At 36.6% G+C, this 72,089-nt stretch overlaps 2 protein-coding genes across 5 annotated transcripts; both read left to right on the forward strand.

The window, feature by feature from the left end:
- Window positions 1-10,190: 10,190 nt before the first annotated feature.
- On the forward strand, window positions 10,191-45,857 carry LOC114296678 (metal tolerance protein 4). 4 transcript variants are annotated; one of them, XR_014357643.1, is made up of 8 exons: window positions 10,207-10,597; window positions 17,497-17,666; window positions 18,592-18,790; window positions 20,439-20,617; window positions 20,701-20,851; window positions 29,916-30,018; window positions 45,115-45,245; window positions 45,390-45,857. XR_014357643.1 is itself a non-coding variant. In XM_082911004.1 (8 exons), the coding sequence occupies exons 1-8, from the start codon at window positions 10,369-10,371 to the stop codon at window positions 45,567-45,569; spliced, it is 1,290 nt and encodes a 429-aa protein (XP_082767130.1). In that variant the 5' UTR covers window positions 10,207-10,368; the 3' UTR covers window positions 45,570-45,857. The 4 variants fall into 4 exon arrangements, 3 of the variants coding, with proteins under 3 accessions (XP_082767131.1, XP_082767130.1, XP_082767132.1); XM_082911004.1 differs by having other exon boundaries at window positions 29,916-29,966; XM_082911005.1 differs by lacking the exon at window positions 29,916-30,018 and having other exon boundaries at window positions 10,191-10,597.
- On the forward strand, window positions 37,526-39,512 carry LOC145814335 (uncharacterized). The gene is made up of 2 exons (XM_082911007.1): window positions 37,526-38,601; window positions 38,697-39,512. The coding sequence occupies exons 1-2, from the start codon at window positions 37,760-37,762 to the stop codon at window positions 38,872-38,874; spliced, it is 1,020 nt and encodes a 339-aa protein (XP_082767133.1). The 5' UTR covers window positions 37,526-37,759; the 3' UTR covers window positions 38,875-39,512.
- Window positions 45,858-72,089: the final 26,232 nt, after the last annotated feature.

The following is a 72,089-nucleotide window of genomic DNA, read 5'->3' on the forward strand; positions in this document are numbered from 1 at the left end:
GAGATAACTAAAGCCTTAGCCTGACTAAGCCGTTCAAGCCTCAGCCAGACTGAGCATTATGAACTCAGCCAGACTGAGATAACTAAAGCCTTAGCCCAACTGAGCCCTTCAAGCCTCAGCCATACTGAGCATGAAGAACTCATCCAGACCAAGTATGCAATTACAATCAGTCGTTGCCAGACTTGGTTAAAATCAGTCCATAATTATCCACTTTTACTGATTTGTACTATTTATACAAGATAGCTTGCTTGTCTATTTTTACCAAATTTATCAAATTTCACATTCCAAATTTTTTTTTACCCATTTTTGTCCAATTTTACTCAGCCATTTTTTCCATTAAAACTTTACAAATCCAAGCAATAACAAAAATAACAACAATACAAGAACTCGTCATTTTATTAATACACTTGCACTTTTATACAATTCATTACAAAAATTACATGCACCAAAAAAAAAAAAAAAAAATTACAACGATTAAAATCCCTCACTGGATGAGAGATCTTCCTCTTCAATCCCCTCATCCAAGGGAGTCTGGGCAACGTCGTCTACCCCTACTTTCACACAAATGAAATCCACGTCTGGGAATAGCTCTTGTGCCTTGTACTTGAAGCTCATCCAGCTGCTGTCCCAGTACTGGCTCATCTCGTGCTTGTAGAAGTCTGACCGCTAAAAGCTTTGGATCACTTCTTCTTCACTCCTATCTTCAGCGACCACCCCCGACGGCCTAGTACCCCCTTCCCCCTCCTTCGCCAGGCTCCGCGCGACCGCGGCGTCAATGGCCATTTGGAATTCGATGGACCCCTTAAATTACTCCACAGCAGCCACACATAAATCAGGGTACGCCGCCTTCTCAGATGCCAATTTGGCCCTCTCTTCTGCCAAGGCCTTCTCCAAGTCTGTAATTCGCCCCTCTGCTTCTTCCTTTTTCTTTAATCACCTGATCCCACAGCTCTTCGTTGTTAACCAGGGCTTCCTCCAACATTTCCTTGGCAGTGGTGCAGTCCTCTTGGATTTTGCCTACCTTCTTCTGCTCGTCCGTCAATTCAAACTCCAACGATATCGCCTTGTGGCGCACCACTTCCAGCTCTGATTTGGTCTGGGCGAGCTCAGCGGCAGCATGATCTGCTAAGTAGTTCTGCACTACTGCCAGTACCTTCATCTTCCTTGCCCTCTGAGTATACTCCAGCCCTTTGGCATACGCACTCGGCGCGACTTTCTTCCAGCCCGCTGTCTCCGCCCTGAAATTTTGCAGCTGCGCCTTTACCCCTTCCAGCTGGGCCCTTAGAGGTTTTCCCTCCATCCTCGCGTGCGTTGCCTTATTCATCAAGGCAGCCGCCAGGGTACATCGCCTCCATCTGCGCTGAGCAGAACCCTCTCAGGAGGTCGGCCTCTATTAATTGCGCCATTGATCGCACGGCCACATCCTCCACTACTCCAACGAGACGGTCGGCAGCGACCTTGGCTTCCCTTCCTTCTTCTACTGATCGACCTGCCAGCGCGCGCGCGTGATACATAGCGGTCTTCAATGAGGCACTCGTCTCTGGTTTGCTAACTCCATCTTTCCCTTCACCAGGATTGGGGGATACTTCTGGCGTAGGCCCCACCGTCGTTACCACTTGGGCACTTGAGCCCATGCCTTCTTTCGGCACTTGGGCACTTGGGCACTTGTCTTTTTTCACCACTTGGGTATCCTCCTTTTTTGGAGCTTCCTCCGCCCTCCCCTCCTTCATCTTCTTTAAAACATGGGCGCCCTTACTCCCCTCTGCTGTCGCCCTCTTTTTCTTCATCTTCTTTAGCACCGCATCTACCTCCTGTTTGCCCCCTTCTTTTAGCGGGTTTATTGAGGGCGGCAGTAAAGTAGAGTCAGTTAGGTCGTTGTCCCCTAACGGTTTGGGCCGTGGTCGGACCTGCTCCCTCATCACTAGTTTAGGCGCAGGCCCCAACTGTGTTTCCTTATACCTGTCCGCCTTGGCGAATGCTCTTCGCTCTTCCGCCTTCCTTCTTGCCTCCAATTCCTTCCGCTCAGGATCTTCCTCCATCGGCTGCAGCCCCAAACTCAAGGCAAACAGGGTTGAAGGTCGGATCAAGTTGTCCCACTTCGCACCCTCCTTTTCCCTCCACTCCTTCACCCACTTCACCCTGTTCTCAGCCTCTGCGTCTAGCTTTGGCTCCACTAACTCTGTGAGGACTTTCCACGTTGTGTGAGCCCCCCTCCCACCGTTCGCCGATACATAGAACCATCTCGGCCTCCACTCCTTTACCGAAGATGGTAAGCCTGCCACTAGACCTCGGCCCACTACCGCCTGTAAGGTCACCCACATTTCTTGTTGGCCTCTTGTAGCAAGAGAAAAATTCTTCCATTGTCATAGTCGCCCCCCCCGGTCACCTGTGGTCATGCGATCGCACAGGCCATTAGTATTTTCCAGGTGTTGGGCATCAGTTGCCCTAGTGCCACCTCCAGCCGGTAATGTACGTCCACCACTATTTGGGGGAGCGGCAGCCTTAGCCCCTCCGCAATGCCTCCTCATACAACGTAAATTCTGACGGCCGTGTATTGGACGCCCTCTCCTTAGACGTGGACAATGTCTGCTCTATCTCCGCTGGAATTTGGTACTTTCTTCGTACCTCCTTCAACTCCTCACCATGAACGTAGACTTGTCAGCCTTGGTGTGCCAGTGGTCCAATTCCACTTGGCTAATTGACTTAGTAGCTACGATCATTGTCACCGGGCAAGCCCGTGCCGCTTGCCCAGCCCCTCTCTCCTCCCTCCTCTCTGCTCTGTATTGTTCAACCAACTTCACTGTGTTGTCCTCTCCCAATGCCTCTAGCCTCATGGCTGACATTTCATCTCAAACCATCCCTCTTACGTGTCTGCGTATCATTTCGGACGCTGGCACAAAGAAGTTCGCAAAGTGTTGCAGAGGCGTGTCACACGAAACAAATGAGTTCAACTCTGGGATGTGTTGGTTATTCGCGAAAAGATAAGTAAACCGAATAACTCTAAATGCCCATGGTTTGCCTATATTCCAAGATCGATATTAAATTTCGCCAGTTTGAAAAATTTCGAAAGCTTCCGCCCTCGCCTTTTCCACACCCTATATTAATCGTACCCCTTCATTTCCTGCCAACGCATCACCTCCCTTATTACGGGATCATGCCACGTGTATGACCATGATTCACTACCCTCTTCCCCTTCCCAATCTATTCCACTTCATATCACCACGTGCCCTGCTGCCCCTCGAGCCCCGCGCGCCGCCACTTTCTCTCTCAGCTCCCTCTCAGTTGGTCTTACCCCCTCTTGGTCGGTCTTCTTGCCCGGTAACCCTTTGCAGTCGGCCTTCCTCCTGGTCGGTCTTCCTTCCAGCCAGTCGGTCTTCTCGCTAGGAAACCCTTTGCAGTCGGCCCTCCTCACAGTCGGTCTTCTCGCTTAAAAACCCTTTGCAGTCGACCCTCCTCATAGTTGATCTTCTCGTTCGGTCCCTTTTTGTGGTCGGCCTCCTCTCGGTCGGTCTTACCCCTCGATTCCCCTTTCCAGTCGGCCCTCCTCTCGGTCGGCCTTCTTTTCCAGTTGCCCTTTGCCGTCGACCTTCTTTCACTCATCCACCCACAATTCCTGTCTTCTTCCCTATTCCCTTCATTGGACTGAAGCTGTACTTGGAAAATGGGGGACTACTGACATAGGTGGGCCCATAGAGGTTTTTGGTCCACCACTTAGAGCCCAACACACGGTTCAAACACTAAAGCCCAACATTACTAGAACCCAACGTTACACCAAGAACCAATGACATCTAAATACTTGTCTAGAGGAGAACCAGCCACGTATGTAGACAAAGATCCTACATAGCTATTGCACCACACATCAGTCATTAATGAAGCCCTCGCAGCATTAAATGCGATAATCCCTTCACGTCAAAGCAAGCAGCCTCACAATGAACAAGGTAAGCTAGAGCATAGACTTTCGGCCAACGTGACAAGTCGGAGTGGACAAGGAAATGATGAACGAAGAATATAAGAAGGCTTCCAAGACACAAAAAGGTTGGGTGCCCTACTGTTATTCTCCTGTCATTCGCCATAAACTCCTCTCTCTTCTAACTTGTCCGTCGAAGGGTCCGCTGGGGGACTTCCGTTCCTTGTTGGGCTTTTGTGCAGGTACTCCGATGGGCTCAGTGATCAGGGAACGACGTTGGAAGCGTGGGCTTGCGATTAGCAGTACTATCATAAATTATTCATATAAAATATCGTATTGATAAACAATCTTAGCTACCAAATTTTATTATTTTAATATTTAAAAATAAATTATGTAATTTTGAAATTATGTTTCTCATCTATTTTTTTTTAAATGATAAAATTATATATACGATTATCAGATCAAATGATAAAAAAAAATGATAAAATTACATATAAGATTATCAGATTAAAAAAAAAAAGATAAAATGATAAAATTATGTTTCTCATCCATTATTTCTAAAACTAGAGTTCTGATTTAAGCTGTAATGATGCCTTTTCCCAAAATGAAAAGAAAACCACAAACAAGCAAAGATAAACATCATATCAAAGATTATTAAATTAAGATTTTACTATTGAATCAATGATCACCGATTATGACTTTAAAAATATAAAAATAAAAAAAATATATGAAAAAATATAAATTAAATATTTGCTTAATTGAACTGATTATTTTGTTTTTTTAAATTTTTATTTAAATATAAATTTTTAAATTAAAATTTTATTTTGTTATATAATTCAAATATAATTTAAAAAAGATCGATGATGGACAAAAATAAAAACAACAAATAAAAAATTAAAAATTAAAAAAGAAGAAGAAAATAATGGCCTCAAGACACACACCCTCCCCATAGAACATTTTGCGCAGTTTCGGAGAGATTTTGTCGGGGCTTTTCCCAAACTAAACCCCTATACTAATTTATTTTCCAAACTAAGCCTACTTTCGCGGAATTTTCAAAACTAAATATTTGTTGTTCCCTTAAATATTTGTTGCCAAGAAATATTTAAATAAAACTTCACACAGCATTTACAAAGTATCTAATTTGCTAATTACTACTGCGAACAGGAAAAAAAAATAAAGGTATAACTATAACATTTATAACACTTCAGAACGACGTAGCTAGTTCAAACATAAGTATCTCACAAAAATAATTTGTGGAAACATTCAACATAACACAGTACATAAAATAAAGTGACGAGTACAATACTTAACAGTTATATAGACAAATATTAGACAAACCTTTCACAAACTCATTGTCGAAAGAGTTATTTTAACACACACAATACATAATTATGGATAACCTAATATAATTTAGTAGACAGATAGACGCCTAATCCTCACTCAAATCAATAATCTCAGAGTTCGAACAATCTGCGAGCTCAGGGTCAAAGAGAAGTGCAGAATCCTCATTGACAGCCTTGATAGCCTCATCATTTGGTGATGTTCCGTTCTTCTTGGCATCCGACTTAAGTATAGATAGTTTCATATCGCGGGCTGATCTATGGCGCATTTGAGAAATCTCATGTCAAGGTCTTTCATATAGTCGATCAACATTATTTGGATCTTCCTTTTGGATCTCAACTGAATGTGCTTTCAGCACCTTCAGTCGATTTTCCCGACATAATCTTTCCATTTGCACACGCTCTATAAATAGTGCGGGCCACTTTAGAAGTGTAGCGTTTGCTAAACCATATCTTGTTTGATTAACAGATGGATCCTCCACAAAACCACATGGATCTCGATAGTACTTGGGCATGACAAAATGTCGCTTCCCAAACCTATCATGATAAGCACAAGAGGCATCTAACAAAGCAAATGGTGTTTCAACTTTAGCATCGCCACTTCCCCTTCCCGTTCCTTTTCTTTGGTGTGAACTCTCACCTCTTTCGAAGTTCTTACCCCCTACGAGTCCCCTTCCCGTTCCTCTTCCTCATCGTGAACTCTCACCTCTGCGATTCCTACCCCCTGCCATGAATGTATACTCCATTTGATTTTTACTTAATAAATGAATGATAGTTTCCTAGGGAGAACTACGTGGAAAGATTGTGTGTTTACCATCACTCCTTCAATCCTTTATATAGTTGTTTGTCAACACTATTGCCATGTGGTCGTATTAATGTGATTAATAATTCAAATATGAAATGTGAGGAAAAAACAAAGCATCTAAGTTGCGCTGCACAAAGTCACATGCCATTAAAAGCCCACATATTTATGAGTAATAAACAATCAATGCTAAACACGCTCTACACAATCAGTACTTCAATCGTCACTCAAATGTGACTACTCACTTTTTCAAAAAAGACCAATCATCTGTACGCTATTTACTGTGGCCATGTGAATTTGGCCATTTCATTGAGTCTTTTAATTTATTCCGTCTGTTAAAGTCACTGCATCACTGCATGACTAAGAAATATTGGACGTATAACTATATCACTGTATTGAAGATTATTCCGACTTTGACGAGATAAAGCAAGAGGTCGTAGATTATTCCGACGTAGATTATTCCGATTATTCCGACTTAATTTATTCTGACTTTGACAAGACTACTCACTGTATGAAAAAAGTAAGAGGTCGTACCATAGCTACTGTGCCCATGTGAACTTCAGCAATTCATAATGGGATGAGGAGGTGTTAGAACAAAACAACAAAGCAATTAGACCCTTTGTGTTTAAAAGGCCACCCTATGCAGCTTCAAATAGATTCATAAACCTTGAAGAGAAAATATAATAGAGTTGGAATGTATTGAAGATTAATTTGTAGTAGAGTACTTATAGATGGGTTTTTCGATGTATAGAACTTGAAAGTGTTACAGATAAAAGCTAGCTTAGTATGCAGACAAGAACAACACCGACTTAAATCAACACATAGTTAACTTGAAATTAAATTGGTTAAATTTCTCCAATTAAATTAAATTAAATATGTAAGGTAAAAAGTGAAATTAAACTATTGTATAATGGAAAATAAATTGAATTATATTTGTAAGCAGAAAAATGAAATTAAAATTCTAAGCAGATTTGAACTTTGCTTAAAACCTTCAGATATGCACTGAATAGTAAATAAAAGTCGAAGTGACAACTCCTATAAAGTTGATGCATAGTTGTTCAGGTCATAAAGGTTAATGTGACAATTCTTTTACAGTAATTTGAAACATACAGCTACCATGTGAACTTCCTGAAGTATCAGTACTTCATTGTCGGCATGTGAGTTTAGAGTTTATAAGACATGAATACCTGCATCCATCTCTATTTTGAATTTGTGCATGTTACAACAACTATGTAGGATCCCAATTTTAACAACCTTGGCATTATATGGCCGCAATGATTTTTCTTGACGGTTGATTTTGGTAAGTTGGATTAAAAATGGATTTACTTAACCTAGGTTTGAATGTATGCTATTAAATTGATGAGGTAATGTAACATTAAATTGACATATATCTATGACTTCCAAGTCTAAAGCTCCATAAATCGTTTGAGTGATTGTTTTTTTTGTTTTGTTTTTTTTTTTTTTTTGGTACAAGGAACAAAATCCACTATTTAAGTGGTTATATGGGTTCGATCCCAAAAAAAAAAAAAAAAAAAAGTTATATGGGAGTGCCTTTAGGTACAGGTTATGCACTAGTACTAAAATAAGTAAGGATGTTTAGGCTAAGTTTGGGATATTGAGAAAAAGTTAAAAGGTCAAAAAGTTACTTAAAAAGTTAAAAAGTTAACACTATTCACCAAAAGTCAACAATTACGGCTGCACAACTCCCAATCTTAATTTTTCCATACAAACCAATTTTTACAATTTTTTAATACACATTTTTTCATAAAAAGTCAAAAAGTTAACCCAAACATCTATATTTTTCTTCTCAATTTTTTAGTCTAAAAAGACAAAAAGTGCACTTATTTAGGACATCCCAAACAACCCCTTAATATATATTACCTGTGGGGACGCATTTTCCTATTGTCACTCCCATCTCCATTATACTAATCAAATATAGTTTTATATAATATATATATAATTTATTTTTTTAAATATAATAAGACTAAAACACTTAAATATTATACTTAAAACAATCATTTTCATTTCTTTATTTTTCATTTTACATTTTTTAAGTCTCATTTTTTATAATTTATGAAAAATGCTAATAAAAGCCCTAAGGCTTATTATTATTATTATTATTCATTTTTTATAATTTATGAAAAATGCTAATAAAAGCCCTAAGGCTTATTATTATTATTATTATTCATATAGATAAGCCCTAACACTTATTGATAGTGTTGAAAAAGTGTGTAACATGTATATTAAAAGTGTATTGAAATGTGTAAAAATATTCTGGAATATATGGGAAAATGTATTGGGATTATAATTTTTTTGATCTTGTTATGGGTACTTATTAACAACCCTTAGCATGACCTATAAATTATTATCTATAATATACTATATCGTCTCTTATTTTTATTAATACCGCCATCCTTAAGATTATAAAATTACCTCATCCGTAGTTATCTCTCTCAATCTGATATCAGTGGATCCTTACATTGGCCTGCCCCACTATCATTTTTAATTTTGAGTTTATCATTTTAAAACAAAAAGTTTAAATTCAAAATTATGTAAAAATTGGGATCCAAAAAATTTATACATTTTATATTAAGTTCAAAATTAAAATATTTATAATAAGTCTCACTCAAATGGAGTCCAAATCCAAAAGGTCCAAAATTATTATTTTTAATTCAGCTAGAAACCAAACAAAAAATAAATAAAAAGAGTAATGTTTAATTAGTAATTTTGCAGTTTATTATATTATCCATTGAAAATGATATAATAGATAAGCTTCATTATGCAAGTTTAATTAGTACATTTGCAATTAAAAATATAAGAAGAGTAACATTTAAGTGAAATTTTGTTGCATTTAAATTATTGTTTTCATATAATTTTATATTTTTTAAAATTGTGTACTGAATTTTGGTAAACTATGAAGTAACAAAATCATTTATTTATTTATTTTTATCTTTTTCAATTCTTGAAATAATTCCTTAATAGCTTAATCTGTATAAGCAAATTTTAGTAATTATGTTCAAACAATACTAATAAATATAAAAAAAAAAAAAATCCTTTAAGAGAGTTTAAAAAAATTATTCATTCTCTCTTGCACTCATTTTTATATAGAATTTATAATTTTTATAAGATTCTTATTATCTGTTTTAAGAGAGTTTAAATTTTTTATTTTTCATTATTTTTGTGAACATTTGTCTGACAATCAAAAAATAAAAACCCTAGAGTTCAATTGTGAATTAAAAAATAAAAAACAAAAAACTTTGGATTAGGGTTAGGGTTCAATTTGAAACCCTAACCCTAGAATTGTCAGACAAATTCAAGCAAAAATTTTGGGTTAGCCCTAACCCTAATTTCTGATTTCAAATTCAATTGAAAACCCTAGAATTGGGTTAGGCTAGGGTTCAATTTGCATTACAAACTTTGGGTTAGGGCTAGGGTTCAATTTCAAACCCTAGATTTGGGTTAGGGCTAGGGTTCAATTTCAAACCCTAGATTTGGGTTAGGGCTAGGGCTAGGGCTACGATTTATTCTGTGAATTCAAAATCACAATTTCAATTTACAAAGCCTATTTTACCCATATTGATATAAATTTCAATTCACAACATTTTCACATTCACAAATTCTATTCTACTAACATTTTCATCAATTCACAACATTTTCACCTTCACAAAGTATATTCTACCCACATTGTACCCACATTCACATTTTCACAAACAAAATAAACACATATAAAATTCAAATTGAGAGAGAGAGACAGACAGTCATACCAGTGAGAGAGAGAGAGCGGAGAGCGACCCAGAGAGAGAGAGAGAGAGCAGAGAACCCACAGAGAGAAAGTGAGAGCAGAGAAATCACGAAGAGAGAGAGTGAGACCAGAGGGAGAACATAGGGAGACTGGTTCAGGGGAAAAAATGAAGTATAAAAAGCATGGTTGCAAATGAAGGGGGTGAGCCATTTTATATAACTTTTAAAAGCGTAATTATGAATCACACTTTCTTTTAAAACTAAATTTTCTTTAAAAACGTGATTTCTAATTACGTTTTCTTTACAAAATAATTTTTTTTTAAAAGTATAATTTTTAACCACACTTTCTTAATTAAAAATGTATTTTGTAAGCACACTTTTATGATTTTCTTAATTTTGTGTGCCGGGCCACAAACAGGCTGAAAACATGCTTTGGAAACCTGTTTCAGCTTATTCTGGGAGTTTCATCCAAAATTAGTTTGGAAATAAGTCAGTAGGTTGGCTTATTTTGGGAAAAGCCTCGTGGCTGGGTGGTGTTGGGTTGGGGTTGTGAAGAAGGTTTGTGAGTTAGGATTGGAATGAATATGGAGGGGGAGTCGGAAGCGAAAGCGCCGCTGTTGGTGGCGGCGGCAACCGATGGTCGGAGGCTGAGTAGTAGCAGCCGCCGCTTACGACTCAGTCGCCGGAATTCGGTAAACTCGTTCAGACAAGACTTCGTGTCCAGACTCCCTGATAAGCTCCGACCTGGCCTCGACCTCGAGTCTGCTTCTCTCATTGATTTCTCCAAAACCACTGCCTTAACTCAAGGTTCCTCTCTCTCTCTCTCTCTCTCTCTCTCTCTCTCTCTGTCGTTTTGATTGTTCCAATTTTTTCCGTGAACTCTGTAAGATAATTTCGATCTAAAAAAAGGTGATACAATTCTTTTTTCATGATTGCTCTGTTTGGTTGAGTAGAAAATAGGGTCAGAAAGATAGTCTAAATTTCCTGTTGTTTGTTTCCTTCTTGTTCCGTCTCTCTGCTAGCAAATTGACTAGCAGATACGAGTCTTCTTCGGCTCCTAACAAAAATAGGCACTTTAAATGTATACTTTATATGTAGTCTATATTTTTCTTAGTTGATAATGCATAGTTATTGTGTGTCTGTTTGATAAAACTGAGATTAATTATTGAAAATTTGTAGTATGAGATATTCAAGTATGGAGTTGTTAAATTTGAAAGTTTCAAGATACATTTGCTGCTGAGATTAAATGAAAACGACTTTCACATAGCGTTTTCAGCATTTAATTGAGAGTTAAGATACTGTTTGAAAAAACCAGGGGAGGCGCCACTAAGAGTTGTGGGTATTCGCTTGGATATCTTGAATATTTGTGTATATATATATATTAATACAAGTGTAATAGTTTATATTTTGGATGACATGTGTCCCATCTAAAACTTTTTTGAATACATTACGCACCACTTGTCGTCTCTCAAAATTTGTTTTGCACTCCTTGGTGCCACTGTTACTTGGACTTTTTTTTTTTTTTTTACAATGAGTTGTTGGTTCTTTGAGCTTACTGCATCAAAATTTTGAACAATCTTTCTATGACTAGCCCACTCCAAGTTTTGTTTTCTTATTAATTTCCAAACTTTTTTTTTCTTTTTTAATTTTTGAATGTTTACGAAGTTAGCCCATTGGCCAAGAGTTCATGCACCTCACTAGGAGGTTAGAAGTTCGAATTTGTCCTCCTACGTGTCCCTTGTATTTGTTTGAGGTCTTTCTTATGTTGGTTGAGATTGTTGTTGTCGGGTTATTATGGTGGAGTGTCATGACGTTGAAGTTTCATGGGTGTTGAATGATCTTTGCTTTTGAGAAATGCCTCTTATGCTATCTTCAAAGCCATTTGTTCCGCTTTGTGTTGATTTGGTACCCCGGATCGACTTTTGGAGGAAGGATGAGTTTATTTTGGGACCATGTGAGAAGCATGATTTTGATGGCATCTTGCTTCCAAAACGGCATGCTACATGAGTGGCCTATTCACACCTCAACATGGCTTCGGTTGATATGCATAAATGATAACTTGTTTTGATGGAAGGATATTTGCTAGAATGATCTTGAATGAGGACTTGCAACTACTTAGTCTTGTTCACTGTTGCATGTTAATTATGCTTCCCTAAATCATTGTTTTGAGTGATTCTGTTGATGGCGTTGTCTTGAGTCATTTTGTTGTAGGCCCAACTTGAGGACAAGTTGTTTTCTTCAGAGGAGAAGTTTGATGTAGTTAGAATTAGTATGGTTGTTATGTTTTAGTACCATTAGAGTTAGTTAGAATTAGTTTGGTTTTTTATCCTGTAAATAGGTGGTTAGCCCCCCTTTAGTATTCAGTTGATATTTTGATATTGAATATTTCAGAGCTTGAGAGCTCTTGTACCCATTTTGGGATTTTTTCTCTCTAATGAAATCCATTTCTGGAGATGCGGGTGCGGGTGCAAGCCGAGAGAAAATGACTATCCCTAATTATATATTAAAAAGAGAAAATATTTACAAACTTTGTTGAATTGAGAGGAAGAAAAACAAAAGATTCTGAAAAAGTCAAGTGTATAAAAAGTGAGGATTCGAGGGTATTAGTGAAGGATGGGGATATTATGTAAAGGTGAAAATGTTATTTTGAGAAAATGTTAAATGAAAAACATTTAGAAACTTTAGGAGAGAAATATGGTATTGTAACGCCTCGAAATAATCCAACATAAATCTAATACATCAACCCACGTCCACTAAACAATAATAATAATACTCCAATCATTACAGCATCAATCAACAAGATTTATACAAAAGTTCCACTTTCGTATTATATATTCAATGATATAGAAATACCTGAATCTATAGCATGTAGAGTATCGTGTTCCAAAAATAATAAAATTTGCCCTCATGGGCTTACAATTTCCAAGGCTTAAGCCCGGCTATACAAAAATGACCTCTCAGACCCATACATGAATAGCCCTTGGCTAGCAATTAAATCATAACAAAACAGAATTATTACTCTTCACAACATATCCACGCCCTCAACTTGGTGGGATCACCACGTCTTTTCCTGCACCAAAATTCCATAGGGGTGAGCACAAAGCCCAATACGAAATTCTTAACAAAGTATATATATTTATGCAATTCCCATGAAATGAAAATGCTCATGCCACGGTATGCCATTAAAAGGAAATCATATCTTTTTCTTTTGAAAATCGTCATGCACCATAAAAATGTGGAAGTTCCAACAGTTCAAATGTTTTATATCAAATTCACGGGGCGGTAAATACAACTCAGGTAATCCCTAGGTTGGTGTCTGCAAGTAGGCATAGCAAGCTCTACCAAAACCCCACTTTACCGGTAGCTAACCAGAAGGCACGTGGTATCTACTCCGCACGTGTTTTCAATCTTTCACCCTGAACACTCAGGCTAACTTAATCAATGTCATCTACACCCCCTATCCGGACTTACTAACGTATTTACCCCAAACAATTCAATAAATTCTCATTTTCACAAATATTTCTTTTCAATGTGAGCTTTCAATTTCTCTATTCAAGGATTTACAATGATCAACCGAAATTAAATGCCAATGCAACAACTATCAATGCAAGGCACACCTTTCCAATTCTCAGCATTTTCCATACACCATCCCATTAGTGGTCGTAATTTCCACTTCTCATTCCAAATGTAAGATTCACAAGATGACCATGCATCCATTTAGATTCATCAAGAATAACTACATTTTAACAATAATAAATAAAAATAATTATTCCACATATTCCTTACCATTTCTCCTTCATCAACATTTTAAGAAAGTCCCCTTTTTTCATTACATTAGACACACAAGAAAAACAATAATAACGTTGGTAGTAATAATATTTCATGGATCCTCAACATATTCTTTAACCCCAAATTTCTAGGGTTTTTCTCCAAAATCAACATTCTCTCATCTTTCGAAAAGGTTTCTCCTCAAAACATCACCTCTCTTACCATGCGATTTAAAACCCTCAAGAAAATAGTTTAGAGAGAGAGAGAGAGAGAGAGAGAGAGAGAGAGAGAGATAGGTTGAACCCACTTTTAAAACCCTCAACATTTATGAGACAAAACCAAACTTTCAATATCATTAAAGAAACTTTTAAATCAACAAAATCTAGCATAAATATATATATATATATATATAACTCAAAGAAATCTCTCTACCTCAAGTTTGTTGATGAAAGATGAGATGAAAACCCTAAAAATTTGAAGGTGTTGAAATAAGATCTCCACCACTCCAATGGTAGCCCTTGATTAGCTCTTCAAGTTTTGAGAAGAATTTGATTCACAATCTCAATGGATTGAGAAGGACCAATTGTTTGGTGTGCTAGGTGAGGGTTTTTAGAGAGAAGGGAGAGAATACGGTATTTTTAGAGAGAGATATAAGAAAAATATGAGATATTCCCAGCCAAAAAGAGAAAAAAAAAACAGAGTTCTTGGATCTGGGCTTTTCTCGCACTTGCGGAGCCCACTCTCGCACGTGCGGCGTGTGCCTCCTGCACGTGTGGCTCTCACCCTCGCATGTGCGGCACCGTCCCGCACCTCCTTCCCGTACCTGCATTTATTCCAGTATGCACCCCAAGCCTCCCCTGTTTCCCGCATGTGCGGCCTGGCCTCCCGCACGTGCGGCGCCCATCCTGCACGTGCGGCCCATGCCCCTGCACGTGTGGCCCAATTTCCCAGCCCAGAATTTTCCAGTTAGGTTCGAAACCCTCCGGATCCAATCTCGTACCTTTAGGAACAAATGAAATTTCGGAAAAGAAACAAATAAGAACGAAACTTTTAACAAGAGTTTTCAAAAAATACAAATCCACACAACTAAGGAAAAGTGAGGTGATTCACGAGCCCAGTCATCACAGGTAGCATTGATAGAACTAGAGAGTATAAGTTTTGTCATCCAATAAAGGAGTTTGAAGTGAAATTTATATTGAAGAGGATGAAATTAGGTAAAGCATTGGGATTGGATTGTATTCTTGTTGTTGGCATTGAAAATGCTTAGCTCTTGGTTAACAAAATTATTTGATAAGATTCTAATGATTAAGAAAATGTATGATGAGTGGAGAAAAAGTATATTTGTACCTATATATAAAAATAAAGGAAATATCTAAAATTGCAACAATTATAGATGTGTTGATGATTCATAAAATGATTGTGATAGAGGGTAATTGTTAGTTAATTAGTTTGGATTTATACTAGGCCAATCAATTTTGGAAACCATATATTTACTAAGTGGATTAATGAAAAAGTGAAAAGAGAAGAGGAGGGGTTTTCATTTAGTTTTTATAGATTTAGAAAAAACCTTACGATAGGTTGCTTGGAGATATAATATAGTGGGTGTTAGAGGAAAAAAAAAGTGTAACCAAGGAGTATATTGATGTGATAAAAATATGTATAATGAGGTTGTGACTACAATTAGTTCACTTGTTGGAGAAGCTAGTGAATTTTCAATCATTGTAGGACTATACCAAAGGAAAGCTTTGAGTCCTTACCTATTTGCCTTAGTCATGGATGAATTAAGTAACCACAACCAGGATGATGTCCCATGGTGTATGTTGTTCGCAAATGATATTGTTCTAGTGGATGAAACTAAGGGAGGAATTTACACTAAATTAGAAATCTGGAGATAATCATTTGAGTCAAAAGGGTTTAAAATTAGTAGCTGAATTGAATATGTAACTTTAGTAACAATGTAAGTAAAAATAACAAAGAAGTGACCATAGAATCTAAGGATGGGCATCGTGTTTGTGTTGTGTCATGTCATCTCAGATTCGTGTCAAAATTCTCTTAACACTAACACAATATTATTATTATTATTTTGTGTTATTGTGTCATGTTATTTGGATTCATGTCTGATTCGTGCCATATTAACGTATCATGCTAAAAAATCATCGTAATTAAAAATACTAAGTGTATGGAAAGATTAATCACTATGTTTGATTATCATTTTTCAAAAGCACTTTTCAGAAAATTCTACTTTCTTATTTTTCGTGTTTTTTTGTTTTTACTGAATTTTTTTAATATTTTGAGCAATTTTTTTAATTTTTAGACATACCTAACATAAATATATCTAAAAAATAAAATAAATTTGAAAAAGACCTTTTAAAAATTCACTAAATACCAAAAATACAAAAAAAAAAAAAAAACGAGAATTCGGTACATTTTTTTATATTTTTTTGTATTTATTAATTTTTAAAAATATTTTTTCACAAATTTTTTACTTTTTAGATACATCTAAGTAAGGTGCATCTAAAAAAGTAAAAAAAATGTTTAAAATTTTAAAAATATTCACTAAAAAAAAAAAATACGAAAACCAAATAACTCAATTTTTAAAAAGCTTAATTCAAAAAACTCAAACCAAACACATTGAATGTTTTTTCATAAGTTAAATTTCATGAAACTAATCTTTACTAAATGAAATTATTCAAAAAAAAATAATAATAATTTTGACTCTATTTTATTCAAAAAAAATATTTTTATTGATTTCAAAATAATTAATGAAAAGATCATGTTCTCTCAAATAAAAGACAAAATGACTATATTAACCTCAAAATACTATTTTACGTATTTTCTTTATTTAATTGTGTAGGTTACATAAGAGATTTAAACAAGTCTGGCATCCTTTAATGAAAATAACATTAAAATTTGTATTTAATTATCTATTAAATGAGTTATCTGTGTCAACTTCATATTATGCAAGTTTAACATAACCCTATTTATTTAATCATGTTATTGTATCGTGTCATAATTGTGTTTGTGTTGAAAATGTTCAACCCTAACCCCTAACTTCGTGTACGATTCATGTTGTGTTAGAAATTCCCACCTGTAATAGAATCAAAGTAGGTTCAAGTGGAGTGCCTTTGGCATATTATGTGATCAATGATGCTAACAAAATTGAAAAGAAAAATTTATAAAACAATTATAAGACCAGTGATACTTTGCAGTCTACATAATATTAGACCATTAAGAAACAACACGCTCATAAATTGAGTGTAGTTAAGATGAGGATGCTTAGGTGGGTGGTTGGTAAGTTTTGGACAGAGAGAAATAGAAATGAATATACATTAAATGGTAGGAGTAGCAACAATTGAAAATATGTTGAGAGAGAACAAACTAAGATGGTTTGGTATGTACAATGAAGACTAGCAGATGAAATGGTAAAGAAGAATGTGATAGGATCACCGTAAAAGGAAATGTTAGGGGAAGACGTAAATTGACTTGGGATGCGATAGTAAAAAAATTAAACGAATTTATTTAATTTAACCGAGCATATACCTTTTAATAGTACAAAATGACGAAAAAAGGATTCACGTATCCGAGCCCACTTGATTGGAACACAAAGCTTTGTTTGGTTTAGTTTCATTTGGTTTATTTCACTGTATTTGGGGTCAGGCACCCAAAATATTATAAAAAATTCTTAGGATTTATGTTTATTTGGGTTTCGCTAAAGGTTTCCACTTAGTTGTTAACTACCTAAATCCATACTTTAGGACATAGCTTATTGCAAGCGTCTGCATATAAGCATATAAGCACATAAGCACTTGTAAATTGTATGTTAGACCGCATTGCACATGACATAATGCATATGTTAAAAAATGATGGCCAAACTCTCTCTCTCTCTCTCTCTCCTCGTTTGTTCTCTTTCTCATAATCTGACATTTCCTTGTTTATAGGAGAAAAAGAATACTATGAAAGACAGATTGCAACCTTGAAATCGTTTGAGGAAGTTGATTCTTTGATGACATCTGACAGCATTGATGAGGAAGATTTCAAAGAACAAGCCCAACAAGAAAGAGCAATGAAGATATCTAATTATGCAAATATTATCCTACTGGCATTTAAGGTGAGTTGTAATCACTTGAAGTTTAATCAAAATTTCTGGGTTTGACTTCTGGAAGTTATCCTGACATGGTACATTTTGACAGTCTAATACATGATATGAGTTAGGAAGTTAACAGTTTCACTTTGTAGATTTACTCTTTTTCCTTTTTAGTTTTTGTTACAAAGTGATGTTTCATTTTTCTGAAAGTGTTCTGCGTCTTTGAGATATGCCTGTTTTCAGTTGTCTTGTTCAACAAAACAAATGTTTTGAAGAAGATGTTATGTTAAGGTACTTAAAGAGGTTACATTAATGAGAAATGCTATGTCCCCGGTTTGTTGTGTCCATTTTATATCACCTCCTACATAGATACTCGTGATTGATTCCCTTGTTTGGAGATAGTTATTAAGCAATTAATGAAAACAAATAATATCTTGCCATGTATGCCACACTTTTTGCTTTGGACTACATAGAAAGCATGAAAAATAAACGCTCTTTGGGGGTGTTTGGGAAGAAAAAAAATAGCCTAATTTAGGCTAAAATTCACAAAAAGACAAAATAGGCTAAAATAGCTAATAAGACAAAATATCACATCAAACCCATAATCATTTCACTTTTTCTCTCACAAACATCACATCCAACCATAAAAAAATCCAATCATCTTCCCAAACACAAAAATTTTAGCCTACTAAAATAGCCAAAAACTAAAACAGCCTACTAAAATAGCAACTTCCCAAACGAAGCCTTTGTATGACTTTGGGTGGTAAGTTGACATAGAGAATATATAGCTGAAAAATAAACACTCTTTGGGTGATAAGTTGACGTAGAGACACTCTTTGTATGAAAAATAAACACTCTTTGTATGACTTTGGTTGATAAGTTGATGGAGAGAATATATAGCTGTATTTGTTATTTCATACCAATGATATATATGCATCATGTCTTGCAGATTTATGCTACAATAGAGACTGGATCAATAGCCATTGGTGCATCAACACTGGATTCCTTACTTGATCTCATGGCTGGTGGCATACTTTGGTTCACTCACTTGTCAATGAAAAACATTAACATCTATAAGTATCCTATTGGGAAATTGAGGGTGCAACCAATAGGCATAATTATCTTTGCTGCTATCATGGCCACACTCGGTATGTAATTGTGTTTTAACCTGCCATTAGTTTCCCGGAAGGGTGGTTATTCATTTAAATAGTACATCATCTTTTCAAAATGAACTAATGCATCGTGCATGTTGGTTAACATTAACATTAAAATATTTGTTGTTGTTGCTGGTTATAGTTGTTGATGTAGGATGAGTAGGGATTACTTTCCTACAAGTAGTGAGCCCGGTTTAAGTGTACTGGCAGCAGCAATAATAGACTTATAGGGCAGGATTTTTTGGGATTTTGTAGCTGCATAAGTATTCAAAAAATAGGAGTTTAAGGGGGTTTGTAAAAGGGTAGGGTTTTGGGAATGAAAACACGAGTGTTCAGGGGCTGTCGGGTGGCTGTTTTGAGCACCGTAAACAGTGACGTGAACAGTAATCTTGTTGGATAGAAGTAGAGAGAGAGAAAGAGGTGCTTCACCCTGAGAAGGGATAGGCCAATCACACACACAATCTCAAATTCTCATAATATTAACTTTTCTAATTCTATATGGACTATAACTCAAATTTAGAAACTTAAAATATTTAGCAACTACTAATATTTTAGATCAACTATGACTTCCAATTCTTCTTCAATCATAGTAGGAAACTTTAATGACTTCTAATTCTACTTCAATATCAAAATAGGAAATTTGGACTTTTGACCACTGAGATTATTTTAGACATAACAAGGTCCATATATAATGACCCATTTAATAACTTGACCCAAAATTAAACCCATGGGCAACCCCTACAACCCATGTCCCACAATTATTGGAATTACCATTGCACCCTTAATTACTAAAACCTACTATAATGACATGAAAACTCAAAATAATTCCAAATTTTTAATTCTTGATGCCCTAAATGTGGTTCGTGTGAAATTCCAGATTTGCTCTTTTTTGTCTTTCCATGATCTTCCTCAGTTGTTCTAGGCTATTGTGAAGTTGAGTTTTTAGTGCTTTTAACTCTCCCTACTGCTGAACTGTCATTCTTGGTTGGACAAATATTATAATTTTTTTGGATTTACTTTGTGCTTGATTTAAAAATCAAGGCATCTTTTCTTATTTGTTGTGTTTTCACTTTGGATTGATTTTATCATAGTAATTTCTTAACATGAAGTCTAATTATTCCACTATGCATAGCAGCTTAGCAAGAAATGTTTAACTACTGACCATTTGAGAAATAAGAAGTAATAATGCATTCATTTGTTTACCTGTCAGGTGGTTACTTATTACATTATTTGTTAAAAATTAAAGCACTCTTATGTAATATGCTTCAAACATTATTATTATTTTTCTCTATTTTGGGTGTAATAGCAACCATCTGATCTTCTGATATGGTAGAGTGAGTTGTCATCAAAAAGCTTATATGTGTTTCTTCACCACATTGGCTTTTGCATGCTCTTTCTTTCTCTTTTATCTTTTCCTTTCCTTTCTTTCCTTCCATTTTGTAGTGGTGTTGTCGGTGTCTATGCTGTAAGTAACATGTAAAAAGCTGTGCATCCAGTTCTCACAATGTCCAAGTCTCAAGGAATGAGTTAATGCTGCACAGCATTTTGAGCACCACAAGAGAAAAAAACAAACCTATTGGAATACAACATACATAAAAAATAAACAAATAAATAAGGTTGTTATATCCATGCATTTTTATAGGCTTTCAGGTATTGGTCCAGGCTGTAGAACAACTAGTTGAAGATAAAGCTTCTGAAAAGATGACCACTGATCAATTGGTATGGTTGTACGCAATCATGTTATCTGCTACGGTGATAAAACTTGCACTGTGGTTTTACTGCAGAAGCTCAGGAAGCACAATTGTCCGTGCTTACGCAAAGGTATATCCCACATTGCTCTTGCTCTCAACCTTTCTGTTCCCAATTTTTTAGTTGTATAACTTCTTTTTTATGTTGATTGCCAGGATCACTATTTTGATGTGGTAACCAATATAGTCGGGTTAGTTGCAGCTGTTCTTGGTGATGAGTTCTACTGGTGGATTGACCCTGTTGGTGCTATTGCTCTTGCAATTTATACAATCACAAATTGGTCTGGAACTGTTCTTGAAAATGCAGGTAGCTCCTGCTGCCCTCATCTTAATTTTCTCTGGATCTGCTTGTTGCTTAAATTTCCGTATAGATCAAAAAGAGTCCCGAATTAAACATCTGAGACATTGCTTGTTTTGGCTCTAGATGTTTTTTTTTATTTATTTATATTTTTTTTTTAATAAAGGACCATTCAGAAATGACTAAATGGAGCTAGAAAGTATGCGATTTTGATTCCCTCTGCATCATCATAGAACTGAACAACAATATGGCAGAATAGATCGAAAGAAAACATGGCTAAGACGCATGGACATGGTGATTTAAAAAAAAATGGAGACATGGACATGGCGGGGACACGTCAATAAATTATATATAGGAATTGACTGAAAAATTATATTAGGAAGATGGATGCACCAATAAGTCCTCTCGACTTTTTGATGACTTTCTGGTGCATCAAAAAGTCATGTTCACTTTTAATTGTTACCAGAGTCTTATTTTGTTATTTTTTTAGTGGCGTTTCATAAAAAAGTGTCACTAATTGTTAGTTTTTAACGATAGTTGAAAAATTCGTTATAGGAAAATGTCACTAATTGTTAGTTTTTAGCGACAGTTGAAAATTTCGTCACTGAAAACGTCACTATTTGTCATTTTTTGGTGACAAATATAGAAAATCGTCATAGAAAAATGTCACTAATTGTCCGTTTTTAGCAACAAATTTAGAAAAACGTCGCTAACACTTGTAGACTTTTGTGATCTATACAAAGTGGGACTTCATAGTGCATAGGTCCTTATAACAGGACCTGTGAGTAATTACCCCTTTATTTATTTGCTATGTAGTTTAATATAACATTCACAAATAATCAAAATTAACAAAATTTAACACTAATTCAATATATATAACCTCACTCTTAAGTTTACTCTTATCGTTTATGTCTTTTTTATGAATGATCTATTCATAATTTAAATCTAATAAAAAAATAATAATCATTTAACATCCATCAAAAACACTAAAGAATAGGGAAAAAAAAAACTAATTGGTGTCCCTGAGGTGACCCTTGAAAAAGAATTAATTAAATAAAGAGACATACCACGTGGCGTGTCCCATTTGTGTCCACATCGTGTCCCTATGTCTGACACGGCTACAACATTTGTTCTGAAGCGTCAGTGCTTCATAGCGTCTTGGTCTCTAGAGTTGCTTTTTTGCTAGCAAACAAGCATTAGTGATGTAGAACATAGTAGGAGAAAAAGAGGGACACTCAAAATGGCCACAACCTAATCCTCACAATATTTTTTTAGGCAACTTTGAGTAAAACAAAGCGAAACCCATTATTTATAGGCCAAAAAACCCTATTTAAAATAAGAAACTAAACCCTAATTTGATTTGGAGACACATAAAAATAATCTAACTAATAATTACTTAAACAATATTAATAATAGAAATAAAAATCTACCAACTACATTTCTTGGACCAAAAAGTTTTTAGCGCACGCAAAGGACCTATGAGCTTCACTCTAGGCTTCCAAAGCAGATATTGGGGCTCCATCCAGTGAAGGGCTGTGACATCAATTAGTTTCCTTGAAAACATGGTTAAGCATTGTTATATTATGTTACATGGGATTGGGTACGCGTGTTGGGGGCAGTTGTCGATGCATATTTAGAGGTCAGACCCATCAAACTTGAAATTTAAGGTGGATAAAATGGGTTGTATTCTCATATTTCCAATCTATTATGTGAGATAAAATTGTGTTATATAATATGCAGTGTCAAAAAGGCATTTTACTTATTATTATAGCGATAATACAACAATAAAGTCATTCCAAGTGCCGATGGCTCTAAGAAGGTTATATGTCATATATAAGTATAAATGATACACTTGACATGTCTAAGAAGGTAACGTGTTGTGTCCGACACTCATGGTTATCAAAATCCCGATCCGGATCTTACGATCCTACGATCCATTTGAGTATAATCGATCCGGATCGTGTAAAAAAATCCTTATAGGTAGGATCTTTCGATCCTGGTAATGGGATCTTATAGGATCTTGGAATCCCGATTCGAATCCGATCCTATTTACAAGCCTTGTTTTGTATTGTATGACATATTTTATTATAAATTTTATGTTTATTGTCTAAATACCCATTTATGTGGTCAAAATAAATAATAAAAATTAAGTAGTATTGAATCAAATAGACAAAAAAAAAAAAAACTAGGAAACAAACATTCAAATATTGTGGTAATTTAAGAAACTTAACTAGTCAGAAAAACGAACTTAGTTTTAGCTGAGTTTAAGGAGGGTAAGATGATTGCAACTTTATCCTAATTTTTGGAGAGATTATTTTTGTTATTCGAATCCGCTCTACCAGGGATGCTAACGATAAACCTTATCATTCGGTTAAGTTGCTCTTTTTAATTCTTAATCTATTTTCATATCCAACTTTGTTAAATATTTTTCATCACTTTTTATGCATTATTGTAGATTGTAAAGTATTTTGTTATAGAATTCTTCTTCTTCACCTTCTTTTTTGATGAAATACAAAACTTTTACCATCGAGTTGTCTATTATATAATATTATATGTACATTTTATATGGAGTTTTATATTTTTCACAATATCTTCGCTTTTTTTTAATAGAATATATGCTCATTTTGTGTATACTTTTTAGGAAATATTTATTTAAATTAAATAATTATGTAATTTGTCTTTTTCGGTAGGATCTTACGATCCTCAATCCGATTCTACGATCCGATTCTATAAACACCTCCAACGATCCAACGTAGGATCCCGATTTAACAACCTTGCCGACACTGTGTTTGACACTAACACGACACGACTCGGTCTCTTCCTCACACTTAGGCCTCGTTTGGGAACAGGCTAATTTAGTAAGTTTTTGGCTATTTAGCTAAAATATGAGCTAAAAAAAACTAGTATCTTTGGGATGATTTTTTGACTTTTTATGAAAAGTTGTGCAAAAAGTAGAGAGAAAAGAGAATCTTTGACTTTTTGGTATGGATTGTTGGCTTTTTGATTTTTTTAGTGACTTTTTGGCTTTTTGGCTAAAAAGGCCATTTGCCAAACGAGGCCTAAGAATACAAAAAACATAGTACAAATTTGAATAAAATAACTTGGAATACAATGAAAAAACAAAAACAATGTAAATCTATATCTATTTTTCTCATTTAGACTTTAAAAATTATTATCTTTGAATTAAATATTGATATACATGAACAATAATAATTATTTATACTTATATATGACATATAATATATATTATAAAATTATATATTTTTCCTCACATGTTTTGTCCTATATTTTTTGAAAATTTAGGTGTTGGTGTTGTGGCGAATGTCCATGTCCATGCTTCTTAGGTTGTAAGTGGTCTTTCCATTATTTTAGCTAATACCAACAATATCGCCACTGGCTTGGTCAGGTTTTTTGCTGGATTCTCTTGTTATCTGATTCAAAATAGGATGGAGAAAATTGTATATTATTTCATTAACCTCTTACATAGTTTATACAAAATGAATAAAGAGAAAAATATAATTAACCATGAAGACTAAAATTCCTATATAGCAAATATAAACTAACCAAAATACACAATGCATTTCACCTCCCTTCTCTCTCTCAAGATGCGAGCCCACTGGTCATTGAGAATTCGCCAAGTAAAAACTGAAAATAAGCAGAAGTTGAGTCTTGGTGAAGAAGTCTATAAGCTGCAAAAAAGAAGAGACAAAAGAAAGCTCAATAGTAACTGAAGACTGATGGAACAAAGTGACAGTCAATTTCTCTGTGCTTCACGGAAGACAAAGTTGTGAGCTATCCAAATAGAACTCTTATGATAATAGTAGAAAGTAATAAGAGATGACAATAAAACACCCAAATTAGAGAGGGAGCCAACAAAGCCAAACTGTCTTGGTGGCATGAGCCATAACACAATACTCAACCAGCCTTAACACGATACTCAACCAGCCTTAATAGTAGTAGAACGAGCAATAATAGATTGTTTCTAGGCCAAACAAAATCAATTTCTTCTTAATCTAGTGAAAAGCCTGTCACTGCATCTATCAAGAAAGTTTCCCAGCCTTCATACTGTTTGTTATTGGCACCATGATAGTGTTGGAATTAGGAATAGATCATCAGTAGAAACGTTCTAGACCATGGAAACTTCGAACCTCATGAACAGTCTTTGGTAATGGCCACTGTTTGATAACTTTGACATTAGATTCATCCACTGACAACCCATCTTCTGATACTACATAATCCAAAACAAGACACTGTCAGTCATGAAGGAAAATTTGGACATCGTGGCAAAGAATTTTTTTCTTCTCAAAACTATGAGAGCCTCCTGAAGATGCTAAAGATGGAAATCAACATTAGCACTTTAAATTAATATATTGTTAAAATAGACAAACCTGCCAATGAAGGGGCAAAAAAATCTTGTTCATAATCTGCATGAATGTAGTTGGGGCAATGGAGAGCCTGAATGGCATGATTTAACCTTTCATGTCACCCTTAGTGGGTATTGAAGGAAATCTTGCAGATCTGATCACGGCCGCTTTTCAAATCAAGCTTTGTAAACAGTGTTGCACTGTTTAACTGGTCTAACAAGTCATCTAACCGGGGAATAAGAAATCTGTTTTGTATTATTATTTTGTTAATTGTGAGGTTATTAACACATTCACCATGATCCATTGGGAGTGAGTAGAGTAGGTGCAACACATGGACTGGGACTTTCTCATACATGGCCCTTGGATAGTGATGCATCCACTTGACACCTAAGCTCCTCATGTTCCTTTGGACTCATTCAATAGTGCGGGTGTGATGCAGGGCAACGCTAGATTTTGAAAACAGAGGTTATTTGACGGCCTAAACAGTGAGCAATTTAGGGTTTTAAGGGTTAAATTGAAGGCTAATAGGTAGGAGAAGGGATTAGGGTTGATATGGGGGTGATTGGATGGGGTTTTGAGGTTGAAAAGTGCACTTTTAGAGGGCTGTGAATAGTAATCCGAGAATAGTAAATTGAAATGGAAAAGAAAAAGAAAGAAGAAAATAGATCTAGGAATCACTACTAGAATTCCTTAGGCATCACACCTAAGGTTTGATTGCATCATACAATCCATAAAGAAGCTTTAAAAACCCTTGAAATTCTCTAAAATATTAATTCTATTGAATTACAAGTGTTACGTGGTTTTATATATAATTAGGAGATTTCTTAAACCAATTGGAACTAAAAAAGGAAATTACAACAATATTTTTGACTTTCAAAACCAATTTAAGACCAAATAAGAAACGTAAATAAAACCCAATTAAATAACTTGATTCACAAGACGACCCGTGGGTGACCCCTACAGCCCATGTCAGCAAATATGAAAATTACAAAAAAAAACCTGGACCTAAAAATCCTAAAAAATATAAATTAATCATAAAATAAGACTCTAACTAAGAAGCACGGACACGGACACGCGACACGACACGGACACGACATGGACACGCAAAAACGCAAATTTTCAAAAAATAGGGGACACGACACGCCGGGGACACGTTCAATATATATAATTAATTTTATTTATTATATGTCATAAAATTATTTAAAAAAATCAAATAAAGGTAATAAAATATACAAAATAACACTATTAAAATTATAAAAAATAAACATTTAATTGATTTAACATTATATATATCGTTCACAATTAACATAAAATAGCATTCCATCAATACATAACATGTCATTCGAAGCTACCAACCATCATTTGTTACAAAATGCATGAAAATCAAACCACAAAATATAAAATTATCCAATGTACCAACAACTATTACAAAATCCATAAATATCAACCTAAGTAGAGGAAACTATTACAACATCTTCACCACCGCCTCCATCTTCTCCTTCATCTGTAAATAGGACCGCCTCCATAGCCGGTTCATCAAGTGAGAGGTTAGTTATCCCAAGCATTCCAATATCATCAAGTGAGTCAAAGTTATCTCCGGCAATATCCCACACTTTTGTCTCTCCTTGCAAGTATTGGGAGCTCCTCCTTGATAAAAGACGAAGATTGCTATGAATGAACACCAAATCCTCCGCGCGTTGAGGGACCATCTTGTTCCTTCTCACTGAGTGAATAAAGGAGTAAGTACTCCAATTTCTCTCACAACAAGATGAAGAGGCAGGTTGCACAAGCAATCTCAAAGCCAGTTTTTGAAGAGATGGTGCATATGCACCATATGCACACCACCAAGTATAAGGATCCATGTGCCACCTATTATGAATGGAATCATACTCTGAGAATGCTTCAACATAACCCGAAAATTTTCCAAACTCAGTTATCACCTTAGTTCGCTCCGTGATATCTTCAAAATACCTCTTAAAACACTTGTTCCTCTCACATGTCACCTCTTCATCACTATGTGGAGGAACTCTATTTTGATCCTCATGGAGCCACTCATCACTATAATACCTACAATCCAAAATAGGAAAAATAATTATTTCAAGAAAGACTAGATAAGTCCATTAAAATGAAATATGTAAAACAAATTTAAATGTGGTACTTACTTTGGATTCAATGAATGTGCCATACAATAGAGAGGAGTATTGTTTTTATTCCAACGATCCACGAGAATTTGATGCACCACATTGTAAAATGTAGATTCCTCATCTATTCTTTTCCCTTCATGCCTATAAATTGACATCTTCACTTTCTCTATCATTGAGTCCCACATATCATATACTAAGTGAAGGCAAGGTTTGTCCGTATCACAAGCCCTAAGCATGTCATATATAGGACCCGTGAAGGAAAGAATATAATCAATGTAATCCCACCACACATCATCCAAAATCTTTTCTTTCACAAATTTTGCCTTCCCAACATCATCCTCTCTATAGCAATTCCACTTGTCACTAATTACCATTGCTTGAAGACCACGTTTTATAAGCTTTAACCTCTTGAGCATAACAATTGTGGAGGCAAATCGTGTTTCGGCAACCGAAAGCAACTTCAATGACACAAATTCATTGTACATAGCCAATCGCATTGAGTGATTAGAGATAAAATTCTTAATCATCAAACCATCTCCGGCAATATCAGTAATCCAACTACGTTCTTCATATGTGACTTCATTCCTCTCAATATTCTTTGCGGCACAAATATTTTTCAAAGCTAGATTTAATGTGTGCACCACACAAGGAGTCCATAGAATATGAGGGAATTGAGCTTCGATGAGTTGTCCGGCTGCCTTACAATTAGGAGCATTATCCGTGATGACTTGAACCACATTACTTGGCCCAACCTCATTAATCACTTCTTTCATCAAATTTGCAATGAAATATTTGTCTTTAGTTTCTCCAGAACAATCAACTGCTTTAATGAACATAGGCCCACTTTCACTCACTGCCATAAAATTAATCAAAGGCCTCCTTTGAGAATCACTCCAACCATCACTAACAATGCTCACCCCTTTTTCCTTCCATGTGCCCCTAATTGGTTGCAACAATTTATCAATGTTTGCCCTCTCTTTTTGAAGTAATGTGGTTCGTAACAAATTATAACCGGGAGGCAAATATCCAGGAATATTATGATTTGCAGCAAATGTGTAAGAGCTAACATAGTAAGGATTTCTTGCAAGATTAAAAGGTACCCACCCCCCGAGTAGAACATCCTAGCAATTTCAAAATGCAATTGCTCTCTATCCTTCAAGTTGAATGCTTTCTCAATAGCACTTCCACTTCCACTCCCACTCCCACTCCCACTCCCAGGTGCACTTCCACTCCCACTCTCACATGTTCTCCTCTTCTTTGATTCATAAGGATAACTACTACCCACTGATACAGTGCAAGGAGGCAATGGTACATTTTTGAGAAGAGCATTTTTAATTCTCAGCTCAGCAGCATCATTCTCATTTTGTAGTTGTGAAAGTTTTTGACTTGTCACTTTCTTACAAGCACCAATTCCCTTTCTTGGGAGTTTTAACAAGTGTGCCCTTACTCTTGTATATGAACCTTTGAAAGTATTATTACAAAATTTACATTGTAATTGGCAATTTCCTCCTCCTTCCCCAGGTTTTGCTAATTTAGTTATATACTTCCACAATGGTTTATTCTCATCAAAATCATCATCAGGTATATCATTAGAACTACCACCCGTAGCCATTGTTTCAGAATTATAATTGGTCCCTATAATAAAATTAATAAACATACATTATTAAAATTATATCCTCAAATAATAGAAAAGAAAAAATAAAATCAGAATATAAAAAAAATAAAAGAAAAGAAAAAATAAAATAAAACAAAATCAGAATCAGAATTAAAGAAAAAGAAAAGAAAAAATTAAATTAATAAAAGAAAAAAAAAATCAAAATCAAAATCAAAATAAAAGGAAAAAAAAATGAAATAAAAGAAAGAAAGAAGAGGCTGAGACAGAGAGAGAGAGAGAGAGAGCTATCGAAGAGAGAGAAATAAAAGAAGAGGCTGAGACAGAGAGAGAGAGAGCTATCGAAGAGAGAGGGAGCGATCGAAGAAGATCGAAGAGTCGTACCTTCCTTAACGAAGCAGCAAATCGACTGAAGATCGCATGAAGAAGATCGCCGACTGACGACAGACGACCGACGACCGACGAGGAGCAACGATCGACGAGAGACGACGTACGACGAAGTCAGGTCCTCTCTCTTTCTCTCTTTCTCAGCTGTTTATCTTCTATTCCATGGTCGATTCGAAGAGATTAGGGCGAATAGAGATTAGGGCAAATTTGATCAGTTTTTGGTTATTTTCAAATTGACCCCAAAAAAATTTAGTAAACTGTGAAATTGCCCCCGCGCGTGTCCCAAGCATGTCTATAACGTGTCCAAAACGTGTCCGGATGTAAAAAAATTAAAAAAAAATGGGACACTCTCCCATGCGTGTCGGACACGTGTCCACCGCGTGTCCGACGTGTGTCCGTGTCCGACACGTGTCTGACACTGGTACGGAGCCCTCGGAGAGGTGTCCGTGCTTCATAGGACTCTAATAATACTAGAAACATGGTTATGAATGGTTTCTATGGATTTTTCTTTGAAATCATGCAAATTTTCAAATGTCACCACTTGTTTGAATTTAATCTTCCTTTAGCTTCTTATATTCTGCATCAGGGTGATTTGGAAAATTGGATATGGGCACGAGGTAAATCTTCTGCCAGCATCTTCCCAATAAGAGATGACACAATGCATCTATGGTAATCACATCTCACCACATGCTATCCTTGTGCTTAGGACTAGTGTAGAAGAGTAAGGATTGATTTGACATAATTACCTCATTGCACTTTGTTAGAATAGTGGTGTTTTTTTTTTTTTTATGTTTTTTTAAATTTTTTATTTAGGGTATTATTTGTTACATTGTCACATTCTATTGTCTAATATAAATATGCGCTAAGATGGAGGATTTGTTACACACCCAAGACCTATTAATCTATTCTCTTCCCTCCTCTCTCTCTCTCTCTCTCTTTAATGCCCCCAAAATAATTGAAACCCGAATCATCGGATATTATCCATATTCACTCATCAATACCATTACACATGCGGAAGCTATAGTTAATCTCAACAATTTATGGAATCGATTCATACTAAATCCTTGTAATTCATTCATGAATTTTGTTTAGAAATTTACAAAATAGGATCACATGTGGTAATACATTCACCATCCGTAAGATATGAATCTATAGCATGTGATTTACAAACGTTTAAAACTAAACAACACCAAATACATTCCCAAAAAGGTTGCAAATTCCCAAGGTTTTACCCAGTTACATCAAAAGGAGTTTCAACCCGGCACAACTAAAGCCCTTGGCTATACAAAAGAAGACAAGTATGAGCTTGATGCTTCCAAAAATCCTCCACACCGTTCACCTCGGCAGAGGCACACCGTTAGCACCTGAAATGGTTCCACAACAGGGATGAGCATTGACGCCCAGCAGAGATAATCTTAATGAAGTGCATGAAGGTTAATAATATCATAAGGTGAATGCAAATGAGATGTTATGCCAAAATATAAGTTTTCATTTCGAAAACCTCATGCCATGCACTTGTTCAAAACCAAAACCAAGCAATCACTATTTTGATAAAACAAAGGACGGTAAATACAACTCTAGCAATCTGTAGATACGTGTCTACAAGTAGTTTCATTGAGCACTACCAAAACCACTTTACCAGCTCTTAACTGAAAGGAAATTGAAACCTACTCCACGCATGTTTTAGGACTTTCACCATGGACCTAAAGCCAACTTAATTCTCAACAATCTACACCCCCTAACTGGATTCACCAAGGTATTTACCCCATTTTCTCAATACATTTCCATCATTCTCAACAATTTCAAAGGTTCACAATGCATTGAATCATAATGCGTTTCTCAACATGCGAACAAGTTAAATTCATGAAATCATGGAATATTCAATGATATGCATGACTTTGTAAATGTTTCAATTTACCTAGTTTACATGTAATTTCTACAACTAGTCAATACAACCCTCCATCGGTTGCCAAAACATAGATCTCTAATTCAATATTCCAATATAGGCAATATATAAAGTATAACTCAACATTTCCTCAACAATTCTAAAATAGAAGTGATTGTCCAAAAATCGTAGTCTCCTCATTCACAATATATCCAATGCTTATAATCTTCCAAGAATTTCATAGATTTCATAATACACAATTAATTTCTCAATCTTAACACTCTAGGGTTTAGGAAAAATGAGAGATTTCTCATTTTGAAAGCGAATTTCTCAAATTCAAGTATTTCACAATTACTATGAGTAAACTAATTGAAAACTTAGACAATATTTAAGAACTTCCTCCTTTTTTGCATTAGATAAAACCCTAATCTTCCAATTAGCTCTAACTATCAAAATTGTAAATAATAGAGTTAAAATACATATAGAACGTTAAGGAAATCCCTAACTCAAAATTAGAAAAGAAGAGAAGCAAAACCCCAAATTTTCAATGTTGTCAGATTTTGATCCACTCCGGTCAAAACGTAGCTCTCGATGCGCTCATCGTTTTGGTCTTAAGAACTAGTACCTAAATCTCTACAGATTTTGTAGGATGAAGAGGTTCGTGTGACTTAGGAGAGTTTTAGAGATAAGGGAGAGAGAAAAAAGAGTAGAGAGATAGAGTAATGAGAAAATGAGAGAGAGAGAGAGAGAGAGAGAGAGAGAGAAAGAGTGAGTCTATTTATATTGTAAGTACAAAAAGGAGGTTTTTGGTTCCACAAATCTGATAAAAAGTAGCTTTCATGCGCTGAGTTTCGAACAGACCACTCGAGTGGTTAAAACTGTGCTTGAGCAGTGAATGAAGGCTTGGAGTTGTGAGAATATTAGGTTTTATATATATATGGTAGTATATATTTTTTGCATATTATAGTGATTGAGTAATTATTCTTGTTTCCTTTTCAGTCTTAGGGTTGGATTGTTATATAAACCGATGTACTCTTGTATTACAAACAATTGAATATATAGCCTTTATTCAGAAATCTTACATGGTATCAGAGCCATCTCTGAGCCCAAACCTTAGATGTTGTCCCTGAATCGTCTTCCTCATCAGATTCTCACTGAGTCGTGATCATAGGTCATCCTTGGACGCGATTATCTCTTGGAAAATAGTCCTTTGGTTTTATCTCTCTGAGTCCCAGGCTGTGACTCCTTTTGTGTTCGTTTGATTCAATTGAAGGGCACGAGTGTCTAGCTTGACTTATTTGGTTCCTTATCTGCTTTGAGAGATGGACTTCGTGCTTCGTCTTCACTAGTTGAAGAAGTGTCGCATTGGCCTTGTCTCTCTAGGTCAAGTTTGACGTGACCTTTCTTTGGCTTTCTTTGGTTCATGATCATCAGAAGTCTTCTTCTGGTTGAGTTCAAAGTCTCCCTCTCTCTCTGGAATAGCGGCGATCATGAGCTCACCCTCCACCTCTGGTTCACACGACTCTCGCTTGACTTCGACTTCTGGTTCAATCTCTCTCTCTCTCGGTGCTATCGATTTCGGAAAGCTTCTCTTTGGTCCTTGCCAGTTCGCGACCTGATTACGACATCTCTGTCTCTCTCTTGATCTCTTTGAGTCGTGATTTGGTTCTGGTTATCTCTCTTGTTCTGAGTCACGTGGCCTGGGTGTTGCTCTTTAGCTGACCACAATTTTCTTTTATTCTTGTTTAGACCAAACAAGTTTTTGGTTATTTACAGTTTGACCCTCAATTTTTTAGTTATTACAATGTCTTTGGCTTTTGATGAGTGTGCCTTCTGCCATCAGAGGGGCCATTAGAAGTACCATTGTCCCAAAGAGGGATGTTTATTTGCTTTACAGTCTCAGCCACACTTCCGAGCTCCTCCTCAAAGTACTTTTTAGACTCCAACCATTTATACTGCATCTGTTCCGTCTCCCGATCCTGACTTGGTTTCCTTGAGTGCTCAGATTGGTCAGCTTCAGTATACAGTCTACTTCCCAAACATCCCTGTCTGCCTCTACTATTTCCTCTCTTCAATCAGGTTTGTTTGGGTCTTCTTCAGGTATCTCTCTGTCTATCTAGCTTTTTGACTTTGGTGTCTCTCATCATATGACTCATCATCTCTCTTTACTTCAAAATTGTACTGTCTCTCCATTTCCTATTATTGTTAATATTGTTAATGGGTCTGGTATGTCTGTTATATCTGTTGGGCCTGTCTTACCGTCTGATATGTCTGTTGTCTTTATTACATCTGTCCTTTATGTTCCTTAGTTATCTGTCAGTTTATTATCTATCAGTCAGCTTGATGCCTCCGGTTTTGATGTTATCTTTTCTTCTTCTATCTGTTTTGTGTAGGATCGGATGTCCAAGCAACAGATTAGGACCAGCTGTAGAGTTGGAGACCTCTATATAGTGGAGAGCTTGCATTTGCCTATGGCTACTTGTCTGATTGTTTTTTCCTCTTTTCAGTTAGATTCTCTATCGAGGCATTTTTATTTGTGGCATTCTAGATTAGGTCATTTGTCTGTTGACCGCTTACGGTCTTTAGTTCAGTCAGATATATTGGGTAAAGTTTCTCCTAGTCAATTTATCGAGTGTCGGGGATGTAAACCTGCCAAAATGATAGCCTTTCCTTTTCATAAAAGTACTTTTATCTCTAATACACCGTTTTCTTTAGTTTATACTGATGTTTGGAGCCATTCTCCTATTCTCACCAAAGAGGGTTCTGCATACTATGTGTTATTTGTTGATGACAGCACCCGTTACCCTTGGGTTTATCTTATGACTCATAAGTCCGACTTCTACCAGATATACCACACTTTTCAGTCTATGATCTCTACACAGCTTGGGTCTATTATTAAATTGTTACCGTCAAACTTGGGTGGGGAATATTTTAAAACTGAGTTCTGTGAGTATTTGGCCAATTTGGGTACCATTCATCAAACTTTATGTACTGATACATCCACCTAAAATGGTCGAGCTAAGTATAAATACCGTCATCTCCTTGAGACAGCTAGGTCTTTTTTTTTGTCTCTATTCTGGCTCAGTTTTGGGGAGAGGTAGTTCTTACTGCTGCTTTTCTTCTCAACTGTATACCTACTCCCCTTCTCTCTTATCGTTCTCCTTATGAGGCTTTGTTTTTTCAACTTCCCAATTACTTACTCCTTCGTGTTTTTAAGTCTGCTTGTTTTGTCCTTCTTCTCTATAAAGATTGGACCAAACTTAGTGTCCGGTCCATCCTGTGTGTCTTTTTAGGTTACAGTCTTATTCAGAAAGGCTGTCGTTGTCACGACCTTATTTTCTGTTGCCTTTATGTCTCCTGCCATGTTTCTTTTCTCGAACGCCTGTCTTACTTTCAGCTTTTTCCTATCACTGCTCTGTTTTTCAAAGAGGATTTAGTTCACATTGATCCATTTCCTTCTGAAGTCTCTCTTGATGAGTATATCTCTACTGTTTCCTGTGAGCTTGTTCCATCTTCTCCTCCTACCACCCCTCCTGCTGAGTCCCTCTCTATTGTCCCCCATCAGTTTGTTCCCTTTCTGCCACTGTTGTTGATCCTCCTACTTTTGATGATTCTGATCTTACTAACCGTAAGTATCCCCTTCGCAATCGTAAACAGGTAGTTAAACTTGGTTTTACTAAAGCATGTTTTTCTCCTTCATACTGCACCTTTTTGTCTGCTATTCACTCTTTTTTCAGAACCCTAGTCTTACAAGGAGACCTGTCAGGATCTTAATTAGGTTCGAGCTATGGAGGATGAGTTGTCTGCATTGTAGAAGACTGCTACTTGGGAGCTTATTTTTTTTCCTGCTGGCAAGAATTTGATTGGTTACAAATGGGTCTATAAAGTCAAGATTCATTCTGATGGTTCTCTCAAGCGCTACAAAGCTCACTTGGTTGCCAAAGGTTTCTCATAAGAGTATGGTATTGATTACAAGGAGACCCTTGTCCTTGTTGCCAAGATGACTACTGTTTGTATTTGATCTCTGTTGCTGCTATTTGTCATTGGCCTCTCTATCAAATGGATGTTAAGAATGATTTTCTTAATGGCCATCTCGTTGAGAAGGTGATGAAGACGAGTAGGGATTACTTTTCTACAAGTAGTGAGCCCGTTTTAAGTATATTGGCAGCAGCAAGAATAGACTTGTAGGGTTAGATTTTATGAGATTTTGTGGCTACAAAAGTATTTAAAAAAATAAGAGTTTAATGGTTTGTATAAGGGTAGGATTTTAGAAATGAAAACACAAATGTTTAGAGGTGTTGGGTGGCTGTTCTAAGTACTGTGAACAGTGAAGTGAACACTAACCTGGCTAGAGAGAGAGAGAGAGAGATGCTTCATCACAAGGGATAGGCCAATCACACAAACACAAACTCAAATTTTCATAATAATAACTCTCATATTTATAGGCTAAAGACTCTCCTACTATAAGGATTATAACTCAAATTTAGAAACTAAAAATATTTAGCAACTACTAATATTTTAGACCAACTATGACTTCCAATTCTACTTCAATCATAATAGGAAATTTTAATCCCTTCTAATTCTACTTCAATATCAAAATAGGAAATTTAGACTTTTGACTACTAAAATTATTTTAGACATGATAAAACCCATATATAATGACTCATTTAATAACTTGACCCAAAATAAAACCCATGGGCGATCCGCACAACTCATGTCCAACAATTATTAGAATTACCATTATACCCTTAATGACTAAAACCTACTATAATGACATGAAGACTCAAAATCATTCCAAATTCTTGATGTCCTAAATTTGCTTCATGTAAAATTTTAAATTTGCTCTTTTTCTTCTTTCCATGATCTTCATCATTCTCCCTTGCATTTGAAAAAACTCGACCTCGAGTTTTATAATGTTGAAGTATAAGCTATGAAGCACGGACACCTCTCCGAGGGCTCCGTACCAGTGTCAGACACGTGTCGGACACGAACACGCGTCGGATACGCGGTGGACACGTGTCCGACACGCATGGGAGAGTGTCCCAATTTTTTTTAATTTTTTTACATCCGGACACGTTTTGGACACGTTATAGACACGTTTGGGACACGCGCGAGGGCAATTTCACAGTTTACTAAAATTTTTTGGGGTCAATTTGAAAATAACCAAAAACAGATTAAATTTGCCCTAATCTCTATTCGCCCTAATCTCTTCGAATCGACTATGGAATAGAAGATAAACAGTTGAGAAAGAGAGAAAGAGAGAGGACCTGACTTCGTCGTACGTCGTCTCTCGTCGATCGTTGCTCCTCGTCGGTCGTCTGTCGTCGGCCGTCTGTCATCAGTCGGCGACCTTCTTCGTGCGATCTTCAGTCGATTTGCTGCTTCGTTAAGGAAGGTACGACTCTTCGATCTTCTTCGATCGCTCCCTCTCTCTTCGATAGCTCTCTCTCTCTGTCTCAGCCTCTTCTTTCTTTTATTTTTCTCTTCGATAGCTCTCTCTCTCTCTCTCTCTTTGTCTCAGCCTCTTCTTTCTTTCTTTTATTTCATTTTTTTTTTCCTTTTATTTTGATTTTGATTTTGATTTTGATTTTATTTTTTTTCTTTTATTAATTTAATTTTTTCTTTTCTTTTTCTTTAATTCTGATTCTGATTTTGTTTTATTTTATTTTTTCTTTTCTTTTCTTTTATTTTTTTTATATTCTGATTTTATTTTTTCTTTTCTATTATTTGAGGATATAATTTTAATAATGTATGTTTATTAATTTTATTATAGGGACCAATTATTAATTCTGAAACAATGGCTACGGGTGGTAGTTCTAATGATATACCTGATGATGATTTTGATGAGAATAAACCATTGTGGAAGTATATAACTAAATTAGCAAAACCTGGGGAAGGAGGAAGAAATTGCCAATTACAATGTAAATTTTGTAATAATACTTTCAAAGGTTCATATACAAGAGTAAGGGCACACTTGTTAAAACTCCCAGGAAAGGGAATTGGTGCTTGTAAGAAAGTGACAAGTCAAAAACTTTCACAACTGCAAAATGAGAATGATGCTGCTGAGCTGAGAATTAAAAATGCTCCTCCCAAAAATGTACCATTGCCTCCTTCCACTGTATCAGTGGGTAGTAGTTATGCTTATGAATCAAAGAAGAGGGAGAACATGTGAGAGTGGGAGTGGGAGTGCTATTGAGAAAGCATTCAACTTGAAGGATAGAGAGCAATTGCATTTTGAAATTGCTAGGATGTTCTACTCGCGGCGGGGGGGGGGGGGGGGGGGGGGTACCTTTTAATCTTGCAAGAAATCCTTACTATGTTAGCTCTTACACATTTGCTGCAAATCATAATATTCCTGGATATTTGCCTCCCGGTTATAATTTGTTACGAACCACATTACTTCAAAAAGAGAGGGCAAACATTGATAAATTGTTGCAACCAATTAGGGGCACATGGAAGGAAAAAGGGGTGAGCATTGTTAGTGATTGTTGGAGTGATTCTCAAAGGAGGCCTTTGATTAATTTTATGGCAGTGAGTGAAAGTGGGCCTATGTTCATTAAAGCAGTTGATTGTTCTGGAGAAACTAAAGACAAATATTTCATTGCAAATTTGATGAAAGAAGTGATTAATGAGGTTGGGCCAAGTAATGTGGTTCAAGTCATCACGGCTAATGCTCCTAATTGTAAGGCAGCCGGACAACTCATTGAAGCTCAATTCCCTCATATTCTATGGACTCCTTGTGTGGTGCACACATTAAATCTAGCTTTGAAAAATATTTGTGCTGCAAAGAATATTGAGAGGAATGAAGTCACATATGAAGAATGTAGTTGGATTACTGATATTGCCGGAGATGGTTTGATGATTAAGAATTTTATCTCTAATCACTCAACGCGATTGGCTATGTACAATGAATTTGTGTCATTGAAGTTGCTTTCGGTTGCCGAAACACGATTTGTCTCTACAATTGTTATGCTCAAGAGGTTAAAGCTTATAAAACGTGGTCTTCAAGCAATGGTAATTAGTGACAAGTGGAATTGCTATAGAGAGGATGATGTTGGGAATGCAAAATTTGTGAAAGAAAAGATTTTGGATGATGTGTGGTGGGATTACATTGATTATATTCTTTCCTTCATGGGTCCTATATATGACATGCTTAGGGCTTGTGATACGGACAAACCTTGCCTTCACTTAGTATATGATATGTGGGACTCAATGATAGAGAAAGTGAAGATGTCAATTTATAGGCATGAAGGGAAAAGAATAGATGAGGAATCTACATTTTACAATGTGGTGCATCAAATTCTCGTGGATCGTTGGAATAAAAACAATACTCCTCTCTATTGTATGGCACATTCATTGAATTCAAAGTAAGTACCACATTTAAATTTGTTTTACATATTTCATTTTAATGGACTTATCTAGTCTTTCTTGAAATAATTATTTTTCCTATTTTGGATTGTAGGTATTATAGTGATGAGTGGCTCCATGAGGATCAAAATAGAGTTCCTCCACATAGGGATGAAGAGGTGACACGTGAGAGGAGCAAGTGTTTTAAGAGGTATTTTGAAGATATTACGGAGCGAACTAAGGTGATAACTGAGTTTGGAAAATTTTCGGGTTATGTTGAAACATTCTCATAGTATGATTCCATTCATAATAGGTGGCACATGGATCCTTATACTTGGTGGTGTGCATATGGTGCATATGCACCATCTCTTCAAAAACTAGCTTTGAGATTGCTTGTGCAACCTGCCTCTTCATCTTGTTGTGAGAGAAATTGGAGTACTTACTCCTTTATTCACTCAGTGAGAAGGAACAAGATGGTCCCTCAACGCGCGGAGGATTTGGTGTTCATTCATAGCAATCTTCGTCTTTTATCAAGGAGGAGCTCCCAATACTTGCAAGAAGAGACAAAAATGTGGGATATTGCCGGAGATAACTTTGACTCACTTGATGATATTGGAATGCTTGGGATAGCTAACCTCTCACTTGATGAACCGGCTATGGAGGCGGTCCTATTTACAGATGAAGGAGAAGATGGAGGCGGTGGTGAAGATGTTGTAATAGTTTCCTCTACTTAGGTTGATATTTATAGATTTTGTAATAGTTGTTGGTACATTGGATAATTTTATATTTTGTGGTTTGATTTTCATGCATTTTGTAACAAATGATGGTTGGTAGCTTCGAATGACATGTTATGTATTGATGGAATGCTATTTTATGTTAATTGTGAACGATATATATGATGTTAAATCAATTAAATGTTTATTTTTTATAATTTTAATAGTGTTATTTTGTATATTTTATTACCTTTATTTGATTTTTTTAAATAATTTTATGACATATAATAAATAAAATTAATTATATATATTGAACATGTCCCCGGCGTGTCGCGTCCCCTATTTTTTGAAAATTTGCGTTTTTGCGTGTCCGTGTCGTGTCGCGTGTCCGTGTCCGTGCTTCTTAGAGTATAAGGATTATGAAATCTTGCACTTGCAACCATTCAAATTGATTGTTTTGAATAAATGATTAGAAAATCAAAATGTTCAATGTTGTCATCACTCCGTTGTCCACATCGAACTTATTAGGAATCATAAACTTAATGTGAACTTCATTTTTCTTGTGAAGAGCAAAAGGTTCAATTGCATTCACATCATTTTCTTTGGCTTCCTTGGCTTTAGAACCTTGATCTTGACGATCTTTCATGCTTTCTTTAGTAAGCAGTTAATTTTTGCCTTCGTTTCTTCAATATCCTCAATATTAGCAACTTGTTCATCTTGCTCGTTCATAGTTTCTTCAAAATCTTTTACACTATCAACCTTTTGCTTCTGGATATTAGTCTTTTGTAAAACAGCAACCAACAATCCTTCCATGGAAGCTTTCAATTCATTCAAAGTTGCCTTGATAGTATGCACATCACTCTTTATTGTTGCAACATCCTCCTTAATTATCGCAAAATCCTCCTTTAACATTGCAACATCTTTGCTAGTAGCTCTATAATTTGTTAACAATGTTTCAAACTTTCAATTTAATTCAATGCTTGTCAACATTGTAATAAAGAAAGCAATTTCATCAAAAGATTGGTAAGGAACAAGGTATGATCTTGAAGCTCTGATACCAAACTGATGTAGGACAAGTAGAGATTACTTTCCTACAAGTTATGGGCCCGGTTTAAGTATATTGGCAGCAGCAACAATAGACTTATAAGGCTGGATTTGGTAGGATTTTGTGGCTGCAAAAGTATTTAAAAAAAAAAAAAAAAGAGTTTAAAGGTTTGTAAAAGGGTAGGATTTTGGAAATGAAAACGCAAATGTTTAGGGGATGTTGGATGGCTGTTCTAAGCACTATAAATAGTGAAGTGAACAGTAACCTTGCTAGAGAGAGAGAGAGAGATGCTTCACCCTCACAAGGGATAGGCTAATCACACAAATACAATATCAAATTTTCATAATAATAACTGTTCACCTTAATCATTGAGATTACACATATTTATAGGCTAAAGGCTCCTAATTCTATGAGGACTATAACTCAAATTTAGAAACTAAAAATATTTAACAACTACTAATATTCTAGACCAACTATAACTTCCAATTCTACTTCAATCATAATTGAAAACTTTAATGACTTCTAATTCTACTTCAATATCAAAATAGGAAACTTAGACTTTTGACCACTAAAATTATTTTAGACATAATAAAAATCCATATATAATGACCCATTTAATAACTTGACCCAAAATAAAATCTGTGGGCGACCCTTACAACCCATGTCCAACAATTATTAGAATTACCATTATACCCTTAATGACTAAAACCTACTATAATGACATGAAGACTCAAAATTATTCCAAATCTTTAATTTTTGATGCCTTAGAGCATCTCCAACGGTAGTAGGCATTTTACCTAGCTAAATATTACTATAAAGTATATATTTTATTTTGCCTATCAACTGTTTTATGTTTTTACTCCAACCATGCTCTTTATTTTACCTATTTATCCAAATACTATTAATTTTATAGAATGCCACGTCAACAACAAAGATGGAGGGAAATAATCCTAATGATTGAATACATTTTGCCTAGCGTTGAAGGCTAGCTACATGTAGCTAGTGAATATGAGTTGAGCCAAAATGCCTAATCATATGCCTAGTGCATTGGAATTGAAAAAAGTGAATCACACTAGGCATTTTAACTAACAAGTATCATATGCCTAGTGCATTGGAGATGCTCTTATATTTGCTTCATGTGAAATTCTAGATTTGTTCTTTTTCTTCTTTCTATGATCATCAGAAGGTCTACATGCGTCCGCCCCCTTGCCATCTCGTCTTCGTCGTGCTTGGTATGACTGTTTTCACCCTTGTGCCCAGGATTTTACTTTGTTTCTCCTTCACACCACTGCTAGTTTCGTTGCCCTGTTACATTATGTAGGTGATATGATGATCACTGGCTCTGACTCTTTAGCTATCTCTGAGGTCAAGCAGCATTTCTTCCGCACCTTTGAAATGAAGGATCTGGACCCATTGCGGTATTTTCTTAGTATTAAAGTAGCTTCTTTTTCCAAGAGTTATTTTCTGTCTCAGGCCAAGTATGCAAATGAGGTTATTCACCATGCCGGTCTTATTGACACTAAGATTTTTGATATCCCAATTGAGCTTTATGTAAAGCTTAATACTACTAATGGTGTCCCTCGGGATAATCCCACTTTATATTGAGAGTTTATGGGTTGCTTAGTCTATTTGACAGTTACTTGCCCTGATCTTGTCTATGCTATTCATGTGATTAGCCAATTCGTTTTTGCTCCTCATTCTACACATTGGGCTGCTTTGGTTCAGATTCTTCGCTATCTCCGGAATACTATATTTCAGGGCTTACTGTTGTCTGCTACTTTTTCTTTGGACTTGGTGCCTTATGTTGATTCTGATTGGGTGGTGATGTTATTGATCGAAAGTCCACATTTGGTTTATGTATATTTCTTAGCGATTCCTTGATCTCTTGGAAAAGTAAGAAACAAACTGTTGTTACTCGCTCTGCTGAGATTGTTTGGCTTTGCTGTCTCTTGTCTGATTTGGGTGTCCCTTAGTCTTCTCCGATCTCTCTCTATTGTGACAATCGCAGTGCTATTCAGATTGCCTATAACACAGTCTTCCATGAGTGGACGAAGCACATTGAGATTGATTGTCACTTGTCCGTCAACATCTACAATCTAGCTCTATCTCCCTTCCTTTCATCTCTTCAGCTCTGCAATTTGCTGACTTCTTTACCAAGAGACTAACATTATTACTCTATTTCAGTTTCTTCTTAACAAACTCTCAGTATTTTCTGCTAAAACACCTTGAGGTTGAGTGGAGGTGTGAGAATATTAGGTTTTATGTATATATAGTAGTATATATTTTTGGTATATTTTAGGGATTGAGTAATTATTCTAGTTTCCTTTTCAGTCTTAGGGTTAGATTGTTATATAAACCGATGTATTACTATATTACAAACAATTGAATATGTAGACTTTATTAAGAAATCTTACAGCAGTATCTCAGACTTCTGCGAAATAGACCGCTTCAGTGACCAATCATGCGCTCGAGTGAAGAATGAATGCTCTCAATATCTGAGGTTTCGAAATTCAATACTGGAAGGGTCAAAAGACCGCTTGAGCGGTGAAACTTGCGCTCGAGTGAACAGTCTAAGTTGTCTAGGTGACCAAGCCACCAACGGACATAACTCTCTCGTCCGAACCCTGTTTAAAGTAAACCAAGGGTCTAGAATGAAGCCCCAACAACAAGCAGTCCAAAGGTTGTAGTCCTACACTAAGACGACACGCTAATTAAAGTTATAAGATCAATTAAAAGGGTTTCATTTCTAACAATAAAGGAGTTAGATGTAGTTCAAATGACTTAAAGAGTACGAATGTTACACTTTCTCTTTTCTAACCCTGACCCTAATCTCTTGCACTTTACATTTCAACTCCCTCTTAAATCCAAGACAATTTGTAAGGATTCAAATGCGTTTCTATTGCCAACCCCAATTTTGGGACAACTTCCCTGAAACTACATTATTGCAATTTCCTGAATCAATAGCAACTCCACACCTTGCCACAATAGTGCAGGTAGATTGAAGGATGTTATTCCGAACTACCAGTAAGTGAACCTCATTACCTTGCACGAACTCCTTATGACTGTCATTGACAGTATCAAATCAAACGGAGGGTCTTGCTCAGCATCCACTGCTTGTCGATGTAGACTTCACAGTCCACGAAAAACCCTTTACCATAAACACTATCCTTTTAGAAATCTTCCATTCTGTTCCTCACTTAACCACACTTAAAAGTGTTAGGCCACTCTTTGTTGATTCCAGTTAGGTTGACCTCTCATGTTAGCCCTCTTGGTTGTAGCCTGTAGGATACAATTACATTTTGGGACTAAAGGGTTGGACAAAGAATTGAACAATTATTTTTGAAAAAAAAGGTTCACTAAAGACTAAAAAAATAAATTCAATTTTTTTATTTTATATTTTTTATTTTTTGCATCTTTAGTGAATTTTTTACATCACACATGGAGCTGATGTGTTGGTGATGTGGCAGATTCTGTTATGGGAGTTAGTCTAGGAATAAAATGAGAAGGATTGCAAACATGAAGGGCCAAAGTGGAAAAAATCAAACTTAAAGGGCCAAAGTGGGAAATGGGTGAACGTTTAGGGGGGCAAAGTGTAATTTACCCAAATACTAATAAAAGCAAAATGTTAGAGAATTTATGATTACATTTAAATCATTAAATTTTGGTATAATAAATGTAATAATGAGTATAAATATTATAACCAAAATGTTTAAACCACAGTAAAAATTATAACAGCAAAGAATTGAACAATTATTTTTTATTAAAAATTATCTAACAGAATTTACCATAAAGTGGAAGATTGGTGAATACTTAGTCTGCTAACTATTGTACTTCAAAATTGAGAATAGAAGAAGAATTGTAGGTTGGTTAATCTTCTTCAGGAAAGAATATCTAATGAACTTGCAATTGAGCCAAGGGATGTTCACTTTCTGCCTCATTGGCTGCAGGAGTGGACCAGATATTCTATATTATGACCTAATGCATAAGCTGAATATCTGAATGCTAGTTGGTGTCACAATCTGAATGTAAAATTCTTGTCTTGGGTTTTGATTAATCCTTCTTTGGACATCAAGTTCAATTGGAAGTTCAAAATATGATTCAAAATTCTCGAGACGAGTGAACAAAAGCAAGCTGCGGCGAGGAAAAGAAAAACAAGGTGCTGAAATGAGTTGACAGTATAGTTCTTTGGGACAATTATGATGGAGAAAAGTTATCAACCATCTTGGATGGATAACCCCATCTATGAGAAAGAGCTTCTCAATAATAAAGCCCAAAAGCAATTTTTATGAGCTTTGTTTTTATTTTTGAAATGAATTCCTGAAGGTTTTCACCCATATCATCACGGATGAACTTAAACCAACTGATTGATTCAACGAAGGACATTAAGTGCCTCAGTGTTCACGTAGGGAACATGCACATTCCACCTAGTGAGCTATGGGGTGGACCAAATATTCTGTATATGAAGACCCAATGTTTAAGCTGATGCAAAATTTGAATGCTAGTTGGTGTCAAAATCTAAGAAAAGTAGGGTCTAAGAAGATACAATTGGTTTAATCCACTTTTGGTGAGGATTTAACTTGGGGGTAAGTTGTAGATAAAAATGTTGATTTTGAAAATGAAGGTAGAAAGCTTTAATTGTGTTAAAGAGCTCGTATTTTCTTTTATAAACTTTTGGAGTATATTTGGTGGCATATTTTACAATGCTTGTACCGTTTACTTGCGCTAACTATCCATTTCTTGGGAGACTTAAATTGAAGATGGGCTTGTTGATGCAGTGTCACTTGTGGGACAATCAGCTCCCCCTGATGTCTTGCAGAAGATGACTTATCTCGTCATAAGGCATCCCCAAGTCAAGCATATTGACACAGTCCGCGCTTACACTTTTGGTGTTCTGTATTTTGTAGAGGTTAGTAGTTGAAATAGTAGAGTTTTCCGTTAATGGTTTATTAATGGAGAATTGGCTCCAAGCACTCCTTTTTCTTGAATGCTTTGCTAGTGAGAGAGTATAGTCACGATCATGTTATTTCTTATATCTTTGTTGAAAACACAGGTTGACATTGAACTTCCAGAAGAGTTACCGTTGAAAGAAGCACATCTCATAGGAGAGACCCTGCAGATGAAGATAGAGAAACTTCCTGAAGTTGAAAGGGCATTTGTTCATCTTGATTATGAGTGTCAACACAAACCAGAGCACTCTGTTCTCAGTAGGCTGCCCAACAGAGAGGATTGATTTTTCTTTCAGTTCATGTCAGTTACTACTTACATGCTTCAAAATTTGGCCTTCTGGAAATTTACTTGATAGGAATGTTTGGGATAGTAAACGACTTTTCTGGTTTGAGCATGAGTGGACTTTGAATCTGCTTCCATATTTCGGATCTAATTGTTATATATAAGTCACTTTCATGTGCCGGTTGTATGGAGAAAACTGTATAATGAGTCTTCTGAAATACTAGCAAATGAGGCGATTTATTCGGCTGCTTTCAGTCTTCAATAAATTAGTGAAGGCAATTTTCAGTGATACCTTATTTTTAAGTACTACTAGTTTTGTTTTTGTTTTTGTTTTTTTCCCCTTCTTTATCTTTTTTATATCTTATTTTTTGAAAAGAAAAAAAAAAAATTGTTATCAAACAGTGGTTAAACAATTTTAAATATCGCTGTTGAATGATATTATGCATTACTTGGAGTTGAAATGACAAGGGTGGGAGTATCATTTGACTTGTTAACTGAGCAGTAATGAATGAGTATTTTCGCTTAATTTCACGTATTTGCCACTCATCAACATCTATAATTTTTATTAATATTTTAATTTTTCAACTTGCAAAATTAACTCGCCTCCCATTCCACACCCGCCTCCCTTTCGTCAACCTCCGATTTGTCCCGCCCCCTAGATGATACAAGGAGAGGACATATTTTTGTAAACCCTCCCTAAACTTGACCCGTGACCGTTAAGTTCCATAAGCAATCTAATTTCTGATATCTTTCTTTTATTCTTAGACACAAAATAGTAAATCCCGTGCACATGTGACACTTGTGTCATGTTCAATTAGTCCCATGTTCAGAATTTAGAAAAAGAGAGAGAAAAAAATGGATAGTTCACATGAAGAGTGCTCGAGAGCTATTTTGATTGATAATTTATTTAATATGTATTAAAAAATTAAATTTGTAATATTTTGATGTATATATTAATTAAGACTGAATTAATGTTATATTTTAGAGCACGGCCTATTAGGATGACTTTTGGCCTACAGCCCATGACGGTGACATCAATCATTGGGTATTGCTTAGGTTCATTATATCTAAGGTCTATCTTCACACTAGTTATTATAACTTTATCCCTACAAATTATTTTTCTATTTTTATATTTAAAATAAGAAAATTATATACAGGCTCAATTTCTAAATTCATTTTCTAAACTTAGTGATATGTAAGTGATGTGATTCGTTAAAAATTAAAGAACATATGGGAGTGTGTGTTACTTTTAATATCTTAATTGATTGACACATCATTAGATTTGAAAAAATGAGTATAATTTTTTTATCTTGAATAGCAATTGTATTATTAAGAGTGCTGCTATTAACACCCAATGAATTATTTTGGACCCCTTAATTTTTAGCTTTTTTTTATTACAATAGCAACCTCAAATAAAATTACTAAAAAAGACATCATTAATTTTGGAACATCCCATCTCACAATTAAATTAAACCCACACACCATTATATTATGAATTAGAGTTTATGAGATTACTCACATCCATCACTACCCATCTATCTTCTCCAAATTTCACTTTCAAAACTTATCCATCTTCAAAATCTTGAAAACCTTTTAATGGCAATATTCTGGCAATAACGGCAGCAACCATTTGATTACTGACACTTCTCCAGCAATGATAATGAGTGGAAGTTTTTTCGAAAATCACAATTCTATGAGACGGGAGGAGTAACAATAAAAGTTCAGAAGAAGTTCATAGTTTTGATGGTGTTCTTAACTCAGAAGAGATTGATCTTGTAAGAGTAAGTTTTTTAAAAAAAATAGCAAAAACAATAAAATTTATTCGTCATTTTTTCAGGACTGAACTCCCGAATATATGACCGAAATTCGAGAACACAGGCTCGAACATTATTTATTTGTTCAGGAACCGGTAACCGAACATTTATTATTTGTTCGGAATCGGTAATCGAACATAATCATCGAAGAAAAAGATGAGGCGGTAGAGAGAGAGAGAGAGAGAGAGAGACAGTAATCAAATTCGGTTCTTCTTCTTCTTCTTCTTCTTCTTCTTCTTCTTCGTGTGTTTTGTTAGGATTTTTGGAAAAGATGTTTTTTTAGGGTGTGAGGGGTGTGCATTCAATTGAATGGATAGAATATTTTCACAAGGATAATTTTGGTATTATTTGGGGGGAGAAAAGAAACTTTAAGGGTTTAAAAATTTATAAGTGGGGGTCCAAAATAATAAAAAAAATGGTGCTAATAGCACTACTCATTATTAGCACCCCATTTATTATTTTGGACCCCCACTTATAAATTTTGAAACCCTTGAAATTTCTTTTCTCCCTCCAAATAAAATCAAAATTATCCTTGTGAAAACATTTCACTCATTGAATGCACACCCCCCCACCCCCACACCCAAAAAAAAAAACCCCACTTCCAAAAAAACCCTAACAAAGCCCACGACGAAGAAGAAGAAGAGGCAATGTAATTACTGTCTCTACTGTCTCATCCACCATCGTCACAGTTGGTATACTCTCTCTCTCTCTCTCTCTCTCTCTACACCCCATATATATATATATATGCATAATTTCTTAGTTTACTCATAATAATATCTTCTCTTGCAGAAAAAAATTATAATAATTGGTTTAGTTTTCTCAATAAAACAGGTCTGAACCTATGAATAATGTTCGGTTACCTATTTCCGAACAAATAATAAATGTTCAGTTACCGGTTCCCGAACAAATAAACAATGTTCAAGCCTATGTTCCTGAATTTCAGTCATATGTTCGGAAGCTCAACACCAAAAAAATGACGAATAGATTTTATTATTTTTGCTATTTTTTTCAAGAAACTTACCCTTACAAGGCCAATCTCCTCTAAGTTAAGAACAACATCAAAGTTATGAAACTCCTCTAAGCTTTTATTGTTGTACTCCTCTCATCTTATGGACTTGTGGTTGCCAGAAAAACTTCTACTCATTGTCATTGCCGAAGAAGTATAGGTAATCAAATGATTGCCACCGTTATTGTTGGAATATTGCCACCAAAGGGTTTTCAAGGTTTTGAAGATGAGATTTGGGAAAGATGGATGAGTGGTAATGGAAGTGGTGCTCTCATAAATCCTAATTCATGATGTAATGGATGTGTAGGATTAATTGTGAGATGAGATGTCCCAAAATTAATGATGTCCTTTGTAGTAATTTCATTTGAGATTATTATTGTAATAAAAAAAGCTAAAAATTAGAAGATCCAAAATAATTTATGAGGTGCTAATAGCAGCACTCATGATAAATTATATTTATGGTCTTTAAGTATGCATTTTGTGAGTTTTAATTTTGTCAATTTCGTTAATTAAAATTTTAATTTATATTAATTTAGTCTTATTTAAACTCATAACTTAAATAGTTAATGGAATAATAATAAAATATACATATGACTTTGGTTCGTAAAGTTTTTTAATTTTGTTAATTTATTCTTGAAACATTGATGAGAAAAATAAAACATGACTTATAATATTGAAAGATGAAATTAGCAATATTAGAACCTTAAGGACCAAACTAACACATGACATATATACTTTAGTGATCATATTTAAAATTTATAATTATTTTACTAACAATTTAAACAGTAGTTTAAAATTAGACTAATTTGGTAATTTAAAAGAAAAATAAAATAAAATTAAAATTTAAAGGACTAAAAGTGATATGAAAGGCATGCGTCTTCCTATTTGATCTAAACTTAAAATAAATAAATATGATCTCTGATCAAATGAGTTGATTTTAAAATCTTTCTAATTAAAAATCCTAATATTATATTGTGTATGTTGTTGGTTTTATTGAGGGAAACTACCCTGCAGTGGTCTTTTCAAAAAATTATTGACTAATTAACGAAAAATTTTATACCTTACACTTTAATATTAATAAAGTATATTATTAATTCGTCCCTGCTCACAGGCTACCTTTCTAAATTCTATTTAACTTTACAAATTCTTAAATTGTGTGTTAATTACTTTTTGGATAAATTACACTTTGTACCCTTTTACTTTATATCAAATCTCATTTTGGCCCTAAACATCAAATTGTGGCACTTAACCCCCTGCACTTTTGTTCAAGTGTCACTTTGACCGTTTTGTTAGCCTTATTGTTAACAGAGGTTAGTCACATGAAAAACATGTGAGGATAAATTACACTTTACACCCCTGCACTTTATACAAAATCTCACTTTAGTCCCTACACATCAAAATTGTGACACTTAGCTCCCTAAAGAATAACTTTTGTTAGTCTCACTATTAACAAAAGGGCCAATGTGACACTTGACCAAAAGTGTAGGGGATTAAGCGTCACAATTTGATATGTAGGAACTAAAGTAAGATTTTGTGTAAAGTGCAGGGGTGCAAAATGTAATTTACCCCCTTTTTTTTTTCTATCAATTTTATCATAAAATTTGTACTTATTTTGCCAGACTGACATGGTATCTCGACAGAGACGCCAACATCCTCTTAGCTATCCAAGTCAACGTCTTCGACTGCAACAGCATAGCTATCGCTGCATCCTTTTTCTCACAAGTTCATGGATGGACCTTCTTCAAGAGTTGGGCTGCTCAGTCTCGAAACAATCATACCAAAACAGTCTCACCCAAATTCAATCTTGCTATGCTCTTCCCTCCTAGAGACATGCCTAGTCATGGTCAAACAATACTCATTACCATCTCCCCAAGACAAGAACACTTGTACTTATGCCACAAATAAATTTGTACTTAGTCCCTATTCTGTGTCTACTCTAAAATCCAAATTTAGTGCAACACACCAACATCTAAATCCAAGTCGTGCTGAGTCTGTTTCGGCTTTCATTTGGAGCAGATTTATGGTCTCTACTCAAGGAGACGAGACTAGTGAGGTTGGAAAGAGGTACAGAGTTGTTCAGGCTGTGAATTTGCGTCCGAGGGCAAACCTGCACTACAAGAAAACATAGTAAAAAACACGGAAGAATTAGCGACGGCGCGCCTCCCGTCGCAAAAAAAGGTTTTTTTGCAACGGCAACTTCAACCGTCGCAAATAAAGCCTTTAGCGACGGCACTGTCCCGTCGGTAATAAAACTACGCGCAGGGGTCGGAAATGCGGAAGTATTAGCGACGGTTTTTTGTCCCGTCGCAAAAAATAACTTTTTTTGAGACAGCATATGTTTGCTGTCGCAAACAGTGGCCCATTTGCGACGGCAAAGTTCCATCACAAAAAAAGATTATTGAAACGACGCCATTTTACGAACTACTGACTACCATTTGCGACAGTCTAAAACATACCGTCGCAAAAAGTAAAAATAAAAATTCCCCCGCTCTTCCTTTTCATCTTGCCGCTCGATCCTTTCCTCCAATCCCTAACTTCATCCAAATCCAAATCCCTAACTTCATCCCCCAAATTTCTCAAACGAGCTACAGGTAGCGGTGGTGCGGCGAGCAAGCCAGCGTTGGTGCAGCGGCGACGGCGACGGCGACAAGTAGCGGTGCTTCGGCGACGACTCTCTCTCTCTCTGCGTATGCTCTCTCTCTTTCTCTCTCTCTCTCTCTCTCTCTCTCTCTCTCTCTCTCTCTCTTTGTATATATATATATAGATGAATGTCTATTGATTAATAAATCTGTATATATATATATGCAATTTTTTTTTATAAATCTGTATATATATATATAAATAAATGTGTTTAATTTGGGGATGAAGTTATAATCTATATATAAATCTGTATGGAATTAATAAATCTGTATATATATATGCAAATAAATGTGTATAATTTTTATATATATATACATAAATCTGTAGATAACTCCCTGTAGATAAATCTGTATATAATTTGCAAATAAATCTGTAGATAAATCTGTAGATGAATTTTTTATCTATAGAATTTTATTTTTATTTTTATAAAAAAAAATAATAAAAATCTGTAGATAATTTTTTTATAGAGACCTAAAAAGTAAACGACAAATAAATAAACTCGAATAAATAAATGTGTTTGAAAATTTGAAAGCAATTTTTTGGAGGTTTTCTTAGAAAGTGGTTTGTTAACAGAAATTTATTTTAAAAACAGTTCATTAAACAAGTTTTGTATTTTTCAAAAAATGAAAACAGAAAATGATAAGAACTTCCATGGCAAATATGATATACATATATAAAAGGGTAAGCTTTTTAGTCATTGATCAATTCAAAAACTAATTTGTATAATTGTATGCTATGCTATGCTCCACTCTGTTTGTTTTAGTGGAAATGTTTTTGCTATTTTCTACATTTGGTATGATTGAAAAAAAAAGTTCGATTTGTTGTTAATAGAAATTAAGTTAATTTGAATATAAAATATTTTTCCGCCCATTTTTCACTTTAAAGGTGAAAATCAAGTTTTTTTAAAAAAAATTTAAAATCTTACAAATATTTCTACGCATAAGAAAAGCCAAACAAATTGTAAATGTAAGCGATTAATTAAAATTTTAGTTATGGAGATGTGGTTAGACTTTGAAAATATTTTCACTTATTTATTCTGTTTATTAGGTTTTTTTTTTTTTTTGTATTTTTTGACGTTTAATATGACAATTTAATTATTTGCGGAGAGGAATGATATCATCTACTTGGTTTGCGTAGGTATTATATTTAGAGTTACTTAGGTGAGATATTTTTGTGGATGTGTACAGATGATGGATAAGAGTTGGATTGATTTGCCAAATAGGATGTTGAGTGAATACATTAATGGGATTGATGAATTTCTTGTGTTTGCCTACACCAATAGAGTTGAAGGTTCGATGATCAGTTGTCCGTGTAGGAAGTGTGAGAATCGATACTATTTTGTACGAGAGGGTATACGGGAGCATCTGATTTTGAATGGTTTTTTTAAAAAATACAAATATTGGATTAATCATGGGGAATCTTACATATCTCTGCATGGTAATCAAGAGAATGAAACATTAGCTAATTTAGACATTGGGGATGATATGATTGGAATAATACAAGGGGCTATGGGAAATCCACATGCCGGTACAAGTGTTGAGGGTGATGAACCATAGGGGCCTGATCCCCATGCATCTAAACCCCAGCTCGGTCCAAATGCAGAGACTGCAAAGTATTTCAAACTTCTTCAAGATGCACAAAGTGAATTGTATCCGGGTTTTCAGAAGTTCACATCTTTGTCATTCATTGTTCGACTTTTACATTTGAAGGTGCTTAATCAGTGGACAGGCAAGTCTGTTGACATGTTGCTTGAGTTATTGAATGAGGCATTCCCGTTGGGTGTGAAACTCCCAGACTCATATTATAAAGCTCAAAAGGTCACAACAGATTTGGGCTTCACGTATGAGACGTGGGATGCATGTCCCAACAGTTGCATGTTGTTTCGAAACGAGGACGCCAATCTTGATAAATGTGTCATATGCAACAGTTCTAGATGGAAATCAAATGGTGATGGTGGTTCAAATGGTCCTAACACAGGTGGCAAACAAATAGCTGCAAAACAGATGAGGTATTTTCCTTTAAAGTCAAGGTTGCAGAGGTTGTTTATGTCATCCAAGACGGCCAAGTTAATGAGATGGCATGCAGAGGAACGAACTGATGATAGTGTCTTCAGGCATCCTGCTGACTCCCTTGTATGGAAAGATTTTGACCGTCGGAATATTGACTTTAGTAATGATTGCCGAAGTGTAAGGCTTGGCTTAGCATCTGATGGTTTTAACCCATTCAGGACGATGAACATAGTTCATAGCACTTGGCCTGTTGTGCTCATTCCATACAACTTGCCGCCATGGATGTGCATGAAGTAACCATTTCTAATTTTATCCGTGCTTATTGACGGCCCGAAAGGACCCGGTGACAAGATTGATGTGTATATGCAACCGTTGATTGAGGAGTTGAAAGAACTATGGAATGAGGGTGTGTCAACATCTGATGCATCAACAAATCAAATGTTTCAAATGCATGCAGCTTTACTGTGGACAATTAGTGATTTTCCTGCATACGCAAACTTGTCAGGATGGAGCACTAAAGGCGAATATGCATGTTCTTGTTGTAATAAGGAAACTACATCGTGTTGGTTGAAGCATAGTAGGAAACAATCATACTTGGGTCATCGCAGATTTTTACCTACTGGCCATAAATTCCGAAAGGAAAAAGTATCATTTGATGGTAGTCGGGAAGTCAGACTCAAACCAAAATTGTTGTCTGGAACTGAGATGTTGCTACAATTAGAATCTGAGGGTATTTTAACCCAATACAAGAGGGATGACCTTAAGGAGAGGCATAGGAGACAGGTAGAGAAGGAGAGAGTTGGACATCGCACCCATTGCTGGAAGAAAAAGAGTATCTTTTATGAATTGCCATATTGGGAGCACAATCTAATAAGACACAACCTCGATGTGATGCATATAGAGAAGAATGTTTGTGACAATGTGTTGTGGACAATATTAGGGGTTGCAGGAAAATCGAAGGATGGTGTTAATGCTCGACGTGATTTACAAGATATGAATATTAGAAAACCCCTACATTTGCAGCTAAGAGGGTCGAATAAAGCCTATTTACCACCAGCACAATTCACGATGACCAAGGATGAGAAAGATTTGTTCTTGAAAGTGTTGAAGGAAGTAAGAGTTCCCGACGGGTATTCATCCAATATATCACGTCGTGTACGCTCACATGATAGAAGTATTGGGGGTCTTAAGAGCCACGATAGTCATATTCTGATGCAACAACTTATTCCATTGGCTATTCGAAGATCGTTACCGAAGAATGTAATTGAACCCTTGATTGAATTGAGCAATTTCTTTAGACAATTGTGTTCAAAAGTTAATCGTGCGACGGATTTGCAATATATTCAAGATCGTATCGCTATAACACTTTGTCATCTAGAGAAAATATTTCCTCCGAGTTTTTTTGATATAATGGAGCACTTGCCTATACATCTAGCTGATGAAGCCTTATTGGGTGGAGCGATTCAGTTTCGCTGGATGTATCCAATTGAGAGGTATCTTCTTACTTTGAAGCAATACGTGCGTAATAGAGCTCATCCTGAAGGATCAATTGCTAAAGGATATCTTGTGGAAGAATGCATGAATTTTTGTGCACAATATCTCAATGATGTGGAAACCAAATCTAGTCGACCTGTGAGGAACTATAGTGGTGCTGATAATTTGGGTCATGCTATTGGTGAAAACACAAGCTTTTATCTTGATAATACTTCTTGGGTACAAGCTCATCGGTACATCTTATTCAATACAAGCGCGGTTCAACCATTCATAAAGTAGGTTAAGTCACTCACTCAATATTTTATTATGTTTTATTGAATTTTCAACAAAATTTTTTGTGTTGCCAAAATTTCAATCTACACAGCAAACACCTTGAAGTACTTAAGCTCAAAATGCCTCGTGTGGACGATCATCAACTTCGGCGTGAACATTTTGAAACTTTTCATATTTGGTTCAAGGAACATGTATGTATTTAACTCTATAGATTCTAGTTACTTAAGTCGAACTACATTTTAAATTTTACATTTTCGTGTTAAATAGGTCCAAACTTTGCGAAGGACTACTGATGTCATATTTTCTGAAGAGATTATTCTATTGGAAAATGGTCCTCATAACCTGGAAAGGAGGTTCAACGGGCATCTACTGAATGGGTTTCGGTATCGAGTAAAGGCCATGGATGATTGTCGAGCCACACAAAATTTTGGTGTAGCTTTGAAGGTAGATACCATAAGTTATGTTAGTCGAAAAGACAAGAATCCTCGTGTGGGGTCTGTGTACTATTATGGACAATTGACAGATATTGTTGAGATTCGATATTCCAATGAGAAGAAACATGTGTTGTTTAAGTGTGATTGGATTGACAACATTCACGGAAAGAAAGATGTCTTCAATTTCACGTTGGTGAACTTCAATCATTTGTTGTACCGAGATGATCGAATTACAAATGAACCTTTCATCTTGGCGTCCCAAGCACAGCAAGTTTGGTATGTTGCAGACCCGTTACAACCAGACTGGCAAGTTGTGGTGAAGATGTCTCAAAGAGGTTTATTTGATATGAGTTCGACTGATCCACAAATCGAGCCATACATGAGCCAACAATTGGAAGAAAATATAATGCTTTGTGATGAAAAAGTTGGTTGGGTGAGGGAAGCCGCAGAAGGGGAAACATTTGATGTTCAAATAGGCTGATATTTAATCAACATTAGTAATTCAATTAAGGCCAAGGTTGTAGTTAATAATCAATTTCTTACTTTACTTTGTCTTTGTAATTGTAATAGTTCAATTAATGTCATATTATAGTTGATGACAAACCATTGTCTATGTTTCTAATGTCAATTAATGTTATATTCCTTGCAGATTATTATGGGAAGGAAGAGGAAGCCTGATCATCCCCGGCGTATGATGTTTGATGTGCTACATAACAGGACTTCAGTAGCACCACCATCAGAGGAGGCATCACATCGGCCACCATCGGAGGGGCCATTAGTGCCACCACCATTTGAGGGGCCATTAGTACCACCGCATCGACCACCATCAGTGGCACCACAGCAGCTACCATGTACTCAGCCTCCACGCCTACCATCGGTGCGTCCACCATCAGTGGCACCACAGCGGCTATCATCATTAGCTTATGAGCCATCCGCAGGTATATAAATTTGCTTTGATTTGTATGAAAATTATTTAAACATACATTTATTTATGCTCATTATATATAATTTGTTTATTCTCATTGTATTTTGCAGACCCTTCGACTTCTTCACAGCCCACCTCAGGTTTATTTGATATGATTTGTATTCACATTATTTAAGTTTGCATTTGTTTATTACCATTGCATATTGTTTATCGTTATTGTATTTCGCAGGTCATGTTAGTTCTTCATCAACCTCGACTAGGCGTGGTAGAGGATGTGCCAAGGGCATTAAAGAGTGGGGTACTGGTAAAAAGCTGGACATACAATTTGATGCAAATTACTGCCCAATAGGGGATAACGTGGCCAAGTTAACTACTCAACTTGGCATTATTGTGAGGAATGGTAACATTGTTCCTCTTACTTTTCTTGACTGGAACAATGTGCCTGATGATATTGTTGATGCTATCTGGAAGGATGTGAAGGTAAAAGTATATTTTTGTCCACAAATTCGAATTCTAAATTTGTGTTATATTTAGCCTTAAACTTTGAAATTGTGTTTTATAGGACAATTTGAATATATGTCCAGAGGAGTACAAGGCAATTCGCATGAAAAACTGCAACAGCATATGGAAGGATCACAAGAACAAGATTAAGGCTAAGTATTTCAAGCCTAGAAGTTCTGATCCTAATCTGAAGGATGATGTTCCTGTGCACATTGTGCCAAGCCAGTGGGAACAACTTGTGGAGTATTGGCGTACTTCCGATGCTGAGGTATACAAATAAGTTATATTTATGATATGTAAACATACAAATCATATTTACATACTTACATTTGTTGAACCTGTTATAGAAAATTGCAAGTAGGAATACTAAAAATCGACGAGCTCACGGCATAGCTCATACCACAGGGCATACTACTTTCTCTCAGATATGGCATGAGGTTTACATTTTATTGTTTTATTTTTGTATATAAATAAACATTGTATATTTACAAATTATTTGGATTCTAATTTTCATATTTCTAAAAAAATGTAGATGACCAGTAAGGGGGAGTCTACTGATAAGATGAATGTTTGGCTTATGACATGTAGAGTAGATAACCCAGAGGTTATCCAGACCTTGGTAGTTTCCAAACACCTTTGATTGTATTTAAAGTTTATTTTTTGTGTGTCAACCATCTTAATTTGGCATATACTTGTATGTCTTATCCAATACAGGATGATTTTAATCGCCAACTCTCTATGCTACCTGAGGATGGTCGGACTTTAGAGGCTAGGAATGCCATTTTCCATGAGTTGATAGGTCATGACGGACATGGATATTGTCGCACATACGGGAGAATTGTGCCTCGGAGAGCGGTGTATAAAGATGGTGCTGGGCCATCACAGTCAACACCCCAGCCATCGACTATTGATCAGATCACGCAGCAGGTTCGTGCAGAGCTAAGAGATAAGTTGAGGGAGGAGCTGCGAGCAGAGTTCTCTACACATTTACAGCAAATGAGAGCTGAGATGATGGCCCTTGTGTCACAGGGGGCGAGTGTGGATCCCAACAGACAGGTTCCATATAAATTAAATTGTTTGATAGTTCAATTTTCACTGAAGATTATTGTAGACGCGCCCGCGTGGGGCCCTCGCTACAGTTCGGACTCGATTTTGTGTCGCGGTTCTTAATCTTGAACCAAAGAGTCAAAATCTGGAAAATCGTTTTGAGAAACAGATTTTTGAAAAGAAGTGCCAAACATGGACTGCTTTGCCAGATACAGAGTCGCCACCTAAATATTTTTTAATGGGGAAATTTAGGAAACCCTGACTCGGAGCCGAAGGCCACATGTCTGTCATCACTGGAGTTGTCTCGGCTCGGGAGCTTGGGTACGATCGGGGAAGGTCAGCTATGAGCACCCCCTTTCGCCCGATTCAAAGACCGGCCTCTACTAACCATGATATCCGATTTTGAAAACGTTATGTGTTCTTATACCAATTATTAGCCTAGCGTTACTATGTTATGCGCGCAGCAAACAAGTATAGACTAGATTGCCTAATTTGGAAAGAAACATTGCATATCCGTTTGTTTTGGAAAATGTGTTGGAATTGCTACTCGCAAGTAGGCTAAGATACGGATTTCAACGAGTTTTTCCAACTCAAACAATCCAACCTTCACCCACAGGCATTCAAACAATTTATCACATAAGCATTTAGTCGCATGGCAAGCATACTGTCATGGTAGCATTCACACGCATGCGAGATGCTAAAACATAAATACTTACATTATACTCCGTGCCAAAACAATAGACTAGTTAGCAAACATGCGTGTCCTAGTTCATGTTAAAATGACTAATGCAGCACATATGGGATGCAATTAGATAAGCTCGGCTAACCTAAACATGGCATGTGAAAATGCACAACCAATATGTATTCAGTTTGGAATTTGAAATACAAATGCAATTAGCATGATGTACCGAGCCTAATGCATGCAATACAAATGCATGAATGCACGCATGCATAGCATAAGGTATGCTAATTTCAAAAATGCCCTAATCTACCATCATAAGCAGGTAAATAAAAGGGAAGAAAGAAATGGGGATTGGAAGACATACACACACTCACCCACACTTATTACAAATTTGCCCTCGCTCGGAGGATACAAATAAATATTACAGTCCAAATAATAAGCAAATAAAATTATTACAGGATTTCTAATTTGCTTAATAGGAAGAATGCAAAAAGAAAGGAAAGGGATGGCCGCAGCCTCTGCCTCGGGACGCGCGAATGATGCATGCTCGAAACTCGGCTCGCCTGGAAAACCCGTGCCACATCACTGCCACCTCTGTTTATACTGCCCTGCTTCTCTGAAAATTTCCAAGGCCCTAGGACAGGTTCCTTGCATGCTGTAGAGTACCACCGGCTAGGGGAATTTCCCACCGGCAGTGCACAATTTCCACCGGCCGTTTTTGGATCTATCGGCTGTAAACAGATTGCCGGCCGGCGCAGAATTATGCCAGTCGGCAAAAACCTCCTGCAGAAGACAGTTTTGACAGCAAACAGAGGACAGACAGTATGGCATGGGATTTCAGGCATATGTAAGCATGGTCATGCTTCCTATCATGTTTTGAATTCAGGGAAGCATGGCCCTCGATCCTCGAGCCATCAATGGTGCATGATAACCCAAGGGATCAAGTTTGCCACTTGATGTAAAGATGCATGCAACATACAAATGAGGGCCAAGGCCTTATCATGTCGAAGTCAAAGGCCCCAGCGACCGAAAGTTAAGGCGCATTACATCACTTATGGTATGAACGCCCCTTAACCTTCAACACTTGGTTTGACACCCCAAACCAAGTAGTGCAATGCATGTTATGCAAACATGGCTCAAAATGCAACAATGAGATGGAAATGCAAAGCATGCCAAATGTTGTGTAACTAATATGGCAAGTATGCAATGCTAGGCATGCAAAATGCAATGCGAATACGAACAATTTAAGCAATGGGACCAAAATATTACAACACTTAATGAAGCAATCATGCAATGGTCATAAGACAAGCATGCAAGGGGGCCTCAAACCATGAAGGGGCAGACCTTAATCCACCCCAAAACAGCGGCCAAAAGTGCCTAAAAGGGTGGACAAAAACCTATGCCAACAAGCAATCCAATGGTCCCAAGGCTAAGGCACAAAAAGGGCCACTTTACTTCCAACAACAAGACCAATCATGGCATGATTTAGACAAGTAAAAAAACAAAATTTTTACAGGCAAAATAGAACTCCAAACCCTCCTAATATGGCAGCTAAAGTGGCTCCAAAGAGGTGTGTGCACCAAGGCTCATATCTAGGCATAAAAGGGCACACCCTCAAGGCATGGAAAAGGTCACAAATGCAAGCATACAAGCATGATTTATGGACTGAAATGGGGTCCTAAATGATGCCAAATCATGAGGATGATCATAGTTATGCATGCTAGAGGTCAAAATGCTCAAAGCTTACAAGCCAAAACATAAAGAGACGACATCAAGCTATGCAAGCATGGCTGAAATGAAGGGCCAACAGACCTTAAACATGGTAAGACAATGCCAAAACCTTCATGAAACTAAGCCTACACATGCAAGAATCATGGCCTAAACACAAGGTGCCTTTCTAGGCCAAAAGGAGCAATGCAAAGCAAGTACTTTAAGCATGCAAAGAGATATAAATCCGACCAAAAACAGAGATTACATATGACCTAAAAAACACCTAAAGAGTTCTGAAATAAGGCAAAAATCAAGCAAGCATGCATGTTACCCTTTAAGCCAAAATGCAAGGAAATATGACAATGAAGGGAGAGGGCTGTCCCTCCCCTATGCAAGACTTCAAACCACCTTCCTTACCACTGAAAATCAACTGGTTTTTAGTGGTGAAAAGACCAACACACTCAAGCAAACAAGGCCTCACAAGGGAAGCACAAAAGGGGCCAAATAAGGCCTAATAAGGCGAGTTTGCACTCAAACCACAAAACAACCTTAATGAAAGTTCTAAAGCATGAAAATGTAAGCCTTTTTTATGTTATGCACAAAAGCTAAATCAACAAGCAAGATAGGTAAAAAACTATTGCAAGTTTGGGGAATCTAAAGTAAAGTGCTCACCTTTGAAGACCCTTTGAAGAACAAATGGTCCAGCCCTCTTCTTTTGATCAAAATCAGTCCAAAAACTCAAGAATCAACCCCCCAAGTCCCTCAATCTCGGAGCTAGGTGTAATAATGTGTGTATTAGTGCAAAAGTAAGGTAAAAGCACACTTTTAGGCCCAAAAACACACACAAGGGAGGAGAGAGAGGGAGATATAGATATAGGGTGTATCTATCTATGGAAGCTCTGGTTTTGCCTTCAAAGTTTTCTAACCTAGAGCCAAGAGGAGGCTTGTCCTCTTATAGAACTCCCTCTTGCAAAGCTTATACAACAAGCTTGGTTAGAGGGCAATCCCTCCATACACGTGTATGGAGAGAGGCAGAGTTGGTGCCAGCTATCACAGCTGACACAAAATATCTACATAAAGTAGATGAACAGTGGTCGGCTGCCCAAAAATGTCATTTTGACACAATTTAGTGCCGACCGGCAACAAAAAGTGCCGATGGCATCAAAAACCAGCCGGTGACCTCTAGCCACTGCCGGTGGTGTGTGGGGATGCCTCACAAGGCATTCCCTGCCCCTCCAAGGCAAAACACAAGTGTTTGGTGTGAAACCAGACACTAAACAGTCAAGTTCGGAGATCCTGAGGCAAGGCGCGTAGCCGAGACCTCCGGGAACTCCAAACGAACACAAACAAGGATGATCATCGAGTGTTCAAACGATGACGTCCAAGTCTTGAGGACGGTCAAAAATGGGGTGTCTACAATTATGTATAAAATTCGAATATGATTAAGACATTATGCATTGACTAACATAGGTTCCTGATGCATCGAGTGGCCATCGGGCATTTAGGGAATCTGCAGAAGACGAGAATCCATATACACCACCACCAAAAGATCAGGTATAAAATGTATCTTTGCATTCTAAGTTAAGAGACTTGTGGGAGAAGACGGGACTAGTTAAAGCCGGATTTAGCACGAAACTTGGCACACACGACCGCCTAGGCACGAGAGACTTGTGGGAGAAGACGGGGCTCGAATCGGGTTCCCGGTTTGGGAGTTAGAGCCGGATTTCACTTTAGGCAAACTAGTTCCTTAAAAAACTTGAATTCGAGGAGTTAACATCCCAAAATCACCAAACGGCGTCGGTTTAGCACGAAACTTGGCACACACGACCGCCTAGGCACGAGAGACTTGTGGGAGAAGACGGGGCTCGATTCGGGTTCCCGGTTTGGGAGTTAGAGTCGGATTTCACTTTAGGCAAACTAGTTCCTTAAGAAACTTGAATTCGAGGTGTTAACGCCCCAAAATCACCAAACCGCGTCGATTTAGCACGAAACTTGGCACACACATCCGCCTAGGCACGAGAGACTTGTGGGAGAACACGGGGCTCGAATCGGGTTCCCGGTTTGGGAGTTAGAGTCGGATTTCACTTTAGGCAAACTAGTTCCTTAAGAAACTTGAATTCGAGGAGTTAACGCCCCAAAATCACCAAACCGCGTCGGTTTAGCACGAAACTTGGCACACACGTCCGCCTAGGCACGAGAGACTTGTGGGAGAAGACGGGGCTCGAATCGGGTTCCCGGTTTGGGAGTTAGAGCCGGATTTCACTTTAGGCAAACTGGTTCCTTAAAAAACTTGAATTCGAGGAGTTAACGCCCCAAAATCACCAAACGGCGTCGGTTTAGCACGAAACTTGGCACACACAACCGCCTAGGTACGAGAGACTTGTGGGAGATGACGGGGCTCGAATCGGGTTCCCGGTTTGGGAGTTAGATTCGGATTTCACTTTAGGCAAACTAGTTCCTTAACAAACTTGAATTCGAGGAGTTAACGCCCCAAAATCACCAAACCGCGTCGGTTTAGCACGAAACTTGGCACACACGTCCGCCTAAGCACGAGAGACTTGTGGGAGAAGACGGGGCTCGAATCGGGTTCCCGGTTTGGGAGTTAGAGTCGGATTTCACTTTAGGCAAACTAGTTCCTTAAGAAACTTGAATTCGAGGGGTTAACACCCCAAAATCACCAAACGGGGTCGGTTTAGCACGAAACTTGGCACACACGTCCGTCTAGGCACGAGAGACTTGTGGGAGAAGACGGGGCTCGAATTGGGTTCCCGGTTTGGGAGTTAGAGCCGGATTTCACTTTAGGCAAACTAGTTCCTTAAAAAACTTGAATTCGAGGAGTTAACGCCCCAAAATCACCAAACGGCGTCGGTTTAGAACGAAACTTGGCACACACGACCGCCTAGGCACGAGAAACTTGTGGGAGAAAACGGGGCTTGATTCGGGTTCCCGGTTTGGGAGTTGGAGCCGGATTTCACTTTAGGCAAACTAGTTCCTTAAAAAACTTGAATTCAAGGAGTTAACAGCCCAAAATCACCAAACGGCGTCGGTTTAGCACGAAACTTGCCACACACGACCACCTAGGCACGAGAGACTTGTGGGAGAAGACGGGGCTTGAATCGGGTTCCCGGTTTGGGAGTTAGAGTCGGATTTCACTTTAGGCAAACCAGTTCCTTAAGAAACTTGAATTCGAGGAGTTAACGCCCCAAAATCACCAAACGGCGTCGGTTTAGCACGAAACTTGGCACACACATCCGTCTAGGCACGAAAGACTTGTGGGAGAAGACGGGGCTCAAATCAGGTTCCTGGTTTGGGAGTTAGAGCCGGATTTCACTTTAGGCAAACTAGTTCCTTAAGAAACTTGAATTCAAGGAGTTAACGCCCCAAAATCACCAAACGGCGTCGGTTTAGCACGAAACTTGGCACACACGTCCGCCTAGGCACGAAAGACTTGTGGGAGAAGACGGGGCTCGAATCAGGTTCCCGATTTGAGAGTTAGAGCCGGATTTCACTATAGGCAAACTAGTTCCTTAAAAAACTTGAATTCAAGGTGTTAATGCCCCAAAATCACCAAACGGCGTCGGTTTAGCACGAATCTTGGCACACACGACCGCCTAGGCACGAGAGACTTGTGGGAGAAGACGGGGTTCGAATCGATTTCTCGGTTTGGGAGACGGATTTCAGTCTACTCAAAATTATTTACTAAACTATCTTTCTAATTATATAGTAGTTAATTTTTTTATATTTTTCTGTAATTAAAATATTAACACCATTATATTGTTATTAATTATTTTTATTTTATTTTTTTCAAATATTTCCTGAGTAGCAGTTTACTTCTTGTGGAGTGCGGGCGTATAAAGATTATGACGAACTTCTGTTTTTGTAACCCACGAAAGAATCAAGACGAAAAATTTGGGTTTTGATTTTGATTTATGTTATTTAAATTTGTGAACAACATTATGTATGTATTATGTGACATTATGTAGTCGCATAATTTTTATTGTTATGAATTTTTATTTATGTATTGTTATGAATGGAACAACATTATGAATTTTCATCATTTGTCAACTTTTGTTTATGTATGTATTTATATTATTATGTAATTTTTGGATTTTTTTATAGTTATTTTTCATTTAATACAGGTGATTTTTATATTTTTAATAATTTGTAAACAGGGGTTTTTTTTTTTAATTTTTTTGAGACGGCAGAATATCCCGTCGCAAAAAAAAATATGTAGGCTTCGTTTGGGAAGTTGCTATTTTAGTAGGTTATTTTAGTTTTTGACTATTTTAGTAGGCTAAAATTTTTGTATTTGGGAAGATGATTGGATTTTTTTACGGTTGGATGTGATGTTTGTGAGAGAAAAAGTGAAATGATTATGAGTTTAATGTGATATTTTGTCTTATTAGCTATTTTAACCTATTTTGTCATTTTGTGAATTTTATCCTAAATTAGGCTATTTTTTTTTCTTCCCAAACACCCCCATATATATATATACCAGGCTTTTTGCGACAGCACCCATACTGTCGCAAAAGGTACGGAATTTAATAAAAAAAGGCTTTAGCGACGATATAATTCCCGTCGAGAATAGTCATTAGCGACGGCTCACGTTGCCGTCGACTATAGCCAAAAACGACGACACTTTTTAGCGACGGGATTTTTGGCGTCGCAAAAACCTCTTTTACCGACAACAAGACTGTGCCGTCGCAAAAAAACCCAGATTTCTATCCATTATTGGCGATAGAAATTTGCCGTCGCAAAAGAGAAATTTTCCTGTCGCTAAAACAATGGCGACGGCACTTCCCGTCGCTAAAGGCCTTTTGCAACCCCCTGTGTTGCGACCCCCACTTGTCGTCGCAAAAAGAGATTTTACCGTCGCAAAAGGCTTTTGAGACGGCGTGCGGGAGTATTTGCGACGGCGTTTTGCCGTCGCAAAAACATTTTTTTTTGTAGTGCTGCCTTTGCCTAAACTTAGTTTTGGTAATGTTGGTGACTGTCTTCTCACGGTGATGATTCTTACCCAATATTTAATTTTAACTCCGTTATCTATATATTTTTGGTTATTACATTGATAGGTAATTTGAGCCAATTTGCAAAAGCAGTGCCATCAATGGAGAGAAGTGAGGAAGATGGGTATGGGTTGGTGAAGCAACAAGGAAAATTGATGGTGATTATGTCAAGAAATTTAAAGGAGATTTTGATGTGGTGGCTAAAGAAATAGAGGGATGGAAAGGAATTGCATTTAATGTATGAGGCTGATTTTGGGTGGGGGAGACCTGTGTGGGTGACAATGGCTGCACAAACTGTTGGAAATGTGGTTGGTCTAATGCCCATTCCTGTGGCCAATGTATCAGGGGAGGCCATGCAAGCAGTGATGAGTATGAGAAGGGATGAATTGGCAAAACTTAAAGCTGATAAATGTTGGGTATACCTCCTTATTGGAGTGTGGGACCCAATTGGTTTATTAAAAGAGTTTTAATTTGACTTGATTTAGGTATAATATATTTTTATATATTATATTTGAGGAAATCCAATCCAATTTGGATACAATTAGGTTTGATTACAAAACCCTAGATTCACAATATATACATATATATTGTTTATGTTTTTTTTGCTCCGTGGAAGTTGTGAAGAAAAAGTGGCAGCAAATACATCTTTTCCTTGGTGAAATAATACTTGGGTGGAATAGTGTGGCTGCCAATTGATTCTTCTTGGTGAGGTAATGTGCTGCGGCTGATTGAGAGCAATTCAGTGGAGTCAAACGTTTGGGTCAGTTCTACTTCGTGTGGTTCGGCTTTCGGTTCTATTTTGGTTTGTTATTTTGGATCTTCTTTAACTTTGATTCAGAAGTTTTTGGTTCATCTATTTGGTGAGGTCTTTCCTCTTTGTTTATTTGTGATTATTTGGAATTCACCTAAGGATGGTTTTGTGAGACCATTAGTGTCTCGTTTGTAATCGTTTGGAACTTATTTGGTTGATAGTGGAATCGGATTTCGATCCCGTGGACGTACCTCACATTGAGGGAACCACGTAAAAATTCTTGTGTTGCCTTTGATTTAATTTTTCCGCATTAGTTTTTATTCCCATTGATTGATTTACTTGTGGGGAATTATCGTTTTTCCCTAACAACTAGTATCAAAGCTTACGATTTATTTGAATCTATTTATTTGTGTAAATCAATGGAGGGGAATGTGGGTCGTATGTCTAGCTTCAATGGAAGCAATTGGGTAACTTGGAAAACTAAAATGGAGGACCTATTATTTTGTAAAGATTTATATGGACCCATTGAGGGTGATTCTGGCAAACCCGAGGGTATGAAAGATGATGAATGGAATAGGCTTAATCGAAAAGCCGTTGGTGTTATCCGTCAATGGATTGATGACAGTGTGTTTCATCATGTTGCTACTGAAACTTCAACACATGATTTATGGAAAAAATTAGAGAGCCTTTATGATAGAAAATCAGCCACAAATAAAGCCTTTTTGTTTCGTAAGTTGGTTAATTTAAAATATAAAGAGGGCAGCCCTATTCCTGAACATTTGAATGAAATAAAGAGTATTGTTAATCAACTTGCTTCTATGAAAATTGTTTTTGATGATGAGTTGCAGGCTTTGATGCTACTTAGTTCTTTTCCCGAAAGTTGGGAGACTTTGGTTGTGACGGTTAGTAATTCAGCGCCCGATGGAGTTGTCACAATGGGCCAAGTCACTAGTAGCCTGTTGAATGAAGAAACCAGAAGAAAATCAGCGGGTTCCTCTCATTCAGAAGCATTTGTTATGAGAGGCCGAAGCAAAACAAGGGGGAGGAGTAAGACTCCTCATGGTCATGATCAAAGCCGTGACAAATCAAGAGATGGTTCTTTTTCAAAGAAAGACATTGAGTGCCATTATTGCCATGAGAAATGACACATGAAACGGGAATGCCGAAAGCTCAAGAATAAGGAAAAAAGGCGTGACAAAAGTGTGGACAAGAAGCAAGAAGACACAACGGCAGTTACTACCAATGGTAATCTCATGGTCGTTTGTGAAGATGATTGTATCAATTTTGTGGGCCAAGAGAGCAATTGGGTGATTAATTCCAGTGCTTCTTTTCATGTGACTTCTCGAGCTGATTTCTTCACTACCTACACTACAGGAGATTATGGTTCTGTTCGAATGGGTAATGAAGGTTTGTCCAAGATTATCGGCATGGGTGATGTTTGCTTGGAAACAAAGTTGGGCTGCAAGTTGTTGCTTAAAGATGTGAGGCATATTCCCGACATTCGCCTCAATTTGATCTCTACTGGGAAGCTAGATGATGAAGGCTTCAACAACAAATTTGGTGATGGAATATGGAAGCTCACAAAGGGTTCCTTGGTGGTGGCTAAGTGTAAGAAGACTCATACACTTTATTCGATGCAAGGAAAAATTTATAAAGGTGTTGTCAATGCACTTGAAGAAGATACTTCTACTGAATTATGGCACAAGCGGCTTGGCCATATGAGTGAAAAGGGGCTGCAAGTATTGTTCAAGAAAGAGCTTCTACCCGGTTTGAAAGGTACACATCTTAAAACTTGTGTTCATTGTTTGGCGGGTAAACAACATAGAGTTTCTTTTCATAAAAATGTTGCTTCTAGAAAAGAAAATGTTTTGGAATTGATTCATTCGGATGTTTGTGGTCCTTTAAAAGTTAGAACACATGGTGGTGCACTTTATTTTGTTACTTTCATTGATGATTATTCAAGGAAAGTTTGGGCTTTTTTACTAAAAACTAAAGATCAAGTTCTAGAAGTATTTAAGCATTTTCAGGCCATAGTTGAAAGAGAAACAGGGCAGAAATTGAAGTGCATCCGATCAGACAATGGTGGTGAATACATTGGGCCATTTGATGAGTATTGTCGCAGCCAAGGTATTCGACACCAAAAGACAGTTAAGAAGACTCCTCAACAAAATGGCGTTGCCGAGAGGATGAACCGCACAATTGTGGAAAGAACAAGGTGTTTGCTTTCACAAGCTAAATTGCCAAAATCCTTTTGGGGTGAGGCGTTGAAGACAGCGGTTGACGTGATCAATTTGTCTCCTTCCTATCCTTTGAATGGTGATGTTCCAGAAAGAGTTTGGACCGGCAAAGATGTGTCTTATGAGCACTTGAGAGTGTTTGGTTGCCGAGCTTTTGTTCACATTCCAAAAGATGAGAGGTCCAAGCTTGATAGTAAGTCAAGACAATGTATTTTTCTTGGCTATAGGCGTGATGAATTCGGGTATAGATTGTGGGATCCGGTCGACAAGAAAGTCATTCGAAGCCATGATGTTGTGTTTCTTGAAGACCGAACAATTGAAGACTTTGGCAAAGGTGATCAACCGGAACCAAAAACTAGTGATCTCATTGACATGGATCCATCTCCTTCATCTTCAGTTGATGATGAAAATGGGGGAGATGTGCAGCCACCTATTGAAGATATAGAGGATGATGCTAATTCTAATGAAGTTGAGCCAGAAATTGAGGAAGAGCATCCAACTCAAGAACCACCACCACAACTTGAGTTGAGGAAATCTACAAGGGACCGACAACTTTCAAGAAAGTATCCTCCTAATGAATTTGTGTTGATTTCTGATCAAGGGGAGCCTGAGAGCTACCAAGAAGCAATTGAGCATGTAAAGAAAGGTGATTGGAAAAAGGCCATGGAAGAGGAGATGAATTCCTTGCTTGAAAACCAGACTTATGATTTAGTGAAGTTGCCCAAAGGGAGGAAAATTTTGAAAAATAAGTGGGTCTTCAAATTGAAGAATGATGGCAAAAATTTGAGGTACAAGGCACGTCTTGTTGTGAAAGGCTTTGGACAAAAGAAAGCTATTGATTTTGATGAAATTTTCTCGCCAGTTGTGAAGATGTCTTCTATTCGGGTTGTACTTGGCATGGCTGCAAGTATGAACCTTGAAGTTGAGCAACTTGATGTGAAGACCGCATTTCTGCATGGTGATCTTGAAGAAGAAATTTACATGGAGCAACCGGAAGGCTTTGTGGAAAAAGCGAAAGAGAAATTTGTTTGCAAATTGAAGAAAAGTTTGTATGGTCTCAAGCAAGTCCCGCGGCATTGGTACAAAAAAATTGACTTTTTCATGATGAATAATGGTTTTTCTAAAACCACTTCGGACCATTGTGTGTTTGTGAAAAATTTTCCAGATGGTAAATTTATTATTCTTTTGCTTTATGTTGATGACATGTTAATTGTGGGTCAAGATTCTACCATGATAAACAGGTTGAAATTGGAGTTGAGTAAGCCTTTTGCTATGAAAGATTTGGGACTGGCAAACAAATTCTTGGTATGAAAATTGTTCGTGATCGCAAAGAGGGGCTGATTTGGTTATCTCAAGAAAGCTACATTGAGAAAATTCTTGAGAGGTTCAACATGGATAAAGCAAAACCGGTTGGTTGTCCACTTGCGGGTCACTTCAAGCTTAGTTCGAATCAATGTCCTATAAGTGAGAAAGACAAAGAAGAGATGTTGAAAGTTCCTTATGCTTCAGCAGTTGGTTCTTTGATGTACGTCATGGTTTGTACAAGGCCGGATATTGCTCACACAGTTGGTGTGGTGAGTCGGTTTCTCTCTAATCCGGGTAAAGAACATTGGGCAGCGGTAAAATGGATTCTAAGGTATCTTCGAGGGACTTCGAAGGTGTGTTTGTGTTTTGGGGATGGTAAACCGATGCTTGATGGGTTCACAGATTCTGACATGGCTGGTGATGTTGATTCTAGGAAATCTACTTCGCGGTATTTGATGACTTTTGCAGGGGGAGCTGTGGCATGGCAATCTAAATTACAAAAATGTATTGCTCTCTCAACTACCGAAGCTGAATTTATTGCCATTACGGAAGCTTGCAAAGAAGAGTTATGGTTAAAGAAATTTTTGCAAGAGTTGGGTTTGAAGCAAGAAAAATATGTGCTTTATTGTGATAGTCAAAGTGCTATTCACTTGAGCAAAAATTCTACTTTTCATTCGAGATCGAAACACATTGATGTAAGATACCATTGGATTCGTGATGTGTTAGATTCGAAATTGTTGCAACTCGAAAAGGTTCACACGGATGATAATATTTCGGATATGTTGACAAAGACTTTGTCGAGGGACAAACATTTAAAGTGTCGAACTTTGGCGGGTATGGTTGATCTCTCCACATAAGTCGGTAGGGGGAGAATTGTTGGGTATACCTCCTTATTGGAGTGTGGGACCCAATTGGTTTATTAAAAGAGTTTTAATTTGACTTGATTTAGGTATAATATATTTTTATATATTATATTTGAGGAAATCCAATCCAATTTGGATACAATTAGGTTTGATTACAAAACCCTAGATTCACAATATATACATATATATTGTTTATGTTTTTTTTGCTCCGTGGAAGTTGTGAAGAAAAAGTGGCAGCAAATACATCTTTTCCTTGGTGAAATAATACTTGGGTGGAATAGTGTGGCTGCCAATTGATTCTTCTTGGTGAGATAATGTGCTGCGGCTGATTGAGAGCAATTCAGTGGAGTCAAACGTTTGGGTCAGTTCTGCTTTGTGTGGTTCGGCTTTCGGTTCTATTTTGGTTTGTTATTTTGGATCTTCTTTAACTTTGATTCAGAAGTTTTTGGTTCATCTATTTGGTGAGGTCTTTCCTCTTTGTTTATTTGTGATTATTTGGAATTCACCTAAGGGTGGTTTTGTGAGACCATTAGTGTCTCGTTTGTAATCGTTTGGAACTTATTTGGTTGATAGTGGAATCGGATTTCGATCCCGTGGACGTACCTCACATTGAGGGAACCACGTAAAAATTCTTGTGTTGCCTTTGATTTAATTTTTTCGCATTAATTTTTATTCCCATTGATTGATTTACTCGTGGGAAATTATCATTTTTCCCTAACAACAAAGTGTTCCAAGCATTTGTTTCCCCTACATTGGACGATAAAGGTCTCTGTAAGAGCTCTATGTAGATTTAGGTAACCTCTCTCCTGTACTACTGAATAATTATTGTGATTAATTTAAGTTTCTCTATTGGTATTTTGGGTCTTTATGTGTTTTGTCCTTTTCTTCTTGGTTTTTATCAGTAAAATTGCTTAATTAAGTTCAATCCACGAATATTCATTTTGTTAGGTAATTGCCATCGCATGCACCCCACGGAAATATGGGGTAGAATATTTTTGGGGGTTACAAGTTTTGGGGGGTTTCAAGTATTTTGAGTCGTGTAGTTAAATTCTACTTAATTATTTTTATTTTTTGCTTCGATTGCTTTGTTTTTGTGCTTCTCTTTTTATTTTAAAAATTATGAGTCTGAGTAATTTGTTGTTAGGATGTGAGTTTGAACTTTTTGAGGAGATATCGTATAACAGCTTAGAGATCATATCTAATCTAAAAACAATAAAAAAAAAACATTGATCACAAGGCCTCTGGATCAAACCCAAATCATAAAATTGAATGAGTAACGAACTAAGAATTAAAAATAGAATTAATTACAAAAAATATATTAAGGCCTCACGACGTATTTTTTTACTTTAAAAAATTTCAATTTTTCAATTTCTAAAAATTAAATCTTGGAGTTCCATCTGTATTTTAATGTGCTCCTTCCATACATCTTCGTGTGTGTAAAGTAACGGAGAATTATTTTGAAATTTAAAGTGAAAAATACTGAGATTTAAAATGAAAAACATGTGAAATCTTGAGTTTTTTTTGTAATTAATTCTAATATTTATTTATTTATTTTTTTTGTATATATATAAACTTACATATTTTATTATATGTATACATGTGTGCTTGTATATATAGTGAAATTGTTTTATTCAAATTTTGACTCCTCCAGTGATAAAATTGTGATTTCATCTCTAATTTTGATGACTATGTAAGAAGAGCTACTTGAAATGTAATTAACACTCTTAATTTAAGTCTGCATTAGAGTGTTTAATGTAGTTTTTGTTAACAATTTATGAGACAAAAATAACTTTAAAAAAAAAACAAACAAACAAACAAACTTTT

Source organism: Camellia sinensis, unplaced genomic scaffold (genome assembly GCF_055761805.1).
Source record: "Camellia sinensis isolate YWXY unplaced genomic scaffold, ASM5576180v1 Unanchor1, whole genome shotgun sequence".
NCBI classification, from domain to species: Eukaryota; Viridiplantae; Streptophyta; class Magnoliopsida; order Ericales; family Theaceae; genus Camellia; species Camellia sinensis.

Excerpts from the sequence above, each read along its gene's own strand:
- LOC145814335 (XM_082911007.1), top strand. The coding sequence starts at position 37,760 with ATGGCAGTGAGTGAAAGTGGGCCTATGTTCATTAAAGCAGTTGATTGT. Across the intron at positions 38,602-38,696 it reads GCACATTCATTGAATTCAAA|GTATTATAGTGATGAGTGGC; the intron begins GTAAGTACCACA and ends TTTGGATTGTAG.
- LOC114296678 (XM_082911004.1), top strand. The coding sequence starts at position 10,369 with ATGAATATGGAGGGGGAGTCGGAAGCGAAAGCGCCGCTGTTGGTGGCG. Across the intron at positions 20,618-20,700 it reads TTGTCCGTGCTTACGCAAAG|GATCACTATTTTGATGTGGT; the intron begins GTATATCCCACA and ends GTTGATTGCCAG. Across the intron at positions 29,967-45,114 it reads AAATTGGATATGGGCACGAG|TGTCACTTGTGGGACAATCA; the intron begins GTAAATCTTCTG and ends TTGTTGATGCAG.